The sequence below is a fragment of the Periophthalmus magnuspinnatus genome, chromosome 24, assembly GCF_009829125.3.
Source record: "Periophthalmus magnuspinnatus isolate fPerMag1 chromosome 24, fPerMag1.2.pri, whole genome shotgun sequence".
NCBI lineage: Eukaryota > Metazoa > Chordata > Actinopteri > Gobiiformes > Gobiidae > Periophthalmus > Periophthalmus magnuspinnatus.
In genome coordinates this window covers 14,661,338-14,733,426 of record NC_047149.1, presented here as the reverse complement: position 1 = coordinate 14,733,426, position 72,089 = coordinate 14,661,338, and the positions used below count along the sequence as shown (strand labels likewise).

The 72,089-nt window shown below is 39.1% G+C and overlaps 3 protein-coding genes across 3 annotated transcripts in view; 2 read left to right on the top strand and 1 right to left on the bottom strand.

The window, feature by feature from the left end:
* Window positions 1-15,871: 15,871 nt before the first annotated feature.
* LOC117392640 (N-lysine methyltransferase SMYD2-like) lies at window positions 15,872-23,058 on the top strand. The gene is made up of 12 exons (XM_033990755.2): window positions 15,872-16,122; window positions 16,892-16,955; window positions 17,037-17,147; window positions 17,252-17,312; window positions 17,863-17,987; window positions 18,067-18,134; window positions 18,473-18,575; window positions 19,071-19,181; window positions 19,257-19,377; window positions 22,044-22,218; window positions 22,600-22,708; window positions 22,822-23,058. Exons 1-12 carry the CDS (start codon window positions 15,956-15,958, stop codon window positions 22,900-22,902), a joined length of 1,296 nt encoding a protein of 431 aa, XP_033846646.1. The 5' UTR covers window positions 15,872-15,955; the 3' UTR covers window positions 22,903-23,058.
* Window positions 23,059-23,322: 264 nt separating this feature from the next.
* Window positions 23,323-55,843, bottom strand: LOC117392639 (tyrosine-protein phosphatase non-receptor type 14-like). Its single transcript, XM_033990754.2, has 20 exons — window positions 55,453-55,843; window positions 42,921-43,370; window positions 40,504-40,679; window positions 34,288-34,385; window positions 33,737-33,804; window positions 33,399-33,469; window positions 33,150-33,237; window positions 32,970-33,058; window positions 32,789-32,876; window positions 32,568-32,650; window positions 32,107-32,167; window positions 31,217-31,295; window positions 29,943-30,403; window positions 28,417-29,664; window positions 27,012-27,152; window positions 26,167-26,385; window positions 25,583-25,711; window positions 25,220-25,454; window positions 24,967-25,130; window positions 23,323-24,884 (listed from the first exon to the last, which is right to left on the bottom strand). The coding sequence occupies exons 2-20, from the start codon at window positions 43,092-43,094 to the stop codon at window positions 24,756-24,758; spliced, it is 3,801 nt and encodes a 1,266-aa protein (XP_033846645.1). The 5' UTR covers window positions 43,095-43,370; window positions 55,453-55,843; the 3' UTR covers window positions 23,323-24,755.
* A 12,059-nt stretch (window positions 55,844-67,902) lies between these two features.
* Window positions 67,903-72,089, top strand: part of LOC117392492 (pro-opiomelanocortin-like) — a 6,649-nt gene continuing 2,462 nt past the window's right edge. The window contains exons 1-2 of the mRNA XM_055232371.1: window positions 67,903-68,007; window positions 71,250-71,386. Coding sequence (XP_055088346.1) covers window positions 71,267-71,386 — 120 coding nt within the window. The 5' untranslated portion in view covers window positions 67,903-68,007; window positions 71,250-71,266. The remainder of the gene's footprint in view (window positions 68,008-71,249; window positions 71,387-72,089) is intronic.

Genomic DNA, 72,089 nt, shown 5'->3' with positions numbered 1-72,089 from the left:
AGATTGGAAATTCCAGAGCTAAAATTATCCAAATGATTCTAGTGAAGGTGTATAGAGTTTCCTCTATTACCACATGAGATCACAAAAGTGTTTTCTGTTTGAGAAAAGCTCTCATGTGTTAAACATGTGTGAATGAAACAAAACACAACTCTGTGTATGCTTTTGAGAAAGAAACATTATAACATAGACCAGAAAATATGATTATTTGTCCCATATAACTAAGTTGTATGTATGTATTTATGCAACATTTGATCATTTGATTATTCAGCAGGAAAGGTAAATTCAATGTATATGTTTTTAGAACTAATTTGTTTTTTTCTGCAACAGGTTAGTTAGTTCAAGTCTGAATATAAAGGTACAACACAAAAATTATTTTATAGTGTCATTTTAAGTCCAGGCAGTATTGGTTAAAGTGATATAACAACTCATTTTCAGCACCTGTGTGACGAACAACATGAGGACTTTGTTTTGATTTCTTCCTGCACAGTCCACCTACAAGCAGCCAAATAAAGCACTTCACTTCATTTAGACACCCACTCTTTCAAAATGACTGTCTTCATCAGCATCACAGATGATACAGAACTGTATTTTTACTTTTCAGGATGTTCAATGTTCAATATTAGTAATACAAGGAATAAGAAATGAGTTGGACATTTAGGCTCTTGTGGCATAATAATTGTATATTTATAAAAAAGTACCTATGCACGAACATAAACCAAAAAAGTGTTGTTTTGTTTTACTGATTGTAACATGTAATGCGGTTGTATAACTATACATGTTTTAACTATATGTGATGGGGTAATTACATATTATAAAGTATAGAATATATTCAGATTCTGAATAAATTGTCAGTCTCGACCAAGCATAGAGACATCTAGTGGTTAAAATTAGGAAAGTTTAATTTGCACATTGAAAAATTGCTCTTGTTACTTTCTTCTTTTGTTTTGGACATTTGAGGAAATCTTGTGTCTGTATCCTTATTTGCTTTTTCCATCTCCCCATCGTCCTTCTCACTCACTCTTTCTTTCTGTATCTCTCTTTCTCTCTCTCTCTCTGTCTCTCTTACTGTCTCTCTCTGGAAAGCCGCGATGCAACTGGAGCCTCAGAGACTCAAGAGAGGAGCCTGGGAAAGGAGGAACAAAGCCTCGCTCCACTCTGCACCTCCTCTCTCTCCCTTTTCTCTCTCTCTCTCTCCTATGCTCTCTGCCCACTGGCCGCTCGCCCCAAATTAAGACTTCAGACAAGAAAATGGGCTCAGTAGAAAAGAGAGAAAGAGGGAGAGAAGGAAGTCCATAACAAGCCAAGAGAAGCTCCACGACAAAGCCTCCGTTGTTGGACGGCAGGGCCCCCTCTGTCACAGTGTCAACTTGGAGGCCTTATTGTAGCCAGCACAAGCGGCATAATGAACACATCCACAGCCCACATGCACATACAGAGCCACAAACAGAGCCTACTGTATGTGCGGGCTAACGGACATGCACATGGGAAACATAACTTCTGCCCACTCTATCGTGAAGAAGAGACTGGACACTACACTCAACACATCATTCTTACTCCCATGTCATGACGCTTTTCGTCAGCCGCCATTGTTGAAAAGCACAAGTGCAGAGCATCTGAGTAAACTGAAGACATATCCAACACAATGACTCAGTTCAGTGCTGCGTTAGGTCACAACACACATGCTACACTTTTTTGGGGGCTGCAGCTATCGATTATTTTAGTAATCAAGTAATCTATCGATTATTTACTTTGCTTAATAGAGTAAGCTATACATTTTTTAACCTCCATAAAATATCCTTAAAAGCATATTAGTTTTTTTTTGTTTTTTGTTTGTTTGTTTTTTTGAGTTATGGTTCATAGTTATAATAAGTAGTTTTTCTGCTTGAAATAACACATTTATTTTTATTGCACCCCAAAACAGAAACGTTTCATTTGATAGAATAGATCAAAATGTCTATATATATATATATATATATATATATATATATATATATATATATATATATATATATATATATATATATATACATACATATATACACACACACACACACACACACAATTTCATAGAAAATAAAGTTTTATGTCCCGTGTCAGTTTAGATACGGTAAGAGTTAAACATCTACATGAGTTAGTCCTGCTGTATTTTGCTCTTTGCGCTGTCTACTGCCCTGAGGTCGAGTCATTTTGCAGCGTAACGTTCACTTTAGCCTCCATGTCTTATATAGTTCAATAAAACGAGGGTTTTGTTTTCAACACGTCCTCAATGCTGTCGCACGTAAAGAAACTGCGCTCCCTAAACTGACTCGTGCACCTAAAATGCACCGCTCTGTTCTCTGTTGTGCAGTCGGTGCTGTGCAGGCGGCGCGCGAAAAACATATTCCGTGCGGAAACATTCACCGCAAAGGTTCCGTGCAAGATTCAGTTTCACGTGGTTTTAACGAATTATAATAATTGATTTAATTATCGAGGCAACAAAATAAGAATCGAGTAGTAATCCAATTAATCGATTAATCGTTAGAGCTGTACTTGTTTTGTTTCTTCCTTCAGAGTTTGCAGAATGTCTCTCTCTCAACTATTCATCCCCACTCCAGTCTAGTAAAACCTACAGGCCAAAAAGTCCTTATGCTATGCATTTCATTCACGCAAATAAAGCAGTATGACGCATACCTCAGCTGACTTCAAATCTGGCTCTCACTCTATTTTTCATTTACTGTTCCATCCATCACTGCTTTTTCTGTAAGCAACAATCTACAAAACATTGAATCAGAGAGTACAAATCAGACTTTCTCAAACTGCCCTGCCACACAGTCAGCCCCTCCAGCCAAACACCTGTTGAGGGACCTTCTGAACCACATCCACAAGGAATGAAAAAGTCAACTCATCACATCACAAGACACATAGATTTTCAACCAGGTAATGGCTTGTGGCTACCCCTGAAGTCAACTGTTTATTTTACTGTCACATCAGTAAAACACACTTGAAACCACAAGTTTATACTTACTAAATATAAAGAAACCTGCACTTTTTTCTCACTGTTTGGCATCAAATCAGACTAAACTTCTCCTGTTTTATGCTTTTTAATTAGGATTAGCAAAATTATTTCTATTTGCTAAATGCTAAAGACTATTTTTAATTATGTTCTTCAAAATCAGAAGTTTATGATGATGATGTCATGTCTTTGGAACTTTCTGAGAGGTTTATTGACAACATTTAAGTTAATTAGAGACACACCTGTGAATGTATTTGAAGACTCACCTGAAACACTTTGTGTAACATCATGGCAAAGTAAAAAGAAATCATCCAAGATATCAGGAAGAGAATTGTGGACTTGCACAAGTCTGGTTCATCCATGGGTACAATTTCCAGATGCCTGAAGGTGCCACGTTCATCTGTTCAAATTATTGTACACAAGTATAGACACCATGGGAATGTCCAGCCATCATACTGCTCAAGAACAAGATTGGTTCTATGTCCCAGAGATGAATATGCTTTGGTCCTCAATGTGTATATCAACTCAAGAACAAAAGCAAAAGACCTTGTGAAGATGATGGCTGAAGCTAGTAAGAGTGTGCCATTACCCACAGTGAAATGAGTACTGTACTATGGGCTGAAAGGCTGCTCTGCCAGGAAGAAGCCATTACTCCAAAAGAAAACATTAAAAAAGCCAGATTATACTTTACAAATGCACACAATGACAAAGACCTTATTTTTTTGGAGTAATGGAATTGTTTGGCCATAATGATCAACCTTTTGTTTGGGGAAAAAGGGGGATACTTGTAAGCCTGAGAACACCATCCCAACTGTGAAATATGGGGATGGCAGCATCATGTTGTGGGGTTGTTTTGCTGCAGGAGGGACTGGTGAACTTCACCAAATAGATACCATCATGAGGAAAGAACATTATGTGAAAATACTGAGGCAACATTTCAAGACATTAGCCAGGAAGTTAAAGCTTGAGTGTAAAAGTGTCTTCCAAAGGGACCAAATGGACAATGACCCAAAGCATACTGCCAAATTGGTTACAAAGTGGTTTAAGGATAACAAAGTCAGTGTTTTGAAGTGGCCATCACAAAGCTCTGATTTCAATCTTATTGAAAATGTATGGGTAGACTTGAAAAGGCATGTGTGAGCAAGGAGGCCTATAAACTTGGCTCAATAACACCACTTCTGTCTGGAGGAATGGGCCAAAATTCATGCGAATTGTGAGAAGGATATCCAACGTTTGACCCAAGTCATACATTTTAAAGGCAATGGTACCAAATGCTAATGAAATGTATGTAAACATCTGACTTTGAAGAAAGTAATGAAAAATTGTCTTTAAAAAATCCTTCTATCTATGGTATCTATGGTATGGTATCTATGGTATTTAGCAAAAAAAAAAAAAAGTATTTTTATTTAGTGTACTTAAACTTCTGGTTTCAACTATAATTTCAAACATTTGTCTGCATTGACTGATTTTAATTGCTTATCTCCATAAATATTGTATAAAATATATTCTGTATTGTGTCACTGTGACCCGGTTAACCTCCGCACACATGCATTTGTATCCACATAGCTGAGTATTAGCAACTGACTGAACTGAACTGGTTTGGCTTCTTCCAGTCTAAACTGGGTCTAGTGGGTCCAAGACAGATGGCATCGGGGCAAAGCTGCTCTGGCCTCTGTGTGTCTCTTTCCATCCTTCCCCTGATCTCTCCATCCCTCTCTCTCAAACACACACCAACTCTTTTAATAGCCATTATTGGCATCCTTTGCCTTTTGTCAATCCATGAATCAGAAATCACACAGTTGCAATATACTGTACTTTCCTACTCCCCCATTTGGCAAATTCATGAGTGCATGGAGGGCTGGATTAAACGGAAAGCAGTTTATAATCCCATAATTCAGATGTTTTAATTACTTAGATGAACAGGAGGTGTTTGAGCAAGGGCTAATCTCTGAGACATAAGGGCCACATACAGAGTGAGAGAGGCGGGATAAGAGATTTGGTTTACTCCTTTGTAGTGCTCTCACCGGCTTATTGGCTCAATATTAGCAGTGCATTAAATTTTATCAGCTGTTATCAGTCCAGATTAAAAGATTCACAGACGCCATGTTTCTTATTTAGGTGATGAACAGAGGGCGAGAGTGCAATGCGATTACAAAGCATTGATACCCAAGCCAATGTATCGATGGTGCTGGTCCCAAATCTGGATAAATAGTGGGTTACATCAGAAAAGGAACACAATTCAAAATATATGGAAAATTAAATGCAGATTTTTACTGTAAAAAATTCTGAAAAATATAACTAGTTCATTTCAAAACTTTTAGCAGCTGTTCAAACTCATTGTTCTCTTCTTTATTGCATTCCTAGCATCCCAATTTTCCACTGTGTTGACTTGATGAGCGTGTTTCAAATCTTTCACTAGCCAAAGTGGAGTTTGACCATCCAGCCACTGCTAACAACAACTAGCATGCTAACAATCCACCATTATGTTCACAATCTGTAAAATAGGTATTTTAATCATGAGAGCTGCTTTTACAATGTATCTGTACTCGAGCAAAATGTTTTTACTTCACTCCACAAAAAATAGGGTATAGGGCCATAAACATGCAAATCCCAAACCTATTCCTGAGGCACTTAATTTGCAGTTAGAGAAGAATCGTGTCTTTAAACTTTAAACATGTTTTATCCATGGTGCAATATCATGACTGACATCCATGGCTGTAACAGATCCCACAATTGTCTTTGATAGCCACCCCTCCCGTTAATCACCATAGGGGACAAAGGCTGCTAAAGCAAGGCAGATGACCTCATGCCTGGGGTCTGCTCCATACCGAAGGGGTCTTAACACTGTTCAGCCCGCCTTTTGTGTCTGGGACCTTTTTTTTCAGACGTTGCCGAGTACCAAGAATTACCTCACAGTATCTCTCGGGGCTAGGCCATGCACGTACACACATGCACCATGACACATCCCCTTGATCCAACGGGCTGCTGCTCTGAGCCAGAAGAGAGCCTTAAGACAAGGAGTGACAACCAGGACAGCTGCAGGGGCAAACAGCCAGTCCCACCACCTCCCACAGCCACCATCACCACCCACAAGCCAAACCATTGTTTCTGTCCAGAGCCTCTGGTATTTATTTGTCATGAAATGGATACGAAGCACGAGGATCTTTCTCTAAAAAGACACCGCTACAACCACTGTGGCTATGACTGCTGCGAGCCGAGATTGCTCACCGCTCCCCTCATCCTTAACCTTCTAGTGTAGCTCGCCCCAAGCACCCTGCTCTGAACTATTAATAAACCTGTTTTTTTCAAGATAGGAGCTACAGGGAGGGGTGGTCTGGAGGGTATTGTTTTCTGAAGGGGAGGAGGAAGAAAAGACAAAAGTGAGAATGAGCGAAGGTTATCTTTTGTGTCAATCTGTTTCTTGCGCTGCCTGTGATCTGGCCTCTCTCGGGTTACTTCAGTGGACACGAGGCAGGTTAGGCCCGTAAGCCAGGTCGCCCATCACTGTCTGTGCTCAGCTGTTGTCAATCTCTGTCTTTGCTGCGATGGGTATTATGACTAGGGCCCTATAGCATCCCTGCAATAATTGGCCAACCTTTACACGCTGAAATAGTGACTCAACACTAAGCCGCCCGCACATGCCATGTCTTAGAGCCACTTTCAACACATAGTTAACGGGACAGAGGAGGAAGCAGCATGTAGCCATGCTTCTGGTGGCATTCATGAGGAGATGCTAAGATGTGTCTCGCCACTTTGCCATGTACTCCTATAGTGTCCTTGTGCAGCAGAGTTCAGGGGCAAAAGACATCCTTCCATATCCGTCAAGGGCATTCCTTGGCATAACAATGGTCCAACCAGTCGCCATATTTTCCTTTGCACCCCTCCCTCCTCATACTTCTGCCTCTTCCATCAAAGAGCATTCCAGCCTCAGAGCCACCCTAAGCCCCACACTGGTCGGGGCTGCCCATGTGACAGCCCAATGCAGACACCCATCTTTAAGAATTGATTCACTCTGGTATTCAAAGCCTACGGAGCTCGGGTGCCAAGATCCCAGGAACAGGCGCCGCTTATGAGGGCCAGGTACACAACAGCTGCTCCCCAACAATAAAGGCGAAAAATGAGAGGCACTCGGGGGGAAGATGGAGCCCTAACCTCCCTCTCAAGCCTGGGCTGGTCACCTTCAGCCAGTTGTTGCCTGATCTGCCCTCAGAGATAAGAAGGCTCTGGGCGATCTCTGGGATGAGGACAAAGCCACACTTAGAGAGATAATAGTAACAGAGACAATAGAGCAAACGAAAACATGATTCAGCATTTGACATTTTGCAAAATTACATGCCAGAAGCAGCTACTTATGGCCAAGATCTCTCATGTTGACACTACAGAACTACTTCAATCCAATATACCCATTTAGTATGTTATGTATGATGTTCTAATGTACTCATCTTTATATTAACATGCACTGTTCCGATAAATTACACTGAAATGATCTTTTCTATCTTTTAAGTCATGATGCTCAGTTTTATTCCGACATTGTTGTAAACTATGAGCCAATGTGCAAATGTCCGTCTGCTAATGTGTCCGTTAATGTTGTCATGTCATATATGTCTTGTCCCGCTTCTCTACATGGAGATAAAAGTAAAAAATGTGTTCTCCATGGAGACAAGCAGGTGGTAGAATCACCATAAAAATTACATAGTGCACTTTCAATTGCTGCAAAACAAATGTAACAGACATTGGACATATGTAGGTTCTACTTTGCTCATTATCAATGGTGGAACGTAACGAAGTACAAGTACTAAAGTACTGTACTTAAGCACAAATTTTACAGTGGATAATTTTTACTTTTCACTACATTTGACAGCAGGTATCCATACTTTCTACTACACTACATTTTTAACTGGACTGAAAAGTTAAAAAGTACTTTTCACATGATTTGAGTAGGTTATTTTTTTACCATGTTCATGGTAACATCCTGACTAAAGTTCTCAAGTTCAAACTTTGGCTTTGAGCAAATAAAAATAAATACACAAAATTCATGAGAAAAATTAAGAAATGTATTTGTATTATTACTTTTGACTAATGCTCATTGTGAAATTTATAAAATAAACTACACTACAGGACCTTGGCTCATAACATGCATATTCCTTGATTGAACTTAGTTGTTTTATTGATATTTTCAAGCCAATTACACACCCCACAGGAGGTCATGTGAAGGAGATATAGACTGTATCCTTCTATAACCTCACATGCACACGAGTGCTCCCTCCGAGACACTGGTTTTGTTGTGATATCAGAGATCACAAATCACAAACAGGGAGACAGCCCAGATATTAACTCACCTCAAGTGTTTCCATAAACTCTAATACAAGACGCGGGTAGTGGCAATGCTCCGACCTTTGCATACATAGATTTATGGTAAGGCTATTTCATAAAACATCCATCAGAAACAAGGGAATGAAAGGTTTCAATACACAAAATTATGACTTTATATTTTGACAATATGAGTAGGGAGGGTAGAAGAAAAGTATCAAATGTACTTGACAAAGAAATACTTTTGAGAGTAGTTTTACCATACTTTACTAATTACTTCAGTAATATTCATTTGAAATAGCAGAACTTAAAGGTAAAGGATTTTAGTTACTGATTCCATTGTGTAAAGGTTTAGGAATAGGCCCATTAAGTGACACAAGCTTAATCTTGAGAATATGAGGGGTTTAAATATTTGTGTTTCTCTTACCTTACAATATTTATCTTTGAAAAAAGCATTCTTTGGGTTCATTTATTCTTTCACTGCCTATATGTTAGATGTTACAAACAATCAGTTATTCAGTACTGGAATATATTTTTTCCATAAATGCTTTACTTTCACTTTACTAACGACACTGCCAAGAGTCTTTTTTGACTACATGACCCACCTCTGGTCCCTATGAATGTGTGAGAAGTGCAATGTTTGGATATAGAGAATGATTAGGAAGAGGAAAAGCCGCGGAGAACCCAGGAGAGATGAGAATTTAGCAAAGCTGCTCAGAAGGGCCCTCATTACGATATTAAACAAGATTTAATAAGTGAGAGTGATTTGATGAGGTGATTATCCTGGCCCATTAATCAAGCAGGCTTCTGGCCTCACTGTAAAACGGCCCATCTTTCCCTCTGAACCAAAGCCTCTTTAGACTGCTGAGCTCCTTACTGCACTAACACTACCTCTCAAACAACACCACCCAAAAAGAAAAAAATAAATAGTATCCAACATATCATGCCTCCTCTCTCTGCCTGTAGGTCTTTCTATTGCCTGCGTTCTGGTCCGCGCTCGTGGTGCATCAGATGAATTGAACTTCTTAACATGTGGGTCAGAAAGTAAAGTCTTATCAGAGGGAGTTAAGAGTGCTAACTGGCAGTGTTAGCGAGAAAGCATGTGGTGGCTGTGAGGCTTTTGGGCGTACAACAGAAGGAAGAGATTCCCTGGGATTGTGGGGGTTTGTGTGTAGAGTTTGTGTGTGCTCCACAAAAAAAACAAAAAACAAATGTGTATACATGGTGGGTCACACTTCATACAACATGTCATGTTTTTATTGTTTTTTTTTGTTGTTTTTTTTTAAACACAGAAATTTAATTAATACATTTCAATTACAGTTTGTCATTTTTTACTCAATTACCATACCCTCACTCAGGAGACACAACTATAAGTATAATAACATAAATATTTCGAATGGTTTGTGTCGGTCCAATAAACAAGTACTTAAATTAACTGCTGTTTTGTACATTATACTTTAGTTACTGCCAGAAATATTTAAATGCTAAGAGAAAGAAGATTACTTTGGGGTTAATACAATAAGTACTGTCTGCAAATATAATAAGACTTTTTTATCAACATAATCCAGCGAGATGAGGTTGACTCAACCTGCATTATAATCCCAAGGAGAAGGTACCCTGTTTATCTTTTATCGTGCAGTGTATTAGACACACACTTTTACAGTAGGCCTTACTTTAAATTACGGCTGCTAATCCTCAAGAGGATGTTGTACAATAGAGGTCAATTTAAAAACGCACAGAGTTGAAGAGTGACAGATCCTGCTTGTGGGTTTGTCTACTGTCCCATTTATGAGGTGTCCTTACAAGTAAATAGCCCAATCATGCTATAAAGTCTATTTTCTTTCATTACGAGAGGGGACATGGTGTGTTTGACTTGAAGGACAGATGTAGAATTTAGTGAGTGACACGGGGCTGTAAGACAATGTCGCCTTGGCCAGTAACTTTGTGTGCTCGCCTCGCGCGCTGCCGTTCTGCTGCGTGTATCTAAGCAGCGTAATTTGAGTAAATGACAGGGGAACATCTGCTGTGCATAAGAGAGAGGCCAACACTTTAACATGCAGATGTCTCTCTCCATCTGCATTAATTCAATAATTACCGCAATGGAGAGAGGGGAAAAACATCTTTTTTATAGCTTAAGACAATGTTATCTGTGCCAGTTGGTGTGGGGAGGGCAGAATACACGGGAATGGTTGTGTGTGTGTGTGTGTGTGTATGTATATGTGTGTGTATGTGTGTGTGGACGGCGGCGAGAGGGGGGTAGATTATTACACCATTTAGCCAGAGCAAGCTGTCACATTGCGGAGAATCTCACTAATACCATTGTGCCCTTGGTGAGTCACTGTCAGAGTCAAGTGACCGATGATGCCTCAACGCCACCACTTGGCCACAGCACCTTCACACATCACTGTGCATCAGTGCTGTACATGTACTCATACACAAGTGGAAAATCTGAGATTATCAAATAAAGACAAAAATCTAACACTTGTATCGTCAAAATGAATGACTTCTGCACTGCCAGAAGTAAGGCATTCGTATCATGAGACTAACTCTGTATTAAGAAAGAATAATGGAATGAAATGTTTACATGTTGTAGACCTAATGGAGCTACCCTTCTGTTAACTGGTCATCACTATAAACGTGCATTTAAATAAACACCATAGCTTCCTGCCAACAACCTGTCGAAACAGTGAACTGTCACACTAAGGTCACATAGTCCACACGTGGCTTACACACTTAACAATTAAAGCCTGAATGCCTGTATATATAGGATTACACACATAAATAAATATACAACTGACATAATACGCACAAGCATGCTCCTCATCCAGCAGGAACACTACGGGCAACTTTAGCATGGGCTAAACTTAGGTACAAAGGAAAATATTTGTAAACTTGAGCGGCCAACTTCCTTTGATTGCAGCAGCAGTGCAATAGGAAACAATGCACAGAACTATTAATACACCAAGGAGAAAGAGAATTCCTCTCAGACGAAAGCTCAAAGGAGCCATGGCCAGGCTATTTGCAGACTTACTGATGATTGGATGACTGCTGCACTATACTTACTGTAGTCTGCGCATCTTGTCTTACTCAACTGTTTTTCACAAGGACTCTGACATGCTGACACATACAGTACAGGCTGCACACTGAACCATATTCTCTATAAGGCCTCTTTTCTACATTTCGCTGACTGTCCTGATGATGTGCAGATATAGAAGCATGAGAAGTGTAATAGATCTGTTAGGTAGTGCCGTCTTGTTTCCGTTCCACAGCTCTGACATTTAACTGTTGGTAAATAACCGACTGGCAACACTTATGACCGCCTCCCCTTTCTAAAAGTGCCCAGTTAAAGAGCATCAAATCCCCACTCACTAAATCCACACAAGCCCAGCCTTCATTAGCATAGCTAACAAACTGTCCCAAAGAGCATCGGCAAAGAGAGAACAATGGCAGTCTATTAAAGGGGAGGATGGAGTGACTGTGCTGCACAGGCTATTGTTCTGCTCTGATTTGGCCCGCGGTGTCACCCTGCAACTGTTGTCACTTCTAAGTTTAGCTGGACGCCTGAAGAGGACAGGAGCAGGAGAAGGAGGTGGAGGACACAGAGGAAGAGTGGAGGTTAATGTAATGTGCACCACACTTAGCCTAATGCAAGTCCATTAAACCTTGAAAATAAACACCAAACTGTTTCATCACTATTTCCTTTCACACCTACTGACCTTAATGGACCTTAGGCCAGAGGCTTAATTTAAGTTTGATGTCATTTGTATGAAGAATAGTTTATTGTGTATAAGCTATAATAAAGGGTGGCCTAAAGAGAATCTGACGAGGAGGTGATTAAAGTGATAAGGCAACAGCGAAGGAGAAAGACGAGCACTAGATTAGCTCAGCTGTCTGCTCATAAAGCAGGCGGAGGGTGAGGCGCTAAGCCGCCCAGTGAAAGCAGAGCTTAGGTGGGTGACATGGGGCAGCGCACTGCACTCAGAGCAGTGGCCTCCAGCGCAGGTCTGAGCCAAAGCAAAGACACATGGATAAACAGTGGTAGATGGGGCTAAGACGGACAGCCGGCGGAGCATCCAGCCAGGCGTCATTAGGCCCCAGTCCCTATACTATAGTGACTATAGTGGAGACAGTGAGGGTTAGGTCTAAGGCTGGGCTCTCTAGCAGTCGACAGTAGACAAGGCTCACAGACATGTCTCAGTCAACAAGGAATGTTGATTTACTGTATTGTGGCCATATTTAGCTGAAGGGAATATCAGGGGCTTCACACAGTCTTGGTATGCACTGGGACAATGCACCCTCCTCTCTCACCACATCGCCTCATCCATCTCACCCAGTGCCCTGCTGCTGACCCCTGCTTAGTGGTGCGGGTGGGACAGGCCTCATGGCAAGGTCACAAGTACAAGCTGAGGACAAGTACTGCAAGAACAAGAGTAGCTAAGGTCCTGCACACATTCACACGCACACTGTTCTGTCACCTGGCAGCAGAGGAGGATTATCCACTGGCATTTTACGAGCGCCCAGTGTCACTATACACTTCATATCTCCATCATCTACATAACACATCAAGCACTCGATATATAGTAGCCGTATCAAGGGACGAGCTTCATACAATGCTCCCCACCAGCCCAAAATAAGTTTGACAGTAGAGTGTTATACTCTAGAACGTATGTGCCTCTAAAGTTTATAAGTGTAAAACATTACAGGGTATCAAGTTAATTTTCATATTGTGTTTCTAGATTAGTGCAAAGCTCAGAGAAGCCCCTGTCTCACTTTACAAGTACAAATGTCAAACCAACGGTACTATAAATACATTTTATGTATATCTGAGGCATTTAAAGTAATTGTCAGTATAAAAATACACAAGGGTGCCTACAAAATAAAATCACATGTGAGTAAGTATTAACAACCTGCACATTTCTATATCTTGTCATAATTATAATTTCAAAATTAATTATAACACTTAAATAATAAATATTCTGTATATATAACCTCAGTCTCCCATGGGCCACACAGGTCAGCCCTACTTTATCCATTTAATTCTGCTGCCTTGTACCCATGATTTACTCTAACAGGGTTTCCTTGAGAACTAAATCTACTTAGGATTTATTGTTTCTTATTATTTCTCATCATTGAAAAATTATAATCTGTTGACCTAATCCGTCCACTCCCTCCCCATGCCTCAGATCATATTCATCAAGATGATCCCTCTGTGACAATGCAAGAAAATCAGCACAGTGGGGAGGTCTAAAGAGATCGCATACCAGGACAAGAGGGTTTCTTCCAAATCAAATCAGCTTCCTGTGATGTAATCAAGACGAGACGCCAAAGACGAAGGCCATAATCTCCCGGCGACATGCCTCCCTGCGCTTCTGTGTTATTAAAAATGAAGAGAAACAAATCTTTAGATTGAAAAGACAGGAAAATGGAATTATAATAAATCAAAGCCAAACTAGGGCAAGGTTGGATAAAGGCTCCGGACAGAGATGAGGGGTAAATCTTGCTCAGAATATTTTTTTTATATATTTATTCATGATGAGGGCCGATACAAGTTACATAATTGCACCTGTCGTGAGCTTTTCATCTTCTACTTATGTGTTAAAATTGCTGATACAATAACTCATAATCATAAAAGTACGAAATTAGATGTGTTTACATTTACCATCCACATGAGGGCGCAATATGACCAGATAGGACATTCAAGCATTCATTCATTCAAGTATTATATTATGATTGGTGACTCCTAATTACTGTTTTGATAACAAACAATTCATCTAATATAGAATTTGGATCTATGAATGTGGTGTGAACGAACATTTGTTTCATGAAACACTGGCTTATATTGAAAGAGGCATCAATAGAAGCTTGTGTGTTTCTTGAATCACCAGCAGATGGCCTTACTGAACTGCACGACCGAGGCATGTTTGCCTTAAAAGGAGGGTATGTAGGAATTGTAGTTCAAATTTCATTAACATGACCTATGTATGTCCCCATAGGTAAATATGTTCAAATGAAATTTTACTTTTTACCGATTTTACTGACAACTGCAATGTTGATTTATTACAAAACTGCAAATTACAGTTACAGTTATAAAAAAAACACATTGGACATAATGATCAAGTTGTCCAGGTTATCATTTAGTGTTTTGGGTCTCAAGATGATTATCCAATCAGAAAGCAGAATAGGACTCACATGGTCCTCCATCTGCCCCAGCATCTGCAGCCAGTCATTAATCAGTGACAGTGCAGCCTCTGCAGCTCAGAGAGTGAATTCTGGAGGTTCTGAGCTTTCACATGAGACATGGCCTGTCCATATACTGAGAATGAGAAAAACTTCAATCAATCAGCATCAATATGCAGGATATGGCACAGCAGTGCTACATACTGTCCCTTTAATATCAGAAACATAATGAACAGTTGCCTACAGTCCAAAATTATGTCTCTCTTTAAGTATACTTAAAGCCCATATTGTCTATACTTGCCATGATTTCAGCTCAGCTGCTCAGGAGTTGACCGTGGTAAGGAACATGCGATTCAGTCTTTTCACCAGCTCATGGAGCAGTGCATCAGAGCTGTGGTTCAAGCAGCTTAAAAAGACATTGTAATGCAGGTTAGAGACATCCAAATGTCTTTTCATAGGCTACACTTGTTGTGAGGCACTTACAATGTAACATAAAACTAGCCAAGAAAGCCTTCTTAAATGTGATTTAATCTGATCCAAAAGGAGGCTGCAAAATATAACCCTGTTCATACTACTCTCAGTATGAATTCATGGTAATGCCATCTGCTGCGTACAAACATAAAAAGTTAGGAAATAGTAGAGGATCCAAGCACATTCATGCTAATGTGCAGCAGAAATGGTCCACTTTACTGTAGTGAATCTCTTAGGTCGTGTGCTGTCTGGGGCAGTCTGCACTCTGTACAACCGGGCCAAAAGGTCCCCTCCGTCTTAAAGGGCTTTCACGTTGGGAATGACTCCACAGAGAAGTAAGTTCGTGCCATTTTGTAAACATGACACCACTGCTCCCATTCGACACCACTGCTCCCATTCTACACCACCCTGACCAGCCAAGACCTCTCCTGTGAGTGTGAGAGGCCAGCAGGAAGAATTGGGGGTCAACAATCACTATATTTGAAGCGATCCGTTTTCAAACGCAAAATTACCTAATTTAAAACCTAGAATTCAACCATTTGGTAATATGTTGGTGCATTAAGTGGGTAAAACCATAAACTTCACAATAACTCACCACATTCTTCTAACTTCATTACCTGGTCCATGTTTTTTTTGACGTTTTACTTGCATCGGTAGCTAATAGTGCACTACCAAAAACGACCACTTAAATTGACCTTGGCGCTGTTTTAATTAAAAATAATAATTAGGAATGGTTACAAAAAATGAAAATCTTCACAGCTTGTATTTGTAGCCTAGTCATTTCTGATAGTGTGCAATCCCATAGTGTTTAATCTTGTGACGTTTAAATCTCCATTTTATTTTATTAGCCCTTATTTAGGGGATGAGGCACCTGCTGTAGCCTTAAAATGTGGAACCTGCAGCTGCTGACCACATGTTTGGGGTGTCGTACAGTGCAGAGCAGCAGAGCAGGACCCTCCTGTGAATGGTCATTTGAAGAGCCTGGGAGACAGACAGATCATCGTGATGGGCAGCATCAAGGGACTGGAGAGGTTTGACAGCCCAGGAAAAGGACGTGGTCTCCGGGTAACCAAAGCGTTTAAAGTCGGGGAGTTGCTTTTCTCCTGCCCCGCGTACTCCTCTGTGTTAGCAGTGGAGGAAAGAGGCAGCTTCTGCGAATTCTGCTTCAACAGGTAACGTGAAGTGCACGTAGACTACTGCATGGTACGATCTCTACTTACCTTCTTAGACTTGTTCAATAAATTCACTTCATATTGTAAACTGAGTTAAATTGTTCTTTGTGAAACAAGAGAGCTTAATCTTTTGCAACCAGCATCACACACATGTTATGAATCAGTGTCTATTTTGGTATATTTTTATCACTGTAAGTAAGAGGTTGGCGTAGACACAATATTTATTTATGTATTTATTTATTTGTTTATTTTGTTATGAGAATTTTATATTTGAAATGCAGATTTTAATGGAGTTCTTGAAAAGCAATAAAGCAATACAACAGGATGATAGGCAAAACTATGTAGTCTACAACAATGAAATGGGAATATTACAGATGGATGTCAATTAATTAATGACTTGTATGTATACATTTTCTATCCCATCAATATGCTACTTAATATCACATAGTGTCAAATTTTTTATTGCCATTGGGAAGAAACAGCTGCCACAGAGCGGCTCTATTAATACACCAGAATGTTTTAAAGCCCTTCATTGCTATCACTTACGATGAAGCACTACCAACTGCTCCTTCTTGTCCCACAGTAATAAGAGTGATGCCAGTAAACGCTCCACCAGCAGGCCACCAACACAGTCAGTCTTAAAGCACAGAGTACGCAGTGGTCTTAAGCAGTTGACTTAAGTTTCTGCTGATTAACCCTTTATTTTATGTGTGTAGTCATGTATTAGTTGACCTATATTCTTATATATCACTGATTTGTGCATACACAGGAAACAAGGTCTAGCAAGATGTGGCAAATGCAAGAAAGCATCCTACTGCAATGCCAAATGTCAGGTATAATAAGACATGATGTAATTGTGTTAGTTTCCAAGTTGAAGTTTTACTACAATTACTAAAACTATAATTCTTAAGCAGAAAGCAGACTGGCCCATGCACAAGCTGGAATGCTCTGCAATGATTGCTTTTGGAGAGAAATGGTGTCCATCTGAGATTTGCCGGCTGGTAGCTAGGATCCTTGTTAAAAAGGTTAGTGTAATCGTTAAGGAGATTTCACACTAATAATATAAGTTGTATAATATATAGTGATTATAATTGTGTTGTTAATAGATTTGATATTTCTGATTTTGTAGAAGTCACAGAAAGAAATAAGTTCATCAGAGAAGATGATGCAAGTAGGAGAGATGCAATCACGTGGGTAATTGCACTTTCAATACTCACACATCTCTTACTTATAGCTGTTGTTCACCTATATGCGCTGTAAGTACACTGTAGGGTCACTGCATGTTCGGCTTTAAAAAGCACAGGCCATTGAGATTGCACTAAGGGAAGGCCCCATTGCTATCTATATATATCCAGTAGAAGTGGAGCAAATAGGATGGAGACAACATAACAAGTGTAACAACTTAAAGAGAAGCAGCAACTCTTCAGGCTGACACACAGGCCTGATTACAAGTGACTGCATAGATTAAACTATATCCTCTGGAATTCCCTGTACTGTGACAATATGTGCAACGAGCTTTATAGAGTTTAAATAATTCTAAGAGAGCTGCTTACCAGATTTATATTACGTTGAACTTGAATATAGCACCAACTAGTTTAGCTGGCCATGAGTCTTTTAGCTGGTTAGTGAAAATGAACTTAGTGTAGTGTTGCGTGTCAAGATCAACAATCAATATCACAGTAATTTTATAATTCCTCAAAAATACAGCAAAATGTATTTATTATAGTATTTTTATTATAGATCTGGAAGATATGGACAACAAGAGGAGAGAGATAAGTGAGTCAGACATTGCACAACTGCATCAATTTTACTCCAAGCATTTAGACTTCCCTGACCACCAAGAGCTGCTAAGTCTTTTCTCTCAGGTATGACACAATTTACCCTCAATGCAATATAAAACTGTTAGTATTTTCTTTTAAACATATATTACAATCAACATTACAGGTTAGCTGCAATGGTTTCACTATAGAGGACGAAGAACTGTCCCATTTGGGAACTGCAGTCTACCCGGAGTAAGCATGACATTTATATAAGCTTTTTGTGCTGTCTTTGTTTTTCACATTGACCAGACCCTAAATAGCCCATGGTCTTCTCCCCAGTTGGTCATTTAGTGGTTAAACTTGGTCTCCCGCTGTTACCAGAGCAGTTTAGTTTTAAAATTGGCTATTCGAAGGTGAGTTTACCCCCTCAGTCTCTTTTTGAGTTGTTTCCACCCAGGTAACAACAAGGTCCCTAACATGTCTCAGGGCCACTTGATAGTTATTGATAAATGGGGCTTTATTTGTTTTTCATTTAGTTGCCACCTGAATTGTGAGAGAAACTCAGTGATTTTTCTTCTGTTTGTGTGCAGTGTGGCTCTTATAAACCACAGCTGTCTTCCCAACACTATCATCACTTTTAATGGGACATCAGCAGAAATCAGGGCTGTAAAAGACATAAAACCTGGAGATGAGGTAAGCAGTGGGGGCACCTGTTAACCCATCTATATATGTAAATGTAGAATATACTCTATTGTTATGTTTTAGGGCAAAGCTATAATTAAACAAGAAGGCCAATTTAACTACTACTACTTGTTTTATGGAATTCTAATGCAATTAATAATAGTAGTAGTAATAGTAGTAGTAAAAGCTAATGTTGTTATCTAACTAAAGCTAACTACTTTCTATACATGGACATCAGATATTCACTACATTACATACATTTTGACAACAAAAACATGTCAAAACATTGCTTTTATATAAGTACCTAGTTCAATTATGAATTTCTGTCCATACAAGTAGGTTCTAAATATGAGTGTGGGAGCTTTATGGGATGCAGCAGCTGATTTTAAAGGCTTGTGGTGTGGTTATTTTCAGAACTGGCCTCTGACTCCCTGATTTCTGCCAGTGAGCATAATTACAATATGATTTAGTCTTCTCATGTTTGCCCTGCTACGCATGTGTCCTTAGGTCTTCATCAGCTACATAGACCTTTTGTATCCAACAGATGACCGCAACAACAGGCTAAGGGAATCCTATTACTTTACCTGTCAATGCCAGGAATGTCAAAGCAGGTCCCAAGTAAGAAAAATCTTTAAGGATAATGAAAGTAAAATGAATAAATGTTTTACTGGTTAAGTTTGATGTTTTCTTCAGGACAAGGTGAAATTAAAAGTCCGTAAGCGCAGCGATCCCATTGAGGAGGAGGTTGTGAACAACATGGAACGCTACGCCAGGAAAGCCATCAAAGAATTCAGAGCTTCAAAACACTACAGAAATATCCTTTTGTAATATTTGATATAACATTTCAGCCAGCAAATACAAATTGTAGTAAGTTGGTTTTCCCTCAAGTTGTATTTCAGTTGATTCATGCATGTTTGACTAATCGTATATTGTTCTCTATTTTCACCTACCCTCTATCTCCACCCAATGCTCTGTCATTACTTGTGATTATTCCAAAGATTCTGATTCTGGATCATGCGTGTAGAGTTAAAAAAGTGTCACGTGGCTCTTTTCCAACAGTTTTGAGCAGAAGGTCAACTGACCTGTTTATATTATTAGGCCAATTTAAATCAATATTACTGTTCACAATGAACACAATATACAATAATATTCCACTCATTCCAGCCATTTCCTTCCGCTTATCCAGGTCGGGTTGAGACTTAATCCCTCCAGTGTGTCTTGGATCTACCCCGGGCCATCCTTTCAGTGGGACATGCCCGGAACATCTCTCTAGGGAGGCGTCCAGGGGGCATCCTGAACAGATGCCTGAGCCACCTCAGCTGGCTCCTCTCAACGTGGAGGAGAAGCAGCTATAGTCAGAATTCCTCCCGTGTGACCGAGCTCCTCACCCTATCTCTAAGGCAGTGCCCAGGCACCGTGCGGAGGAAACTCATTTCAGCCACTTGTATCTGCGATCTTGTCCTTTCAGTCATTACTCAAAGCTCATGACCATACGTGAGGGTTGGAATGTAGATTGAATCGAGAGCTTTGCCTTTTGACTCAGCTCCTTCTTTACCACAACAGTCTGATACAATGTCTGCAGTAAGCACCGATCCATCTGTCAATCTTACTCTCCATCCTTCCCTCACTTGTGAACAAAACCCCGAGATACTTTAACTCCTTCACTTTAGGCAAGGACTCACCACCGATCCGGAAAGGCCAAGCCACCTTTTTCCAGTCAGTCCATTGCCTCGGATTTGGAGGAGCTGATTCTCATTCCAACCGCTTTACACTCGGCTGCAAACCACCCCAGTGCCTGCTACAGGTCCTGGCCTGATGAAGCCATCAGGACAACATCATCTGCAAACAGCAGAGACGATATCCTGTGGCTCCTGAACCGAACCCCCTCCAGACCCTGGCTGCATCTAGAAATTCTGTCCATAAATACAATGAACAGAACCGGTGACAAGCACTGGGAACAGGTCTGCCTTACTTCCAGGAATGTGAACACAGCTCCTGCTTCAGTCATACAGGGACCGGACAGCCCTTAGCAAGGGGCCCCAGACCCCACACTCCTGGAGCACCAAAGGACACCACAAAGGACATGGTTGAATGCTTTCTCCAGATCCACAAAACATATGTGGTTTGGTTGGGCAAACTCCCAGGACCCTTGAGGACTCGATGGAGAGCATAGAGCTGGTCCGGTGTTCTGCGACCAGGGTGAAAACCGCACTGCTCCTACTGAATCTGAGGTTCGATTGCTGGTCAGATTATCCTCTTCAGTACCCTGGAATAGACCTTACCGGGAAGGCTGAGGAGTGTGATTCCCCTGTAATTGAAACACACCCTCTGGTCCCCCTTTTTAAACAGAGGGACCACCCCCACCCACTCTGCCAGTCTAGCAGTACTGTCCCCGACTGCCATGCGATGTTGCAGAGACGTGTCAGCCAAGAGAGCCCCACAACATCCAGAGACCTAAGGTACTCAGGACAGTTCTCTTCCACCCCCGCCTTGCAATCGAGGAGCTTGCCAGCCACCTCAGTGACTCCAGCCAGGGTGATGTCACTGAGGTGGCTGGCAAAGTATTCCTTCCACCATCTGACAACATCTCCAGTTGAGGTCAGCAGCTCTCCGCCTGCCCTATTGGCAAAGCACTTCTTACCCCTCCTGAGGTGTGCCAAAATTTCTTTAAGGCTGTCCGATAGTCCTCCTCTATGGCCTCCCCGAAGTCCGGGGAGGACTGCCGCCAACAGATCCACCTCACCACCAGGTGACGATCAGTTGCCCCTCTCTACACCCGAGTGTCCAAGACATGCCACTGGAGGTCAGATGACACAACAAAGTTGATCATCGACCTCTGGTGCCATGTGCACTGATGGACACCCTTGTGCTTGCACATGGCATTCGTCATGTACAAACTGTGCACAGAAGTCCAATAACAGAACACCACTTGAGTTCATATCAGGGAGGCCGTTCTTTCCGATCATCCCCCTCTAGTGTGGCTGTCGTTCCCCAGTATAAGCCTCATGGGGAACAGCCACCAGGTGCTGTTGAGCACCCACCCCAGGCCTGGCTCCAGGGCGGGGCCCCAGTAACGCCAGTCCGGGTGATGTAACTGGCCTTGCTCTTCTACTCGTCATGAAAGGCTTTTGAGCCACTCTACTCTCACCCATGCCCCAATACCTGTTCGCCATGGGTAATCCTACCAGGGGCATGAAGCCTCCGACAACATAGCTCGGTGGTTCAAGGAGGGGACAATGATAATCTATGTATGTTTAATACTAAATACCTGAAAAAGCATAATATGTCTTTGAATACCAATATTTGCAATATATAAAAGAGCATATATATGTTTTAGCCGTTATACTCGCTATCTGTTTGTAATACAAAGCTCTAGTTTAGAATTACTTGTCTGACATTTCAAGGCATTTTACTTTATGGGTTTCTGACATGTGCTGGGGTGCTGACCTGACTGATGGTGATACCTTGACTTTTTAGCACCCCCTAGTGAGCTACTGGAGATATGTGAACAGAGCCTGGAGAAGATGGGCTCCGTTTTTGAGGACTCCAATGTGTACATGCTGCACATGATGTATCAGGCCATGGGCGTATGTCTTTACATGCAAGACATAGATGAAGCGATAAAGTATGGAGAGAAGTTAATTAAACCATACAGGTATTTAAATTGCCAAAAAATGTCAATAGATACAATAGGTTGGGTGTTTAGAATGCGTATACATATATATGTGTGTGTGTGTGGGGTGTGTGTGTGTGTGTGTGCGTGTGTGTGTGTGTGTGTGTGTATGTGTGTATGTATGAATGAATGTGTGTATATATATATATATATATATATACACACACATGCATATATATATACATATGTGTATATATGTATGTGTGTGTGTGTGGGGGTGTGTGTGTGTGTGTGTGTATTTATATAGGCTCCTGCCCACTAACTACAACTTCCCCAAATTTCTAGAACGCAAATGCAATCTATTACTTTGAAATTAGTTTGAAATAATTAATAATAATGATGTCTGATTTCTGATCATTGCAGCCAGCTCTACTCCCCTCTCTCCTTGAATTTGTCCTCTATCTACCTGAAGCTTGGCAGACTGTACATGACAATGGACAGCCACTCAGCTGGGGTAAAAATGCTAAAAAAGGTAAAAATGTCAAGTTTAAAGTGAAATCAGCATGTGTCATAGTTGGGAGTTGGGTTATGTGACAGTGATGTGTAGAATGACTACAAAGTTTAATCATTCTTTCCGTGATCCAGGCAATGGCTATAATGGAGGTAGCCCACGGAAAAGACCACCTTTACATGGAAGAGCTGCGCAAAGAGATAGCACAAAAGTGAAGAAGCAAGTATCACCCCTATGGACTGCATTTACTCCATAAACTGGAGCATTACAGAATTATAGTCACTTTCTATTTTTGTATTTGTATTAAGATAGAGAGAAATCATGTTTTTGTTATACTTTTGTTTTTGTGAATACAACTTAAAGTAACATAAGTAGCATGCTTTCTTTATAATTAGTGGCTCATGACTGACAGATCAGCTGTTCCTGTCCTCCGTTAGTGTCAAGTAGTTTACATTTTAGTGTGAGGGTCAATGCAACACAATGGCAGCAGCTGCACCAGCAGTGGGATGTCAGAGGAATGTCTCAGAGACCAAATAACATTTAGATGCGCACCTTCAGACCACTCTACAGCTGCAAAAAGAATATATTACATGTCCAAAACAGTTTATAGTTACAAAATAAGGCCACCCTTTATTAAAGAAAATAGGGATTTATTGCATAATAAGCAGGTAAAACAGCTTCATACATTCAGTATTTGGGCAAGGAAGAGTTACGCAATGAAATAGAATATACAAAACATATTTACATATAGTCTGAAAATATTTTGTTTTGCCAAAATAGAAAAAGATAAGGGATAAATTAAAAACAAGCAGTGGAATGCTGTGAGAAAATACTGTCAACAATAGAAGTGCAACAACACTTTAATGTCAAGGGAGCCCTGGGCTCATAAGGCTAACAAACAAGATTATATACAGTGAAATAAAAAGGCATGCATAGTTTATTATTTTGCAGTATTTATGGTACCAAGTCAAAAGAAAATATATATTTATATAAAACATTTAGAAATCTTTTTTGTCCTGTGCCTAATATTTACAAAGTTACTTTGGACATGACTAGTTTTGCTGAACATTTCACAACATAAAAATGTTAAAGGTTGGGATTGCCATCAAATCAAATGGCATGGCCTTATTAAAAAATGTTTCTTTCTCATTTAAAAAAACAAAAACATAATAAACACAGCTACATTAAGCTGTTGTTTACACAAATTCTTAAACACTGAAAAAAATGTTTCAACTTTGGAGGTAAAAAGATGGACCTCTCTCTCCAAACTCACAGAGCTGGGACATCATTGCAGCCTCTTCAGATTCATAAGGTACAACACATCATATATGGTGCATATATGGTGTACATATGCACATATGCATATATGCTATGACTGCATCTTTCTATGCAGGCTGCAAATGTAAACATTGAATTTCTATACAATGTTTTCAAACAAAAAACTTAATTGTAGCAGAACAGAAGGTCATGAGAAACTGGACACAACATGATTATTTGGGTACTTATTATGTACAGAGTGTATGCACCCACATACACAGAAAAGAAGAGTAGAATAATTATTAAGACTTAAAGTTGAAAAGCTTATAGGATTTAAATAGACAATTTGACAGTCATGTTATGGGGAGAGAGCAGAAATAAATAAAACAAAAAAACATGTTTTACTGGCAAAAATATATGGATTAATACCAAATAGAGATAAATGGTATTGTATTGTGTATTATAACACTTTAGTTGACTCTTGTAGAGTGTATGTACATACAACAAATTATAGCAGTAATACTGCTGCCACCTACTGTCCATGTAACTTACTACCATTCTGCGCCAGTCAAAACATTGGAAATATAAAAAACACACACACACACACACACACACACACACACACACACACACACTTGTATCTCCTGGCAAAACACCCTGCTTATTCACCAAACCAGTGTGAACACAGGCAGAATAATTTCTGATTAGAACTAATTAAATTTTCCTCTATTCAATGATGTATTACACATACAATAAGTCTGTTTTACAGTAAATCAAGTACCACATTTGGATGAATCTCAGATGGCCACTCTCAGATGAGACGGGAATTCTTGAGGAAATGAATAAGGACTTGGTAGACAAATTTGTACTGGGAGATTGTCTGCACCATAAGCATCCTCTGCTGCCTCAGTTTAGCCAGCATAACTGGGACCTCCATGGGCTGAAGTAGAACAGATACAACAAGTATGTTTAAAAACACTTTCATTCATTCTATTAAAAACATAAATGGAGAATGCACTAACCTCATTGTGCTCCAGGCAGCTGATCATGAGTTCAGTGAGGATCACCACTCCGGTGCGGCCCACTCCAGCACTACAGTGCACCACCACTGGGGGGTTAAGACTCTTGGACGTGTCCAGCATAGAGTTGGTGTGTCTCCTTACAGACTGAATCTCCTCCAAATAAGCTGCCCAACAAGTGATGCCAAAAATCCAATCAACAATAGTCTACAGACAGTAGTATGATGCAAAACAGGCAACTGAAAATTCAACTCACAGATAAATCCCTGGACGTATTCGGGACAGCCCTGCTCAGGCCAGTCTGTGTACTGTAGGTGCCATACAGTCCTCTCCTGTCCTGATAACAGGTGTTTGACCTTTAACCCTGTGGTGGCATAGCAGCCGGAGTCAGTTCGGAATTTGGTGGTCACCTTGAATTTGCCGTGAGTGGCAGAGTTGTGCTTGGAGCCCAGTTTGGGCCAGTAGCGATGGCTCTTGGAGCGACCACCCTCCTGAAAGAAAGCGCCATAATGTTTTAGGATATAGAGAGTACTACATACCAAAGTGTGAGAGGAGACACAGATGGCAGCTGCCAACCACAGACACATACTGAACATCTGTGGGGCCCATGTGTGCGTACCTCCTCAGCGGTAACCATGGCAATAACGTTGACCCCCTGCTCCCAGACCATCTGCCAGAAGTCTGCACAGGTGTTGGCCAGTGGGCCCTGGGTGGCAATGTAGTGCCACTCTTCCCCTCTGATCACCATCTGGAAACAGCATTAGAAAAGAATAAGCACAGGCTATAAATGAAAGAGAAATTTATGGAAAAATGAAAGACAGCAATAAATTCTCAACAGAGGAATATTAATATATGATTTTTAAAAAAGTACTTCAATCCTGTTTTGAAATGTTGAAGTTGCATGTTCATGGTCAGATAGACTGTTAGTGAGAGCAGCTCAGGTTGATTTAAGTGAGCTTGGAGTTTGCACTACATTCTTGGGGATTCTCCAAAAGCTTTAATGCATAAATAGACTTCAATAGTTCCTTTTCAAACTGCTGATGCCTCTACTGACAAAATATAGTCTGTATCAACTTATTTTGTAGTATTACTTTTTGAAAGGGGGAGGAAGGAGAGATATTCGGCAAACAGTAAAGGTCTGAAGCAAACTTACAACACACATATGTGCAATGCCTTAAACCACTACACCACAGGCTGGTATACCTTTATATGTGAGGCATTGATATAACCCGCATTATTCTCTTTGTTTGGAACCAGCTCCACTCGGTTGTCTTCATAGGGAACAACATCCCGAAATCGGTTACGTTCAGTATTTTCAGGGAGAGTCGCCGTAGTTACAATACAGTCGGACCTCTTCTTGGGCACCTGCTCATACTCAGTGAAGACCTGGTCGTCCTCCAGCTTCAGTTCCAAAGTCTTACACTACAAAACAAATAATTATTGTTTTTACCACTCCACTTTATTAATGTGCCGTTCATACCAAACATTTAAATACCAAGGAACTCCCTTCACTTCAGTGAGATCAGATCAAAGATGATGCTGTGTTCATCTTTTCATCCTTACTGAATCTGTTTACAGTGAGGCCATTTTTGAAAGGGCATCAGCTCTTTCTATCCCTTTTTACTGTGGTCCTCTGCCTCGTTCCCAGGTCACATTCTTAACATACCAGTGGGCCCAAAGGCGATAAGCAGCACCATGCCACACATTCCACAGCCCACTTAGGACTCGCCCCCATTAGCTTAGCAGCACTCCAGACAAAAGCCCATTTCAAATTACACTAGTGTTTCATTAGAAAACCAAGAGTTCTGAATAGCACATTTAATACTGACCTATATTAAAGAAGTTAACACATTGTTGACTCACTATGTGCCAGGATGTAGATAATGGCATTGACAAGAAACATGGCATCTATTTGCAATTTATTTACATTATAGAATGCTATTATTATTTGTGCTAACCTTCCCATCTACTTATCTACTGAGTGCAATCTCACTCATGATTATGAACTATTGATTTCTTAAATATTTAGTTACATCTGAAAATCTCACCCTCTCATCAGTTGCAGATTTGGTGCTGTCCTCCGCAGGGTTCTCAGGGACAGGCATCCGGGCCACACATAGCCCATTCAGACCAGCCATCATCAGAGGCCTCTTTACGGAGTCCACAGACATCTTCTGCCTCTCCAGCGTCTTCAGCAGAGAAGATCCAAGGGTTAGTTTTACAGGGAGCATCGCAACACACAAGAAATCCTCAAAACAGTGTGTGCATGCTGTGAGTTAGAAAAAAAGTGAAGGAGGAGTGAATTTGAAGAATGAGCAAGTATTTGTTGCTCTCTGCTGAGTTTGTTCAAATATGTGAGCTAAACAGCCCCACCAAAAAGCTGGTTAAGGGTAGTCTAGTATCTTTTAATCTGCCTCATATTGCCTTCATCCTAGCATACTCCTTCACATATTTGCCACTCTTTCTGCTATTCAGTCTTCCTCCTACTTCTGCTTCTCTATCCTTTCTCAAAAGAGGGTAACACCACATTTTTACCACTGGCCGGTCTTTGTGCACTTTGTCCCACAATCTCCTCTTCCCAAAAGGATTAAAGCTAATAATCTCTGATACCCGTAAACCTTGTGGACAGCTCCACCTTTTCCCAGGTCTTAAACTCCAATAGGATGGTCAAAACAACAGTTTGGGAGTGAGCCTGTCACGACAATACATTTGGAAGTGTAATATATTGCTACGGAAAAAATTTGAATAAAGTAATATTGAACTTTTACTGACAAAACAACCCTACAGCATGAAATTGAATTACGATGATAATCCCAGTAAACTCTTCTCTAAATCAACAGTACATTGTAAACAAAACATAAGATGCTGTAGTTAAATAGGTACACACAATACTGCGCCAATGCTGAGCCAATAAAAATATTGCTTATCTCTACTAAATATCACAACAGCCATGCTTAGGGGACACCAAAGTTCCATAGAAACAATTGAACTAACCATTATTAGTGAATTATAAAGAAATAAGCAAACAATACAAATAATAGCATCAAATAACAATTTTACTCTGGGACAAATAAATACTGAAATAAAAAGATTAGGAGTGTGTGTGAAAAAAATGCTGAACCAACCACATCGACACGTGCAATCCAAAGAAATAATCTATGGGATTTGGAGGGTTTTACCAGCCAAGGGGAACGCAGAGCCTAGTGCTACCCTCTCAACACAGGATTACTGTCAATTGGGAGAAAGGCGTAAGTAAATGGCAGAACATATTTTTATTATTATTAATGTGTGCCTATCCAGCGGCATGTCAACTTCAAATGATTACTTATTTCTGTACCAAATAATAACCTAGTATACCATCACTCCAATATCAATCTGTTATAAATGATTGGCTGGTTCTACCTTTTTACAATATTAGTTTGACACTAGCACAAAATGTAAAATTCTCCTTACCCTCTGCGCAATCTCCCTCTCCACAATACTGTCCTCCAGGGAGAACATCTCCGAAACGGGCCTCTCTTTCACCGGCTCCTTCCTCACTCGCTCCTTCACGCAGGTCAGGTCCGGTTCCGAAATGGAGGGTCCCAAAACACCCCCGTTTACTCCACTTTGGTCGCCCCGTGTCAGTGTCCCACCTGCACCCTCTCTACCGTCATCTCCATTAGGCACCGAGTTATGGCTCGGCCCACCTTTAAGTGCTCTACTTTGGACTTGATTAAGGTCCACGGGGGTCTGGTTGGCCTGATTGTGGTTGTGGTGGTGGTTGGAAGGGCGCATTTGGGCTGTGCTGGGTGGCCTTGGGGGACCTGGATACTCCGGTGGAGGTTTGTTTGGTAACTTAGCCAGAGCAGCCTGTAGCTGAGCGCTGATGCTGATGTCTTCATTCAAACCTGGGATTTGAACGTCCAGCTCAGGCCTCTCCTCTTCCTCCTCCTCCTCACTCTCACTGCTATGAATGAGCATTGTGGCGTTGGAGAGGGTCTTTTGATGCTGGTAGGTGACAGGAGCAGTGGCAGGAGTTTCAGGGGATTTCTGGACAGGAATCTGTTTTGGGACATCCTTTATCTGCTGTGAGGAAGGTGGCTGGGGAGGGGGAGGCTGGGGTATGGCTTGGGACTGAGGTGGTATAACATGTTCTCGGAGAGTATTTCGTCGCAGCAATGGAGCGTTCATACTCTTCATGACCATTCCCTCCATGCCTCCTGCCCTCATGCTGCTTATCACCTCCATGCTGTGTCTTTTTCCCAGAGTGGAGCGGTGCTTAGCTGCTGCCGTTAGCGGTTCACTGGCCTCCTGCAGAGACTGGTGTACTACGGCCGAGCTATCAGGTTGAAAAGTCTTGACCGATAGCTGAACCATGCGGGTGACTAATTCAGGACTGCTACCTCCAATGCACCTGAGTCTGTGGCTGGCCAGGTCTGGGGTGCTGGTAGCAGGCCTGAAAGAGTTAGAGGGGTACGGAGGAGGGGGCCGCGACAAGTGGTTCCTTAGCATGTTAGCTGTAGCAGCGTAGCTTTGTGTATTAGGTCCTTGTTTGGTGTTAGCTAGCTCAGGTGTGCTGACAGTGTGGGAGATTGCACTTGCAACTCCCCCTCCGTTGCCGCTGACGCCTCCTCCGTTGACGCAGACCGCAGCAGGGCTTGGTGAGTTGGCAGGGCCTCCCTGATGAGGCCCGTGGGACACCGGTTTACTGTAGCTGATCTGAAACAAAGCAAAGAGTTAAATGTGAATCAACTGAGAAGCAACAAAAAAGCTGCAGTTTGGAGTACATATGTTGTGTGATTTGGAGTACATATGTTGTGTGAATACTATTAAGATTAAAAATGACTCTGAAATAAAATTGTCTATTTGTTAAAAAATAAGTAAATAAGAACTAAAGATTGACAATGAGACAGACTAATGAAAAATATTTTAAAAAGAAAAAATGCGATATCCAGTCATATTATTTAGTATTCATCTGATACTCTAGCAGTCTCTACCTGTGCTGTGTAGGGTCCGGGACAACCAGGATACGGCCCCCTCTCCCTCATCTCCGGTTGACTGTACACCAGAACCTCGGGCTGTCTGTAAGCACATGCATTACTGATGTTGAGGCTGCGCAGTGATTGGCTGTGCAGGTCTTGATGGGCTGGTAGCATGCGCCTCTTCTGTCTGATCACAGCTTCATATTCAGGTGTGGGTCTGTACGATGGGGCGATGATGGCACTGTGGCGGTGGCTGGGGAGGTAGTCGGGCCGCATCAGCTCACTTCCCGGGATGCTTAAGTTGGAGGACATGGGCGATGGGGGGATGAATGTCTGTGAGTGGTTCAGGGAGCTTAGGCTGGGACTGCTATACATGCTCCCATTGGGAACTGTGCCATTGCGGTAGGGGAAGTCCATTTGGCAAATGTCAAGGCTGGTTTCTGATTTGTAGTAGGGGTCATCAGGAAATATACTGTCTACATATGGAAAAAAGGAGATAAATGTTACCAAAGCAAACAATCACTATGCGGGTATTTCTCATTGTGAGGACTAAAATCTGCATACACACTCAATTCGTTACGACCTGCTTCCCTTATGGGGACAAAAATCACATCCCTGTTATGTAATTCCTTAACTATTAGAACAACAACATGATTTAAAGTTAAGATATGGGTAAAATATGCTATGGTTTGGGTTTAGGGTATAGTGACAATAAAAGTTAGGAAAGTTAGGATCAGTCTCCAGGAAATGAATGTAAAGAAGTTTTCTCTCATAGATTTGTCTAATAAATAGCATCACAATTCTCTCACTGTATTGTCACAATATAAGTTACGGCAGGCTAGCATCTATATTTTTGCTCTATATTTACCTCCTGTGAAACTACTGCACACCCAAACTTAATCTGTGTCCAGACAAATGGAGAGATGCCTGAGGTCACCCTGTGGAGCGATCTTAGCCCACACATAAAAGCACACCCAGAATGTTTTTCCACACTTTCTGTTTTACTGCGGACATGAGCACCACTCCAGCCCTGGATTATAAGGCACCATCAGTGTGAGAACAAGTCAATGAAAGACTAAAGCACATATGAGGTCACCATTTTCAGACCTACACATTGCATTTAATTGGCTGGGAGACTGTTAAAATATAAATGGAGACCGTCAGATGCTTTGTGGAGAAACACAATTAGCTCTGTTAAAATGTTTTTCTTTTTAACTGGAAGATTATGGTTTGGATATAAAAAAAAAAAAAAAAATACAAGTGTGAAATGCATTCCTTCTTGTTCTTACCTTGTGAGCTTTGTGTGTCTTGATAGTGCTCTCCATATTGTGAGCGCATCGACTGGAAATTGCAGGACTGTGGCCGCGGCTTATTGTAAAGAAAAACACACCAAAACAATAACATAACCATATATATATACACATACATATATATATACATATATATATATACACATACATATATATATATATATATATACATACATATATACATATATATACACATATATACATATATATACACATACATACATATACACATATATATACACATACACATATACATATATATACACATACATATATACATATATATATACACATACATATATATATACATATATATATACACATACATATATATATACATATATATATACACATACATATATACATATATATATACACATACATATATACATATATATATATATATATATATATACATACATATATACATATATATACACATATACATATATATATATAAAACATGATAATTCGTGTTTATGCACTATAATGCAATATAATAATAAAGTTGTTGACAGTATGCGTGGTTTTCCCCACTAGCATATGTGATCCAATTTATATAAACTATTGTGCCATATTTAGTTTGGTCATTGTCTGGGCAGCAGGGAGGGAAACTCTCAAATCATTGGTTTCATTGTTGCAACCGGAAATCAGACCTAGTGACAAAGTTTCCAACAACGCCCACCATGCCACTGAAGTTATCCAGTATGGGCTGCCCTGACTGACAAAACTAGGTCGCCAATTCTTTCTTTCCATTCACACTCTCTGATTAGTAGCATCTGTTTTATTTTAAGATGTATAAACACACAATGTTACTCTAAACCAGAAGACAGTAAATATTGGTAAAGTAAAAGTAGAACTGACATTACCAGAGAAAGGCGATGTGTCCAGGTGGAGCGCCTTCGAATTGGTGCAGGGGAGTGAGTGGGCCTAAACATTTAGCATAGGTTGATTAATTGCTTAAATAATTTTACTAATCAAGGGATACAACTGCTTAACTGTTCAAGCATTTTTATATCCTTTTCCCTATAGACTCCCTCCTCTGGAACCATAGAAAATAATCTCCTTCATAGGTTTTACATAACTACTTTTCAATGACATTGATAACCACTGATGCAAGTTTGGGACTAGCAGGGAAATTTGGGTTAGCTCTGTCCACTATATAACATAGACTTAAAATATCAACCTATAACAATCTATTAAAAAAAGAATTGTATTATTCAAAGATTATAGCTTTACTTTAAAAATACAGTAAGTCAGTATATAATAATTATTTTGTGTCCCTGTCCTAATAGCCTTCAGCTGATCTACGGGTGTCCTCCAGACTTACTCTGCACAGATCTTGTTTTGTTTGTAGAACTTATGTCGGGACGTGAAAAGGCGAGAAATGTACTTTGCCATTTCCATATCCTCCTGCAAAGACAAAGATAAGATAGGTATTTCAATAACTGTTTCAAAAGTGCAAGGATTTTGACATGATTTGTATAACCACACTTCCAAGTACATCCCCGGGGTGAGTGGGGGGGGGGGGCATTTGCAGACACAACTCACCATGTGAAAAATTATAGTGTCGTCTCGACTCGTTATCTCCACTGTGATGGCTGATTTGTTGTGTGCTATAGTCCCAATGTCTTTCCATCTGTTATGCATAAAATGTACATCTTAAAACTCTGTACAGTAATGCAGAAACCAATCTATGGTGGCATTTTTTTGTGTTTGAGCCAAGACTCGCCTGTGAAGCATGATCGATCTCCCATTTCTGTGTTTGACAAACACTCCAATAAAAGACACACCGATGAAAATGTCATTTGTGTAGTTGTCCTACAAACAAATAACAGTTAGTTAGGTTCATTATCAAATGGTGAACTTGGGAAATGGGGTGTGGAGATTCATTCCCATTGTAGCATGTTACCTTAGCGGGGAAGCTCTCCTGACCAAATCCATCCAGTTTCTCCACTTCCCTGATGTACCTCAGCTCTGCCTCTGGAATCTGCATTTGACTGTATGGAAAAGGAACACAGAAAAAGGAAATTAAAGATATTGGTAAAAAACAATTATGCAGTAAATAATGCATCAAACATAAATACATAAAATGCTTTTCACAATACATTTAATAGAAGGAACAATCATGAATTAAAAGTGAGTGATAAAAGAACAGTACCAATGACTCTTATGCTCTTCAGCGACTTTCTGCGTCCACTCCTCCAAGACTTCATCTCCATTTGGCCAATTCTACAAAATATAAATCAAGATTAAATGTTGTTGTTACAGGTATGATTAAAGGCCACATAATTGTACCTTTATCTGGCTCTTCTAATTAGCTAAACCATTAGTATTAGTATTCAATATATTTTGGCTGCATGTACTTATCCTTCTCTCGGTGCTATGTACCTGTCATTCAGGTATGCTGAGAGGCTGTACAAGAGCAAGTAAGAATGTGTGCCTGCAGGCTGCTCAAACTAACAAAACCATATTTACTCTGCATTGTGTGAAACTTACCACAGGGAACAGCACGTATTCCCTGAGGAAGTCCTGAGACTTGAAGAGAGTGTAGTCTCCGAAGTCAGCTATAAAAACACAAAATCTTATACATACATATCATAATCATCAAAATTTGCATATCACAAATACTCAGACAATGAAGTATGCGAACACTTTATTTGAATAGCATTGAACCTATTTATAGTGGTGTCATATAGCTCATGCCTTCAAATTTAGCACATCCTTTTGCTGTATGCTAAAGAAGCTCAAGCTCTTTGTTCCTGGCAGATAAAACCTTTCTAAGACTAACCTTGGAGCTAGCGATAAGCTAACTATTTACATTCCCCAGAGAAACAGACAGCACCCAAGAACACGACCCAGAGATGTGTGCTGGGACTGATACCACAGGAACTCAAGTGGACTGGTTCTTCCTGTGGTATGTGGCCATATTAGGAGTGGAGACGAGATGACCAGTGAAAGAACTGCTCTCTTATCCCCTCTTCAGCTCATACTTACTTGGTCAATTAGTCACATGAAATGTTAGCATGTATGTGGGTGAGTATGTGTACCTTGTACTGCTAGTCCCGCTAGTCTGATGCCCTGCTCAACTGTGCAGTGGAGACGACCATCCAGCACCTCCTTCTTCAGCTGAAGGTAATACTGATACCTGCAAGTACAGAAGACAGGTAAAGTTAGGAACGTTTAAATTAAATGACACAACTACAAAAATAATAAATAAAATATCTCAAGATATTCTACAATATTGAGATACACGTAGGCTAAAAGGAACGGACCATCTGCTTTGTAGTAATAATTGTAGGTTTTTATTGTTCATATAGTAATGACTAAAATGTTATATTATGTACCTGAAAATGTACCTTCTCAAATTTCTAACTTGAGTAGACTATTGGTAATTCCAAATGACAAGTAACCTGCTTGTCCCCATGGATAGGTTATTGCTTTCGCTGGTTTGTTCTTCCCACAGACTGTATAGTGTATGAATGTTTGGCCTTAAACTTATCATGCATACATTCAATTACAACATTCCTACTCTCCACAGATTTGAACTGTAGCTTGATCATACTGTGGAACATTCCAGGCAAAGCAGAAACATCCTTCCATTTAAAAAGCTACACAATACCTTTAAGCTAAAGTTGTCAACATACAAGCAAACCTTGAGATTTCAAACAGTGTGACACAGATCTTTTCTCTTGCCTTGGTTTTGGTAACTGAACACTTGCCTCATGAGAGCAGTACTCTTGATGTTAACTCCAAGGAAATGTGGCATATGTGGGGAACGAGTGAATCACTATTTAAAATACTTGTGACTCATCGCTAACTTGAGATGAATGCTGAACACACGCTAATGCTTACACATCTAAGAACAACTGACATGATATTAAAATAGACTACAGTGGCCAATTAGATAAATATTATAACTACAAGGCAAACACAAGGTCTCACAACACAATAGATTTGGTCAGTGTTGGTTTTACAACGCATTTGAAAATTCAACAAAATAGCTTGTCCACAGTAACTCAAAAGCTAAATTTGCCTGCACTTTTCCTAAGCTCTTTCTGTTCACTTTTAGCTGTGACTGCAGCGGATATTTGTCTTGTGAAGAATGGAGCGGCCACACAGGAGGAGCAGGGGGATAGGCTATGGTCTGGACTGGATTCTGCTGTCCACTACTGCTTCCTGTTTATTACCATGGTAACTACAACCACCCACCTTTGCTGTCACATGAAGCATTTTTGCCCTAGCCAAATTAGAAATTAATTAGACATAGACATTCATTAAGAAGAAAAATCAATGAGTCACTGAATGCATAAATTTGGGAGGCCTATTGATTTAACCCATTACAATGCAAATTGGTGCACAACGTAACTTTAATTGTCGAAAACAATATTACTTCAGTGTAAACAAGCAAATCCCCCTCCAAAAAAGTTACTCACTGCACCGTTAACTGTGCCATTGTTAGACAGGGCCGATGCCTTTTTTATACTTCCCGTCTACCCACAAGTTTCAAGTTCATATCCTTTTGCACATTTTTATCCCCACTTCATGCTCTCTCTTTTTTGAGCTGCATTCCCCAAACTCCCTATAATCTGACGCCGCCCTCCTCCCTCACCCTGTCATTACACCAGTCGGCTAAGCTGCCACTCACCCTCTAATTAGCCAACTCCAACCTCGAGGAGGCGGGGTTTGTTGTGGGCAGGAGGAGGGTCCTAACAAGGAGCACAAAACCTTGAAATGATTGTGGATTTGACAAACGCTGTATATTTCCCAGCCTCTCGGTATGTGGTCGCCCGTGGTTGGTGCTATAGTTTTGAGGTTCAGTGAAAACAACATTGTGGAGTGTCTTCATTTCTGATACTGAGTTGAACATTAGAGCGGCTATGATTGAGTCGAGGGAGATAGGGATTCTTAGTGTAAAAAATGACAACCACAGAAGGGAAACATTTTGCAAAATAAAACAAACTTAATGAGATAAGCTGTCTAATTAAAGTCTAGATGACAGACCTCACAAAAATGTATAAAAATATTGATGCAGTTATTTATTCAAGGCTGCATTTAGTAGTGCACGGTGGCTATGTCAAGAGAAGCAATTATGTAAGAGGCTCAATCATATGTATCAGTTTAATTTGCAAAAGTATGTGTTGTATTTGGAAGAGGCTATGCTAGGCTATTTGAGAAATCACATTAGTCCTTGTAGAAAGAGGCTAAGCCAGAAAAGTCTGCATCTACAAGTGTACATGTTTATCTGGCTTGGTTTAACAGTTCAAACTTTTTCTAATGCTAAACAAACCCAGACTCAAATCAGTATTGTTTTGAGATCTATTTCTCGATAGGCAGAGGTTATTAGGCTAATACAGAAAAGTGTTCTGCTGACACTAAACTTGTAAGTGAATACTTAAATTCTAAAATCAGTTTGTTGATGGCCAAAGCCTCAGTTACAAGTTTTGCCAAATTAACAAATGAAGGACACCGAGTTATTCTCTGCTATATAGCGCAAGATTTCATAATACTCCCTAGATGTATGTCTGATGGATAAAAATGGAGTTTCATAATGGTAGTCATGCACCACAGCAATAAAAAATACAACTACTGTAAATATCATAACATATAGTGGTACTTTGTAGTAACCAACTAAATAATTCATTGTCACCCGTCAGCTGCCTAGCACTTGTCTGCATACCATCACCATGTGGCAACAAGTAACCTATGTACCACCAGAGTGTGACAACAGGTGAACACAGAGCCATCCTCCATTCACAAAGCCACATTCTCCCATACAAGGAGCGACAGGCGACTTGGACAGGAGCAGAGAGTGTTCGCGGGCACTTCGGGCAGCCACACCAGCACAAAGAAGCCCTTATGTGCCCACGCATGTTCAAGACAGAGCGCCAGATGTCCGAGCAGCCTGGACAACAAGCCTCCAGCATATGGGCATTCATGCACCCCCAGCCCAGCCATATGACCCTGAGCGGCCCCCTCCCCTCCTCGCCTCGGGACGGGTTCAGACTCCAGACGAGCTGTGTGGGAGGCACTTTGAAATGTGTTGGATCAGCAGACCCCACAACAGTGTACAGCTGTATGTGTGCTACTGATAACTACAGTTTGACAAAGCAAGGGTTTCAAGGCTTTTTCAACTGTTTTTGTCCTTGGTGGGTTTGTTGAGGCCAGATGCATCAGACTAGTTTACAGTATATACGCACATGAGTGAAGTAAGCAGGACATCAGCGCATAGAACTGGCGTTGTGTTTTTCAATGGGAAAGCCATTTAAACTTGACTGTGTGCATATAGAATCTTGTAACAAGTCTACAGTGAAAGCACTTAACTTACTGTTTAGTTTTTTGTTTTGTTTTTTTGTGTGGGTTAAATATGCTTGGGGCATGTCCTAGGCCTAAACCTTCTAACCTTCATTAATTGTGTTTTTGCATTGTTAATATCCAAAAAAGGCTTCTGCCTGGGATAGATTCAAATAAGGGTCATTACTTGTACTGATTATGTGGGGTGGTGTTATAATTTTAAGAAACTCTAAAATGTGCTCATCACTGTCTTTTCAAAACGATGAGAGCTGTGTATTGTTGTGGACTCTTTGAAGTGAAGTGTGTAACCTGATCCATCCATTCAAGTGCTCCTTCTGCTGCAGCTGTGAAAATTCAACAATGTTGGTGGCCAAAATCTCTGCTGCTCTAATGCTCTATTTGCCCATACCATAAGCGCTTTATGCCAGAGTTTGACATTAATAATTAACTTTTTAAAACAAATTACAAAGGAAATTTATAAATGTTTGGTGCAACTTTTGGCAGAATATCTCTTTATTTCGCTGATGTAAACATTCACAGTAATGCATTCTGAGTTTCTCCACGGATACAGAGTGCTTTGGTTTGTAAAGAGGAAAAGGCCTAATCATTTGTGTGAGATGGGCGTAGTGGAAGACTCACTCAAACTTGTGTGAAAAGTTGTCTTTGTGATTCATTCGTGGCACAGCATTTGAACTCAGACAGTAATCCCCACTTGCCTCCTAGACTACAAAGCTGTAACGTGATACTCCACTCATCTTTTTGTCCAAAATCCCTCTTTTTTTTTTACTTACAGAGCAGACATGTGCAGGTTAGGCCCAGGGGCTGGTTATAGCACTTGTCCTATTCCTCTGACAATACATTTTCAAGAACAACGTTGAATTTGCATAAATCACAATTAAATTTTAAAATGATAAATAATAGCAGCAACAGCAATATGTTTCATACCAGATATCCTTTCATCACAACATAACCCAAAGTCAACTATAACTTTCCATAGCTTGTTAATTAAAGGAATATTATTAAAAGTTGTATGTACACAGACAAACCAGTTTACTAGCATGTTCGTTCATTGCAGCTTATTAGATTTCCAATATCACAAATTCTGTATTTCACTGCATATTATTTGAAAGACAGAAACCATACCCTAAAATTACATTAAACAAAATATTAATAAAAAAGTGACTGTGTGTGTATGTATGTGTTTTACAGCAGATGCCCTGTACAAGTAGCACCCCCTGTTCACCCCCTTTTTTTACCCCCAGCACTTCTGCCCCAAGGAATGCATAATCGCCTCCTATACTGCACCTCTGAGCCAACATTCCTAACCAAAAAGAAGGAAAAAAAGAAAAGAAAGGGAGTGAAAGAACAGGAAGAAGGTGACGAATAATAAAATAATGGAAGAAAAAAGGCTGTATGGATGACACTATGTCCAGGAATTGGATGAGACTTTGGAGAAATTGGAGGTAAAAGAGAGGGGCTATTGTTCGCTTAATTGCCCCTTAGGCCCCATCATAACCCTTCAACCCTATAACCCCATACACACACATACACACACACACCAGGACCATAAAAGCCTCCTGGGGATTCCTGAAATACCATCCCCTTATCCAGGCAGACCCATGCTCCTCTGTTACCAACCTGCACTTTCACTATCAATGCTGCTGACAATGTCTCACAAACCATTTTATCCAATGCATTACCTAAACATAATGATCTAATTTAGATTTTTAATGCAATGGTTCTCAAACTGGTATGGGGCTCTATATCTATACAGCCTTGTTTAAGTTGGAAAGGAGGAATGATTTGCCTCTGGAGAAGAAATTAGACAAAATTAGGATTTTTTTCCATGATTAAAATAAAAAATGTAGACCACTAATTATTTCCATGGTCATGATAGTCATTGTTGAGTCATTGCTGAGTCTTATTTCAGACCAGGTTCAGTCCAGGATTAATACTTTAACAATTTCTGCTCTAGTTCTGTCCTTCTACTGTCCCTTTCTTTAGATCTGGCTAATTCCAGCTGATTCTGTAAAATATTTTTCAGCGGTATTTCTTGTTGTGAGAAGCTTGAGAATCTCTGCTTTAAAGTCAATAGTTAACACGGCAGCCCCACAATGCGAAGTAACTCTAGCATCACAAAGTCAAGCCGTGACCAGCGTTTGACCTTTCCCACACGCAGTCATGCAGAAGCCACAGATTCACCAGAGCAATGCTAAACGGACCTGAGCAGAAGGTGTCTATGGGACTGCCACTGCACAATGACCCCTGGATGTCCTCTGTATACATAGATACATACTTTTCACACTCGCATTGGCTGGCACAGACGGGAATATATGAGCGCTATGATCAGCCAAAGAAGCAAACAAAAGAAAGTCCAAAATTTGTTTGTTTTTTTCATGTATATTTCAAATATGGTCAAAAAGAAACAGTATTCCATATTTAAGTTAATTCAGTTACCATGAACCTTGCCTTATACTGTTACTGTATCTGACCCTGAAAATAATAGACTATTTCCATATTCAAAGGCGTGCTATGTTTACATCTCCATCTAGATGTAATTACTTGGCATAAATCTGTGGATAGGTGACCACATTTACAGTATGTAGAATTTTCAGCTGTAAAACACCTGCAATTATTCAAGTTCAGGGCAGATACTTTACATGCCATACTGTGGAGACAAGCAGTGTGCGGACCCTCCATTAGCAAAGTTACATAGTACACCTGTAAGTTATAATAACACTAATTGAGTTTCCAACATACATTTAAATAAACCAAAATAATAAGGACACATGGTGAGATGTATACATTTGAATCATGTGAAGCAGCATTTGTTTTATTCCACATTTACCAGACATTGGCGCAGTTTCATGAAGGCACATCTAACCAGACCAGAAACATAGCACCTTAATGTCTTTCATTTTCACATACCATGTGTGCAGTGGATTCCATATGTAATGTTATGTAATGCGTACCTGGTGACTTCTTGCTCCAGCAGAGACACATTGGGAACATAGAACATCACTCCAAAGAAGAGGAGCGGCTCGTTGCCATATTTGTCCAGTTGCTTCTTGAGTGGTTTCTCCAGCTCCACCCAGCGATGGTTCGGGGCATGGGTCTTTCCTTGGAACCAAAGCCCGAAGTAGTGGGTCTAAGACGGGACAGAGACAGAGAGAATGAGACTTGGGATGGGTGATGAGACATAGAGATCTTTCATTTGTGTCAGTGTAACAATTAGGAATTTGATGTTACAATTTTTTGTATTAATTTGCTAAATAAAACAGATTCTTTGAAATGCTTACAATATTAGCCTACTGCTTTAATGAAGTCTATATGTGAAAAGTTAGGAGTTTATTGTTTATTTGGGGTAATAACTTACCTCATAATAATAGCTCTGAATTTTTAATCATTATATATTTTTCATTTTTTTACAAATAAAACATAAAGCTTCTTTTTAAGCCATGCACAAATTGTAACTGAATGTTCTGTATTTTTCTAAGAAGGTGACACAATAAGAGAAATCTAACTCACTTTAGAAAATGGTGCAAGAAATTTGTTAGTAAATACCTGTAAATCAAATCTGCTGAATTTATGTAGCTTTATATATATTATTTGGTTAAATTAAGTGTACCTTAACCCCAAATGTAACGGTAAAAAATAGTATGTTTTGGATAGCTTTTGTACTATGAAAGTTAAATCATGGCAGATAACAATTGGGTTAACATTTTGTTGGAATGATGTCAAAATAAAATTACAATCAACAGAAAATAGCAAATTACAATGATAGACTTTTTAATATCCAACATGCTAGGACAAGATAGCTAGCTTGAAATAGCATCATAGCGATAGCATCATCCCACACCTGTTTAATTCATATGGTTTGACTGCAATAAAAGTAATAAAAGTCGTAAAGCTGCTTCTGACACACTAAGCGCTGCAGGTGAGAAATAAAATTTAAAGAACTACAAAAAGACAAAGACACACACACTCCAACAGCAGACAGGAGTTGGGACAGAGGAGGCGTCACATCCAGTTATTTATGACTTGACTGACAGATGGGAAATACCACAACACCATGCAAGTACGCACTGAGGATCTGCTGCTGCGTTAGAGACACCCAGACAGACATAAAGTCACATAAAACTCCAGCCGCCTTCTGATCTCAGCACTAATTACCTCCACACACAAACTCTATAGACATACACCACTGTTATGTAATTATATGGAAAAAATGGGCCTTGGATTAGTGTGTAACAAAGCAATTAATCATTTTACAATTGCAATTTTGTTCTAAGTGATATAGGTCCTACTTATTGTAAAAGGAATTACATTAATAAATCTTCAAATGTTAAATTAATAAATGGTATTTGGTTAATTCTTTCTGTGCAAGTTCACTTTTTAACTTCAAAAAAGGGTGATTTCAATAAAAAAATATTTTTTTCCACAATCAGGTAGACCCAATCAAGATTCATATTATGTACATGTAAAAGTGAAGACGACAAGTGTGGGAGCCATAAAAGAGGAAGATGGCATTAAGTGGAACAATTGTGACAAGTCCTGTCCTTTTCTTCTGCAGTGACCCTGAAGTAAAGAGCAAAGGCCAAAAGGACACCAGTGCAAGGGACACGTGACACTGACATTGGACATACCAGCAGGCAACATATGTTTGTTTTATTTGTTTCATTTATTAGATTAGATAATTAGATTAGATAATACTTTATTGTCAGATCAGAGATCTGAAATTTGTCTTGCACATAAAAACAGTTTATAATAACGATCTGATGCATTTAACTGGTAAGTGGAGAATGGTGAATATTTGATGGTTAGGTTATAAAAGCTCAATTTTACTTGAATATTTGTAATAGTATTCAGGGAGATTGTGCTGCCTGTTTATTGATATGTATGCTGTAATAGTAGAGCTCTTAGTAGCAAAGACTTTACCTCAGCAGACCAATACATTGAACGAAAGAGTTCACTAGTTGGTCAATCTATTGCATGTGTTTACTCTCGTGGTACCTATAGAGTTGAGTTTTGAGTCATGGGATGCAATATACTGGAATTTGTACTATAGTACTTGGATGGGTGACTACTGGGAATACCAGGTTCTGTAACAGGGTAGTAGTGGCTCTACTGCGGACTGTTGTTGGGTCATTGGACAAGACACTTCAGCCACATTGCCTCCAGTGTCCATGTACGGTGGTGTATGAATGAGACTGTAGCATGTTATATGTATCTCATGTACGTTCATTGATGTGCATTGTCCAGACACTCAATCAATACGAACTGTTGAGTGTTTATTATTTCAGTCAATAAACAATACTCAACTTTCTAACTTCCTTTCGTGTTTGAGTATCTATAATAATGTAGGTGATGCCCAGTGGACAGGCCTCACCTCTCTCAGCTCCAGCCTTTGTGCCACAGCCTCCAGACATTCCTGCCCCGTGCTCTCCACTGACAGCGTGCACTCGATCACTGTGTTGTCTAGGAGTTGGATCCGCGTCACAAAGTAGTTCTTGCTCAGGACATTGTAGCGACGCGTGCGCCGTAGCTTCAGCCGGAAGGGCATGGCTGAGCGCCACGCCAGGGAAAGGAGCGGGGGTTACTACAGAGTCACGATGGGCCGGGTCAAAAGGTCAAAGGTCAGAGGTGAAGAAGTCAAAAGAAAAAGTGAAAGAGAGAGAGTCTGAGGAGGGTCTATAGGGTGACCGCTGCCCTCCTCACTCTCGCACGACGCCAGCCACACCACCGGGCGGAGACAGGCACCCTGGCAATGTGCTGGCCCATTCCCAAAGGTGTCCAGAGAGGAGAAGCAGACTGTGGAGTGGGTCTTGATGAAGTGGAGCTGGAAAGGAAAAAACGCATAGAGATTAGTCCAGGGTTCTACTATTTAGGTACTACAATTATTAACTATTCCACATCATTACTGCCTTTATTCGATTATTCGGTTAATCGATAATTGTGATTTTTCATGTCACCAAACATGTCACTAAAAATAAAGCAAGCAAAAATAAGACATTTCAATTCAATCTAAGTGAACTTAAATGTAAAGTGCGCTTTTGTCTGGCTGTCTGTTACACTAACTGGACAAAGTTTCATTTCATAAAGCTGGTCACACATTAGAAGAATAGTGATGTATTAAAGAGACAGTGTGAATGAGTGATCTGAGTGTTGTTTGGTCATGGTTACTCCTGTCATGATAAATACTATACTGACTTATCGTTCAAAATATATTAGATGGAACAATGATTTTAGGGGTCAATATTTATCGTGGGTACTTTTTCTTACTTCTAGTCAGGAATTTTTTGTTGTTTTTCCTGTTGTATGATTAGATTTGAGCTGTGGAGGGTTGAATAAATAACTACTATGGCCCAACAAACTAACTACCATAGTGTTTCATTCTGCTGTTTATTCATTCATTGCAGTTCATGCTTTTTAACCATATCGTACATGTAGAACAGTTTTTTAGAGATAATTTTACTTTATGGTTATTGTGTCAATGTGATACAGCCCTAGGCTTTAAGTTCTTTTTTTTGTTATTATTTGCCTGTTATGTTAGTGTGTTTGAATCTCTCTCCTTTCCCCATTTAATTCTGGCTCTGTGAGTCCTCACTGCGGATTGGAGGACCATTTTCCCACCTAGCCAATTCTGTGGCTCACCTGCAGCCACCTCCCCCCATTTAAGGAGATTCAGCGCACCTGTTCGGGGCTGCTGGTCTGTATGCCATTTTGTATGTGTCTCATTTGTTATGCCACTAATGTGGAAGTGACTCTGTTCCTGAGACACTTGATTATCAGTACTGACTCTGTGTTTGTTTGTAATGTATTTGTAGAATTTGTTTCTTAGTTAAACTAAACCTTTGTTACTCTTTTGTTTAAATCCTTGCATGTTACCTTTTGTTTGAATATTTTAGACCCCTTTTATTTAGTTTACTTTTTACATCCCTGTTCATTAAATTACTTCTTATTTTACCATTTTTACATCTTGGTTTTTGTTTCTTCCCTGACCCTAGACAAGCTGGGTCGTAACACACTGGCATAAATTTGTTTCTGTATTATCATTTATCATCTAATATTTGTCTGTGTAATCCCTCAGTTGTCCATAGTAAAAGAAAAATTAAAATCTGTCAACTGGACAAAAAAGTTAAAGGAGTAAGACGTTTCGCTGCTCATCTAAGCCTCCTCTTCAGTTCTGGAGAACTGAACCCCCCCCCCCCCCTGAACTGAAGAAGCTTTTACAACTATTACTAGTCCTCTTTTACTACTTCAAAGGGTGTTATTGTGACAGGCCTTATCATGGTGTCAATATTTCTAAATCTAAATCCTAAAATCATGATTTTTACTTCTCACATTAATCGTAACACTAAGATTTGACATTGTGACTTCCACAGTATATACGTGGTTGACAGACAGCATTGGTGCCTGTTGGACTATCCCAGCCGCAGTAGGCAGCTTTATTCCTTCGTCCTGGTGCAGCTGTGGTGTCTCTGCTCTCAGGAGGCCTAGAGTCAGACACTGAATGCAGACATGTAAAATCTATGGCTGAGTGGACATCAAACGCATGTCCTTCTGAACACAGCAGCGGGCTTAAGGGGCTAATGGAGGAGCTAAAGCCTCATATTGGTTTGTGCGGGAGGCCTTTTATCTGCCTTAATGTGAGGATCAAGACCAGTCTGTAAGATCACACATAAACACTAGACACTTCAAATGCAGCTTGTTAGCAACATGCCTCTGTTGGAAATTATCAGCATTGCAAATATACAGTATGCTAATTATGTTTTTAATCTCAAGCCTTCTTCTGCCTTTATTTAATTAAATAATTTAATATATTACTATTAAATATATTACTTTCACAACATACCACACAACATGAGACTCTGGGTTAGATATTCACAAGTCACAAGATTACAAATTGTGTAATGTAAACTATTTAAATGTACAATCTCTTACCCTCTTATTCCCATGCAATGTAAGTTATATAAAAGCTATATATAGCTATACACCAGTCTGAACTTTGAATTACTTTGTGTACAAAGTGTTCTATAAAAATAAACTTGCCTTAGACTGTCAGTCCAAAGCATGGGTAACTGAAGATAGTTTGTCATACAGGGCAAAAAAAAGCATTTTTTTCCTAGTACACAAAGAATACTCTGCAAACGTATGTTTGTAAGGCTAAAGCAGCTCTGAGATCCCAGTGCACAAAATGTCTCTAAATCTAGCATCTGTTCTTTTCTCAAAACATGTGGACTTCAATGTTGAGATAACTATATCCTGTGTACCTACCAGGCTTTTCCCAGTTTGGTTTAAAAGTAAAGTATAGGTTGGAAAAAAGCTCCCAAGTGCTCGAGTAGCGATAAGAAAGGGTGAAAACGGGGAGGAAGAAGGTGGAATAAATACAGCGTGGATGTGTTGCTTCTTGTCCTGCTGTTGATAGTCAGCTTGGACTGGAGCCCACATTCCTGTGTAACTCCGACTGGAAAAACAGAGCACACCTGACACAAATATGCACCACAAGGAGAAAGAAAAGTGTGTGCACTGACAGGGAGCGTGGAGTGGTGAAAAATACATGGGGCTGAACTAGGCGTGGGTAGTACTAGTAATGATGTAAACTAGGGGTGGGTCATACTAGTAATGAGGTACTTTTACTCTTTTTGGGAGACTCCTTTTTCATACTTTCTCTTCTACTTAAATTGTGTGGGGTTTTTTAAGTAGTTTAAGTGGTATTTTTTCGCAGTGTGGGTAGTGACAAAACTTGCAATACATGTTTCTTATTTTTAAGTCTAGAGAAACAGAATTGACATATTTCAGTTTCATTTTTTTCATGATTACCTACGTTTCTTGGATACATGGATATAGATTTTCAAATGATTGTGGTATGTTTTTATATGCATTATTTACTCTGTCCAATCACATTAAATCATTCATTAAATATTACTCCAAACAGTTACACTGTACTTGAGTTAGACACTTACGTAATTATTCTGGCCATCACATTTTAGTTTTAAATGCATTATAGTAACAGTACTACTTGGCTACTCCACTCATTTGTCAATGAAAAGGCAAGAAGAACCAGCAGTGATTGAGTCAGACTTGTGTCACTGTTTTGGAGCAGGCCTCTTGTTTGTGAATGCCAACAACACAATGAAATCGGCATATTTAACAGGTTTAATGAGCCACGCTACTCATGCCACAATGGATGAGTCAGTCTAATTTTCTATACGATTTGTGGTAAAAGTGACTAGGAGCTCCAAGTTTAAGGGAAGTGCCATAACATGTTGACGGTAAACGGGCGGCTATTTAAAAAGAAACACACAAAAACACAAATAAAAGCTGCATACTTTCTCTACATAATGTACAAACTTAGACATGCATGAACAGGGTGCACCACAAACACACACCCACCCGGGTTTTTCGCCGAGGTTAGCCAAAGGACCAAACAGCATTTAGTGTGACAGTAACCGGCAATCAGCGCAGCGCTTTGAGAGAGTGTGGTTAGAGTTAAAAGTCAGACGGACACACAATGAGCTAGGACCAAATACTACGAGGCATCCAGCAACATTTTTTACTATGTTTATTTCCAGCATGTGAAAAAAAACGCCATATAGGTTTATGATTTTGCAAGTTGTAATTTTGTGGTGCAGAAAGAGTGAAAGGGAAAAAAAAATGAGGGAAAGGGTTGTTTTTCATTCAGCAATTGTAGGATAAAAATATATGAAAAACATTCCCAGCTTGGCGCGGCAAAAGGTTAAGGTTAAATGTGAGATGTTATTGTTTCAGGAAATGTCCAACATTACAACATCAGTCATAACATTATGATCACCTGCACTTGATGGTTTATTATGAGTTTCAGCCTTACTTATTACCACCTGCATGAGGTAGCCTGTCCCACAGACCACAATGCACTAGCATTAGCATTAGTCATTTTAGCTAACCATAGCGAGTCACTAAGCTTACATGCATAGAGAACTCTCAGTGTGCTAAACAACCACATTTGACCACTCTTGTCCCAGTCTACATGCCAAGGTCAAAGAACCAAATAGACGGGAACCATAGACTGCATATATAAATTGACGTAGCTAACCTGCTAGTCGCTGCATTCCAAATAGGACGGTCATGCGCGTGCTTCCAGCTCCATCAACTGGCTCCAATTCACTTTACATTGAAAAATTTAAAAACTGCTGCAGTGAATCTAGTCATTTTGGTCTTAAAATGTTTGTATTAACCCACATGTGACACGATCATGGTACTTTTATTTTGTTATTGTAAATCGTAAATCAAGATATGAACATCAATAACAGACAAATCAGAGGCCTTTTTTCCCCAAGGTCACTCCAGCTAGCATTAGCAACAGGTTTGATTGACAGCATTGCTAAGCACGCGCTCTGTGCTTAACCAGAGGTGCGGGCCAGAGGGGACGTTACTTTCATCAGCCTCACTCCAGATTGGGTCTTTGGTTGCTATGATAGTCGCGGTTGGAATTCCAAATATGGAATTCAGCTCCAAATTCACCCGTATATCTGCTAGCTTCGATGAGCTTCATTTGGCTGGAGCCAAAAGCTCTGGGTGACGTCACACTCCCTTAGTCCACTTCTTTATACAGTCTATAGTGAGAACAGGGGGCTAATAAACGTTCAGGCGCATCTAGTAATTTAGCATTAGCACTGATATTTTGCCGTTATAATTGCTAAGAAAAACAGCTATTATACACCTAACCAAACATTTGGCAGTAATAGATAAGCAACATCTCATTTGTGTTGAGCACTGGATTTTCAGAGTAGCTCACACTACCCATGTGCAACAGCTCCAAGAGCCGAAGTTTAGGAGATGCACTGTAACCACTGACACATCAACTTTAAAGGAATAATGTTCTCATAATGCCTGCCTGTCCCACCCACAAAAAGGAGTCATGTAAAAGATGGTTATAAAGTTCTGTCTAATCTAGTATTGTGTACGTCTAGCATATTTGCACTTCAACATCATTATGTCATTATGACCTATTTAAACAAAGATGATGTTTTAGTGTAATCATGTATTGTAAAGAATGTGTCTTGATATGAAAATGTCACTGTTTCAGATAAGTCATCAAAAGACTATGAGACTAACTATAAACAAATGGATAAGGTAACCTTTTTTTTTTTAGAATAAACAAAACATGTACACACAGCATGCCTTGGAAGTCAGCACCCACACACAACTGTCCAGTCATGGTGGCAACATTACACAGTCACCATATTTCATTCTATTACTTTAATGTGGCAGCTGTGGCTGTTTTTGCAATACAAATTAGAGAGGAAAATTTGTTTTTAGTTTACAGACAACTAAGACAATCATACAAAAGGGGGCAAAGATTTGCTATTGTATATTTTATCACATTTGATTCATGGATGACAACAGCAAATAACACAGCATGTGCAGTTTTTTGTTTTGTTTTTTTTTCACATTGATACGCCTATCTAAGTTTCTATTCATCCAGTACACATAGACTTATAATGTCTAGATATTTTTGGCAAGCACTCACTCCCTTGCATGTAAATATATTATACATCTATATAACAAACACCTGCTTACTTTTAATTTGACTCTATGCAATCTTACCACAGGAGCACAACTAACAACTAACCCTGAACAAACAAGCAAATCAGTGCACATGAACATGGCAGCTCCTCCTTTCTCATGTGCCTCTCTTCCCATTCACACACACACAAAGACAAAACAAAACAACACTTTGTAGCCCTCTGCTGTGATCATTAGAGACTGGCTGCAGAGGGCCAGTGTAACGTGTGTAACTCAATCAATCTGATCCAAACGCATCTCTGCCCCTTCCTCTGTCACACATGAGTGCTGAAGCCAACAAATGGTTTAAGTGTTTCAAAGTACCTCAGAGGGCCCACACAACTTCACACCATACTTTCTTGGTTTCGAAATCCGGTCCCCAACACGTAAGGCCAGTTGCACTTCAGATGTACTATTACTAGGCCTGTAACGATAACACATTTTAAAGTATGATGTACTGCTGAAGTAAATATAGAAAAAATATAATACTGAAACTAATTTATGCTACTGGCACAATAACTCCAAAGTAGAATCCCCCCCAAAATTACGATATGGTTAAAAAATACAGATGTATTTTTTAAGTATATCACCACAGAATAAATAAATAGCAGAATGAAACACTTCGGGAGTTAGTTTGTATCTATAATGAGTCATAGAAGTTATTAATTCAATCCTTCACAGCTCAAATCTAATCTTAAAACAGGAAAAATATAAAAAAGTTCCTGACTAGTACTAAGAAAAAGTATCACAATAAATAATGTCCCCCATTTAACATATATTGAACAATAAGTCGATATAGTATTTATCATGGCAGGCCTAACTATTACTTGGTGGAACTTTCACTTACTTGTCTTCTCAGGGATGTTAATGCTTTTCTAGATGTTTCAAAGTATGGCATTAAACATATCTATCTCCATGGAGACAAGCAGGGGGGTGGGAAGCACCAGGCCATGTTACAAGTCTGAACTATGTAGAGTTTTTTTCAAGCAATAAACACAATTGTAACTGAATAAACTATACGCGTCGCTACCACAAGTACACTAGAATAACCTAACTAACACTGTCACAAATCAAAATCCTTTATCTCTTCAAGAAATGTTTAACACTTATACTTGCTAGTACTAGTGCCATGTTGGTACTTATAATAACTTGCAACTTATAATAACAAATTATAAAAACATACATTGATAAATAGATGAGATTTATTATAAGATAAACACTATATTTTTGCAGAAAAGATGACCATGTTCTTTAAGATGCTAGACTTGCAGACAGAGAAAGCCCATAGTCTGCCACAGGAGCAGCTGCAAACAGATGGTAGCTCTCGGAGGCAGACACTCACTACATCTGCTGCTTCACTCTGAGCTCTGCGTTTTTTCCTTCAGCTCAATCTGTGGTACAAAGACGCTCTCATTGTGCTGCCCAAGTGATAAACAGAGCACTATTCACACATAACCAGCAGCCAATTGTGTCCCTATCATACTCAACAAGTCCACTTTTTCATGTATTGAATCAGATTACAGAGATCCATCACTCAACCTCTTCTGCTATATCCTATACCCATTTATGCATGCAACCTTGGGTCTTATGAGGGGTACAGCCTGGAGAACTGGCAAGCCAAGGACGATAAGAGATAATAATAATTTGTGCATTTAAAGACTGATTCGAATAGCTGTAAAATATATAACAAATGGCATTAATGTTTTGTTTACGTCAGATTGGAGATAATTGAAAAATACTGAGAGTTATACGTAACTTTCCCTGTTTATGGTATAAAAACATCTGTAATTTCATAAAAAAGCAAGACAGCTACACTTAATGTCATACAGTGGGATATTCCAGGCAAAGCAATTGACTTTTTATATTAGGTGCCCTTCCTGACACAAGTCCTTACATTTACCCTGTCTCAAAACCATCAAAAAGTGTTGATTGGCCTGTCTATGTTCTACTAGAAGAGTATAAATCTCAACAATATGGCTGTAAAAGTTCAAAAGCACAAACAGCATATCAAATAGAGACCCATCACAACACAGGTTTGTGAAGAGACGAGTGTGGGAGCATAAAGCCTTACTCAGGGTTTTCTTTTCCAGGATCCTGATGTGAAAATAAAGCCTACAGATAACCAGGGGACAGTGGATGTGATAGCGGTGATTCTCAGGCTCTTATCGTGCTGGTACAGTTGGTCAGGATGCTCTGGAGCAGGGGACAGAGCAGACGGGATACAGCTGATAGTGGAATCTCTACACCTTAACAACAAAAACATGGGGCCATCAAGCATCTGAGAACCAAACCACAAGACTGTTCACTTTTTCCACAACCCCCTCTTCCTCCCCCATGTTCTCCTGCTCCTGGTGCTTCTCTTCTTTTTGGAAACCACATCATTCGAGTACAGTGCATCAGAGCTCTAACCCGAGGCACTCTCTTCAGTAGATTTACGGGCCAATCAAAGCTACGACACATTTGGTCTGCTACTGTTTACATCCGGCTGTCTCTAACAAACTCACTGCTTCTAGTATTACCTCCATGAACACTGGCATATCATCTGCCTATATATTTTTCTGCATTATATTTATATACTTACAAGGTGATGGTAATGATTACTTTTGACTAGGTTGCAAGAAGTATTTGTGCAATTACAAGTAATAAGTTCACAGTTATAACTTAGAAATATGGGTCAAAAACATTTTCTCATTTGAGAAGTTTCTTAGAGTATAAATACATCCTTCATGATAGTGTATTTTCAATTAGGGCTCATGTAAATGTACTTGAATTAATAGAACTAACTCCACCTGTGCTCTTCTAATTATGAGATCAAATTCAAACAAGACAAAACACAGGATTTTGGCATAGTTTAAAATAAATACATTTTGTTGTTCAGTCTGCAATTTGGGTTTCATTGCAACACTGTATTTTTATTGTTATTGCTATACTGTATATATATTGTTCTGAACTACAGCTTCTCAAGTGGTGTACCTCAACAAGGTTAACCCTTTTTTTAATGTTTGTCCAAACCAAACATAAACATCATTTTACACATGTGAACATAATCCAATTATCTCCTGAGAACTTGTCCCAGCCCTACTTCTAACTTTGGGTCTTTAACCAACAGAATCTATTATACAAACACCATCTTTAAATGTCCATGTGCATAAAAAAACACATGAGCACATTCTTGGGATCAGAAGCACCAGATGTATATGTTGGCTGAGTGGGCAGTGTCTTTTCATGATTGACAGTTCACCTGCAGCACCTGGATAGGCCTGTAAGTAGTGTGTGGGTAAGAGGGCAGGCTGCAGCACGTCCTTGGCACTGTTGTTGTCTGTGAGAGAGCATACAACGATTACACAACAACACTGACGAAAACCACTTAACACTCACTGCACAAGCATTGGGTCGGACTTCGCCTCGCATTCCCAAAGACTTAATCTTACAGTAAAGATTATGTTAGGACAATCAGTGTGCAGTTAGTAAAGCAACGAATAGGCATCAGAACCCATTATATGAGCAAGCATACAAAGAAGTCAAAACTACAATGTACTCTAGAACTACCAATAATACAACGACACCAACACCAGATCAAAACTAATACTTAAACCAGACACTCATTTGAACATGTATTATGTGAAGTAGAGTTGTCATGATGCAAACTCAATTTGATCCTATGGGAAAGGTTTGATACTAAAATACACTCCTTTTTATACAAAAGCACGTCATTTTGGACTCAATAAAATAGTTACCATCGTAAATGTTACCAAATGCTCTTATACAAGTTCTGATATCAAGGCCATGCTAAAGTTATTGTGGGAATGTTTTATTATTTTTAATATTAAACAAGTAACAATCTTCTAATGAAACATAAATAAACCACTACACTACACATCTCCATTCATTACCAAAAAACACACAATACAAGTAAAGTAAAAATGGCATACCCCTGATTGGTTTTTGAGGTCACTGGCCTATTTACTTACACTGCACTCTTTTCCACTGAATGCCACAAATAAACTCCGAGGCTTTTCTGTCTGTTTCTTGGACGGCTACAACAATAACAATCTGCTTCTATATTTTTCTGCCTCTCTTCCTGTGCTATAGCTGGAGCACTTGACCAAAATTACAGGTATGTGTGGCCCACATTGTAATCAAATGGCCTTTAGGACTGGACCGGTCACTGCTCCACAAACAATAGGCACTTTTCTTTTTACAGACAGCCCACTATTATGTCGTAAACACCTACTATAAATCTAACTTTTTGACTCATGACAAAACAATCAGCCTGTCACGATAATTATTACATCGACTTATCGTTCAATACATGACAGATGGAACAATACGGTTTGGGAGTCAATATTAATCATTGTACTTTTTCTTTGTACTAGCAGGGAACTTTTGGTTATTTTTCTGCACTGCGATTAGATTTGAGCTGCAGGGGGGTGAATAAATAACTTCTGTGACTCATTACAGATCCAAAATTGCTACTAAAGTGTTTCATTCTGCTGTTTGTTAATTGCAGTTTGTGTTTTTAACCATATTACACATTTAGCATAGTTTTGGGGGAAATTTTACTGTTGGATTATTGCATCAGTGGCATATATTATTTTCAATATTTTCTTTTATTGTCTATATTCTCTTTAGTAATATACTGGATACTGTGTTCAAAATTTGTTAAAGTGGCAGGCCTATAAAAAAGGTATCACAAACTGGGAGTTTTTGACTTAAATGCAGTAAGATCATGTTTAAAGAACGATGGCTGGGGAAGGCAGATTCAATTGTTTTGCAATACACAAATTGGTGTAACACTAGTGCATTAATGATCCCCACATTCAAAATGGGCTTTCTACATGTCAGTTTTAAAACAGTATAGGTGTTTGTTGTTTAATGCTATTGCAAATAAAATGAGTTGATAAAAGCACCGACTTTCTATGAAGCAAAGGTCTATAAACATTCATGCTACTATACAACTTGTATCTTTTGCTCCCTAAACTGTCCCACATTGCTTTAAAAACTTGTAGTGTACTTCCAGAGCCACTGACTCTGGCACCATATAATTTTCACAGCATGCCTGTAGCTTATAAAGACAGCCAGATGTGTACTTGAGTGTGTGCGAGTGTAGGGATACGCCTCCTACAGCTATGCTATATTTACCCTTTACAAAACTCTCCCTATTTTTACAGTAACGCAGTGCAAGTCCGGAGCTGCATGTCCAAACACATCTTAACAAACATGTACGCACAACATGGAGCCAGGGTGTGATTGGGACAAACAAGTCAGCAACCAAGTGGGAATGTAGTGTAATGTCACCAGTACTGGAGAAAAGGTTGTGGTGGAACTGTCTAAAGAAGAACTGTGTTACTATAGTCAAATGTTCAGATTAAAAACATGATGACATAAAGCAGTGCTTCACAGTGTGAGACTTGTGAGGGCAGCAGCAGGAAGCCTTAGGTACTGAAGGATACATGGGTTGGTTTCGTATTAAAAAAGAAGAAAGTGAAATTGAAGAATTCAAATTAAAATATTCGTTTTTTATAATAAATTAATATTCTTGAGAATGTTTTGGAGTGTTTTGGACATGAATATCATTATAACAAGAAAATATAATAGAAATAATTGACACATACTGTTAGATATCAATGAATATGCATTGTCCCTATCAAATAAATACATAAACAAATAGGCCATATAACATTGCAGTAATGTAGTTACTTGGATATGTCCTTATGACATATGCAATACTATTATAACCAGCTAAATCAAAACAAAAAGAGTATAATGTAGAACTTAATTGAGGGGAAATGTGTAACTGTTTTGTTGTTGTTTTTTTGTTTTGTTTTTTTACATACTACTAAATATTACATGGAAAAAACCTAATATTTTTTAAGACAAAAGATGCAGAAGCCTGATCCCAGTGTCTAAGGGTTAAGGGAAGGCATGTGTGCACAATCACAGCTTCTATGAAGTTGCAAATACTTTGTATAAATGATCTAATTTCCAGATCAACAACAAGCATGAGCTCTCAAAGGATAGGCATAAGTTAAGGTATTAATAGCCAACTGTGTGCACTTTTTGGAGGAATTCCAACAGAAAACGTTTCTATTACCCCATAAGTAATAAATCAGCACAAGCACTTATAGGAGCAGACTGTTTTGAATCATGTTTTATATGCTGCTGCGTGAGGGGGTGGGGGCTTGGCATTAAAATATTTGGGATCCCCTGACTGCCCTACGTGGCCAAGGCATTTGGCCTACATTGAGCTCTGCTCATTGAGACTAATAGGAAACTTTTCCATGTGAATCAAAATGTCTGACTACAAACTAGTGTATGCAACAAACTGCACCGTTACATTGATCCTAAAGACTGAGACGTAGTTCCTAACTCACCCAGGTCTACAGCGCTACATGCCGAGCTCTGTTTCTTCTTGCTGAAAAAAAGTTTTACTCGGTGGGTGAGGCTCAGAGAAGATCGATTATCCTCATAAAGTCTCGGGCTTGGCGTCAAATGTGTTCACCGTGAGCGAATAAGGGCCATTTCACTTAGACTATCATATCAAAATCTTCTTGAACAAAAAGGTTGCAGAACTGTCGCAGTCTCAAACTTCCCGCAGAAACATAATTCCAAGTTGAACTGTGCAGTTGAGCACGAAGACGCACGAAACTCCAAAAACAGTCAATGGGGCAAGAAAGTAAGATCTGTCCAACTTTACCGTGGACGCGTACTTCTTCTCTTGTGGGATATGTTTATAGTAGTCCAATGGAAGAGTCAGGGCAGAGCAGAGGAGCGCTACTGCTGCGTTCAAGGACTACGAGAGGTGTAGGGATCATGCGTTTTACGCATAATGTCCCAAGAGGCGTGGACATGAACGTGGTTAAGCACTGGCATGGCACAGTTGCCTGGCAAGTCCAGATTCTGTATTGGAGACGTATTTCGTCACAGACATATGAATGAAGGCTTCTGTGCCCTACAATGTCTATGATGAAAAATGTCACCTTATGTAGTCTATTATTTATAATCCTATGCCCATTTGCACACTTAGGCTGTAGAATTAGATTTTTTTTTTTTAAGCGCGAAAAAAAAATGCGCATTGAGCATTAATATTTACTTGATGTAAATAGACTTTCTTATCGACAATAACGTTGCAAGCTCTACTTTAATAAAATAGTAAGCTATAATTATAATTCTACTTTGATTACAACTAGGCCTATTACTTTGACTGCTAATACAGACCCTTCTCTTCTAGTCTACAGATAGTTTAATTTAGACTACTTCTTTATTTTTTAAAAGGCATATAGTAAGATAGAAATATTTTTAAATAAAGTGTTAAACATTTAACCTAATACATTCTCCAGTTTAATGGGCAAAAATCCCACTCTGTGTGTGGTCTGTGAAAGCGCCACAGCTCCAGATGCCCCGCCCCTCTGTCCACCTAACCCCGCCCCTCAGCTCTGACATCACAGAGGAGGAATGTGAGGAATGCGGCTCCCGGGAGAAGTCCTCTTGGTTTAATGGTTTTGTAGGGGCCACAGAGGTGACTAAACGCAGAACAAAGGAGGACCCTCACGTATTTATGTCCCCCCCTCCGTCTCAGCTTTGTGTCCGTGTGTGAGTTACAACCACAGCGGGATTATTTATTTGCATAAACTACATTTTTACAGCGTGGAGGCGTTAGTTATAGGCAGCCAATTAGTCATGCATATCTTACGTGGGCTAGCTCGCACAAATATGAAGGATACACGTAACTGGTCACGTACAATTTAGTCTTTGCACCACTTTCAAATGTAAACTTCAATTTATAGGATTTAGGGACCATACAATTTTCCAATCTAGCACTAGGCCTATATTGATTAGCAATCTAAAACAAAGTTGCTGGAAAAAACCCTGGAAAGCATCTTCACCCTCCAAAACATAAAAAGGGGATTCCTCCTAATAATAAATAAGACTCATGTCTGAACAGGACACAGAGTCTCCCTTAGCCTTGCAAAATAGCAGCCCCTTGTGGATAACATGTAAACTACAGACCAATTTCACCATTGGAATAATTCCATGCTGCTGTTTAAAATTACAATCACGAAACAAAGAACATCACACAGAAATAAACCGTTCATGTTTGCGCTTTAACAGGGCCTTTGAATGGGAGGGCGGTGGGGTCACGGAGAATCAGTCTCGTTCTAATCAATTTTGTAGTATTTTAAAAGTCAAAATTTCGTATTATTTATTAGATGAGACAATTAAAAATCAAATAAATATGCATGCTTCATTAACAAACCTGCGCGTTATAAACGGATGCAAAATAGAGATGTCTTGTCAAATATTGGTGTTGGAGTGTGCGTTTATTCTTGCACAGTTTTTTTCAAGAGCTGGCATAGAGCCGTAGGTGCACTTCCTCTGAGCTTCAGTTGGAGGCGCAGTGGGAGTGAAAACGTTGATGGTCATTATGATTCCCCAAGAGCACAGTTCTCAGCAGACCAAAGATATGTCTATGCAACCAGCAGACACAACAATGCACTTGGCTGTTAAGGTCATACCTAGTTAAACAAAACAAAACAACCAATAAGTGCATTCTAATTGCATGAACTCACAGACTAATCAGAGGTCAAACATGTGACCAGCTCTGACCTCTTTTTCAGTGTATCATGTAGGCCAGGGGTGTCAAACTCATTTTCACCGAGTGCCACATCAGCAAAATGGATGTAACTGTAAGACAGTATAAATGCCACTTAATGTAACCAAATGTAATGTAAATTGATTACTTTTTTAAACTAGTTTTTAACTCTTTCTGTATTTATTACTTATTAAGTTACAAATACTGCATATGCATTTGCATAGATGTGAAAATGATGGCTGCGTGACTGCATTTCTCCTGATAAACTGACATTTTAAGACAGTCATACCTTTTAATTGACCTTGTCACAGGTCACATAAAATGACATGGTGGGCCACATTTGGCCCAGGGGCCTTTAGTTTGACACATATGATGTAGGTTGTCTTTTTTATTGCTCTGTATTTGTTGTGTTTTATGAAAACTCTAGTTAGCCTCAGTTAAAATGTATGCCTACATGTGGCAACCTAAAAAAAACATATAATAACAAAAATTTTGTTTAAAAATTCTTAAGTTTTGCTTCTGACACAATGAGAGCTTTTGTTTGCACTTTTCCTAAATTAATTAAACCACACGTTTCCTTTTGAAGAGTCTGGTGCAATAAAACCCATATGAATATTTAAAGAATACTGTGCTGTTTCCAATACCTTTGGATGGATTTGTTATGGTCGGCAGATAAAACTGTCAACCACTGGATCAGAGGAAATCTAAATAAATATTGTGCATTTAGTTCAAAAGAGTTAAAAGACTGTTGATATGGCATTTCAATTTTCTTTTAAAATATATCTAAGTGTTTTGGGTTAAGTTAGTGGTGGGCCGTCAGGGCCAGTAAGGCCTTCTCCGCTGACCTAAACATGCCCAGAAAAGTGAATTTATTTTATTTTCATAAATATGTAAACAAATATATTCTCCATTCTCTGTTCTCTTTATGCTATATCATACCCACTTCATTGAGTGACTTCCAATGTTGTTTACTGTTGTCGAGTTTTCATCCAATTATATTCCAGCTAGCTTGTGTTGTCAGACCAATTTCATTTTCCTGAGGCCTTCAGAATAAACAGCGCAGGCCACATCCACTGTAAGTGGACACAAACACAGTCAGTTTCAATACCCAATCAGATCTCGATTCTGCATTTCAGGGCTAGCTAGAAGGTCCTACACAAACGGGACATGTACGTGTCCTGTGATTGGATACGCATATGCATACATATTGGATACAGCGTGAAGGCGGTAGTTTGCAGAATGTCAAACTAAACCCGTAGATCCAACAGCTATTGCTGTATTTTTTTCCCCATAATGGCCAAAGGAGGAGAAGAGATTGATCTGGTTGCAGATATATTTTCCACGCCATTTTCAAGACGGGCCTTTCACAAAAAACTGGATATTATGAGAAAAGGTCGGTCAACCCATGCCCTAGCTAACCTGTCACAGCAAGGAAAAGGGTTTGTCCGTCATTTCCAGATGACCAACTATGAACTGTACAGTGGCTCAGAGCTTCTGAGAAATGCTGCAAATTGTACTATTGTTGGACAGCTGGGCACTTAGAAGCTACGGTGTGTTTAAAAACATTTGGAGACACTTGAGAGGACCTGCAGCTCAGCGCACAGGCACGCAGGGAGACAGAGCTCCACAATGAAAACGTGAGTTTATAATGTTAATAATAATGTACCGCATTGAAGTCACCTCAATTAAAATTGCACTAACGTTTGTTCAGTCTCAGCTGCTCCACATTTTCAGTTATTTGCTGCTGTATAGACTATTGATGATGATCTGTGATGATCTGTTTACTTTATTTCCAAGGAATAGTTTGTTTTGTTATTGTCTGGTTGGTGTCTTATATGAAACGGTGACATTGCACAGTTTATTGGACAGACTTGTTTAAGCTCACATAGCATAATTTTGGTGTAATTTTGTTTGGCATCTTTAAATCACATTTTTATTTTTTTATTTTTGACAGTACCCGTGAACTTAGTTTCCTACTCTTAATTGTGAATCCAATGCATGCTTACTGGTTCTAAATGCTCCTGAAATTAAGTAACTGAGGTACTCATTACTGAGGTAATGTTGTAATGTGTAAGTGGGGCGTCACTGAAGGCCCAAGGGTGAAATGCATGGCCCATCACTGCTTGGATGTGTGCTGGGTCATACAGTATATAGCTTTTTTTTCTCTCATTTTGCAAAGACCAGGTCCAGGGTCACAGCTTGGTGAATCACAAAAAGCATTTGACCATGCAGAGAAATATCCCACCTACAAATCAATTCAAAAACATCCATCTCACAAGGCCAAAGAAATGTTGTTTACGACCTTTCACCAGCTTTGAAAACATATATATTTTTAAGTTGCTTATATAATCGATAAACATATGCCAGACAGTTTGCCTCCAACAGGTGAAAAACTCCCAATTCACTGAACCATAACAAAGGCTACTAATGAGCTCCAAACGCACACAAGGCTGTAATTGGTTTGTGTGAGGTTACAGGTACAGTGAGTCAGTGCTTATTACAGACTGCCCCGGAGAGGTCATAATAGCCTTGCACCATTGCTCTGGGACAAAATAATTGGACCTCACTGTATCAATCTTAGGGGGTATTGGAGAGACAATAAGTCATATCGAACCACAAGCATTTAGTGAGTCATCAGCACTAAAACTACTTTCCATGTAAATCCATTGGGAATACCTAAAGAATATGGCCAAGGTGCATGATCTCCGCATGTGCACCACTGTCATCATCTTTTATTTATGGATGTTTTCGTGTAGGGACTGTGCAGTTGTGATCTCATCTGAGTTGATAAACTGGTTACTCTTAAATATATGTAGCCTATGTCAGATGTGGAGATAAATCTCACTATGTTAGTGGGGCCTATGCACTAAAGCGAGCTCTGGGCAGGGTATGCACCAGGGACCATAGGTTGTTAAGTTTATAGGCTGACCACAATGAAGAGTGGTCATTTTTCATTAATGTAACATTGAAGATTAGCCTATTGCATGTGTTTTAGCTTGATAAGAAAACATAAAGGGAACTCAACCTGGCCAGGGAATCAAACCCAGAATCTGTGTTAGCTATTCTTAAGGCTCGAGACTGTGGTATAGCTTATTTTCTTTGGATTTTACTGAAAAGTCATTTAAAAGATGTGTAAAAAAAACAAAACAAAAAAAAAACACTGTAAGCACAGCGTGACAGGGCATGTAGACAGCATTGTATTTTTAAGGAGACTGAGACATCAGGAGCATCTTGGAGTCAATTCAATCAGCATCCAAAATGTCAGAGGGACACAAAGAGGCACATGCGAACATGGGAACATGGAAGGGAGCAACAACAGCATTCTAGAGGATGACCTCCTTTAAATACAGGTCACAAGTGAATGGATGAGAGGACAACAGTTGATAATTAGGGAGAAAGCTGCCATATAAGAATCTCACTGATTTTGGAAATCAATTAGTGTTTTTGTGAAAGGTAGATCTGTCAGTCTCAAGACACAGACAGTAGGATCTGGAAAGGATCCTACAGTGGTACAGAATTTATCATGTTAAGAACAGTAGCATTTGTGTGGCTAAAACTCAGATAACAGCTTTGTACCACCACATGTTATGATGAAATATGTATGAATCAGTCACAATATTACTCTGTACAATTAAAAACAACATCATCAATTACGATACAATGAGAATAAAATACACAGTCTTATTAAACAATATATCACATCAAAATATCATTTTCAACTAAAAATAAGAGTTTTTCATTTTATTTCTGTTACGATGACAAAGACTGTTCTAAAACTATTCAGAAAAGGTCCAGTTTTGCCTATTTATCTATTTTTAATATTGTTTAAGTGAGTATCTAGTTTTGGTACTTTTAGTATCAATTAGTATCTGGTATCAATACCTTAAACAACACTACTCATATAGGAAATATTGGTGTCAGATGCCTTTTTTAACCTAATGGCAAAGTGAAAAAGACTGCATACCACTGACACAGACCTGTTAACTGCCCCAACTGTCCACTTAACATCACAAACCACGTATACCTCATAACAGACCAAAATGCACAAGTTCACCAAACACCAGCTGGTTAAATGGCAGAGCTTTTTTCTGCAGTGATTCACCCATTTGAATCTGAAAGCAACATAAACAGAAGCCATAAATGCCATGTCGTCACTATTTGCTATTAGGAGACCTGTTTTTTTAGAATACTGTAATGAGTCAAATTCACTAGCCAGCAGTAGCCTCGTAACCACACTTTGCTTTGTTAAAGGTTCCATATTGATCAGGGCAGCATGCAGAGGTTACGTGGCTAAAACCTTGGAGATTTTTGTACTCGGCGAAGAGCAAAAACAAGGCATTATTCAAGCCCAGCACTTTCCTCCACACTCTGGCAGTAAATCATTGGTTTATTGTTGTACTACTCTATGTCTCTATGTGTCTCTGCATTCAGATTTTAAAGTGCAATAATTACAGTATATGACGTAGTTTAAAGATGGCTCATGGCAACAAATGAAGACAAGAGACTTAAAGAAAGCTGTAAAGTACAAAAGAGAAACAGATTGGTTGATGTATAAAAGTCTTAGAACTAAAGTTACTAATGAAATGTGACTAAATCACAGTTTTATCTCCAAATTATGGACAAGGCAAATATACAGATAACACAATACCTAGGAAAAGAACAATAAAACACCAAGATATCCTGTCTAGCTAGTGTTAAATGCCAGGGAGAAGAGGTGTTTTTTCAGTTTAGCCTTAAACTGCTTTAAAGACTGTCTTGCAGCTTATTAGTGGCACTCAAGCACAAAAAACGACGAGCTTCTTAAAAAAAACTCAAAATGTAAAGATGTCTACAAGCTTGATTCTGCATTATTCAAAAAATATTCTGACTTTGGTTTCTCCCATCACTCACATAATTAATTGTCCCATCACCCACAATGTTTTTCTGCAAACTGGAAACGGGTGTCATTATTCCATTTCATAAAGCCAAAAATGATAATGACACCATAAGCATTTTACCAGTAATTTCACAAATCACATATATTTATGATCAAAATGACCACACATAAGTCATAAAGCAATGGACTAGACCCTCTAAAGTTTGGTTTCAGGAAAAACTATTCTACCGTAAGTGCCACTGTGTACCTGAGTGAGCAAATAAGATCAACATTTGACAGAAGAGGAGTGATTGGGACAGTCTTTTTAGATTAGCCTAAAGTTTTTGTTTTGGTGAATCACGATATGCTTATTTCAAAAACCTTTAAAATTTGGCTTGTCTGGAAAAAAATCTCACTTGGGTGTCTTCATATTTGTCCAGTAGGATGCAGTGTGTTAAAGTCAAGAATGTCTGCTCAAGCTACTTGGAATGCACAATGGGTGTGTCCCAGGGGTCTGTATTAGGCCCCCTACTATTCAGCCTCTGTATCAACAACCTTCGATAGCACTGCCAGAGCATTGTACAACTATTGCTGATGACACATTACTAAACACTCATGCTAAAACTAGTCACATGGCTGCTGAAAAACTCTGCAAAGCTATGGGAGAAGTTGGTGAATGCCCTGAGTGATCCTGTCTTTGCTTAACATTAGCAAAACAAAAGCTATGTTCTTTTCCAAAACCAATACAAACAATCAACCTCTGACATTTTTATTAAAAATGAAAGGATGGTTAATGTGTTTGAATAAAAATTAAAAAAAAACACACACAATCAAGAACATGACAAAAATCATCAAATATATCATGAATAACTTCAGACATACTAGACCCTGTCTGTCCTTGGAAGCAGCCAGGACATCTATGCATGCTCTTACTTTTTCCCAGATTTTGGAGTCAGTGTATGAATAAGCCTTAAAGATCCTTGATAAAAAGCCTCTAATGCACCATCACTGTAACATCTTAACAAAATATAATCTTTTGAGTCTTGAAAATGACAGACTCTTTTTAAATCTGTGTCTGGGTTTCAAGATTCTAAATGTTTGGCTTTGATGGACTTTGTAAGATATGGTCCTACAAACTCTGTGCAATCTACCAGAATAGCCTCTCTGCATGACTATATCTTACCTTCCTGCCACTCTGCCTTTGGCTCTTTTAGTGAAGGCCCCTACATAGTGGAACATGCTGCCTGACTTCATAAAGTCAAAGGCTTTAAGATTGAACTAAAAAAAACACTTAAAGAGCACCCAAAACTGTAACCATTAATCTCTTATGGTTTTACACTGCGATAGTTCTGGCTCTGTATGTATGACTGTGTGTGTCTATCTCTGTGTGTGGAATGGTGTGTGAGTTTTAATGCATGTATACTTTTTGTGTTTCAACCCATTGTCACTTGTCTGTGTTTTGTCAAATGCTCGTGGGTTGTTTTTTTCCCCATCAGGGGACTGCAGACTCCAGTACTTTATTTGGTTTATACATTTTGTAGTGTGATGAAATGATCGAATAATGTTGAAAGTTGATGGAATTTTTCCTTCATTCTGACACAGCGAATTTACTCCACAATGTATAGATGTTCTGCACCTTTGAGGCCCAAGTGCATGTGATTTGTGAGACAGTAAAAGTTGACTTCAGATAACTCATTGTCATTATAATTTCCCTTTTTATGGGGGTGCACATTAACAACTTCACATGATGTAAGTCATAGGAATACAAGCCTCTGTGTTTAAATTTGTGCTGTAATAATAAAGAATAGTGTCTTTTTAGTGTTTTACATTCTCCACCATTGTTTAGAAGTTCAGCCCTTTGTTATTACAATGTGATTTGAACAACTGTGTCCAACTAATTTCCCTTTTGTGTAAGTTTTTATTGTAAATCTAAGTCTATCCTGTTTACAAGCTCTTTTAAAGGAACTGTATGTATGATTTTTTTTTTATTTTATATTCCATATCTCTTTCCCCAGTGCAGCCTCTGCAGCTCAATGAGTAAATTCTGGAGGTTCTGAGCTTTCACATGAAACATGTCCTGTCCATATACTGAGAATTAGAAAATTGTGTGTCCTCTACTCAATTGTTTTGGCTTCCTGTTAACATTTTGGGGACTCTTTCCCATTCAGTACATATAATGATTTGTTTAAATTGTTAATCACTATGGCAGTGGTGCTAATTTCATCATTCTGAAAGTCATGGATATGCAGGTCAAGAGCCTCGCAACCCAGGGTTAGTAAAACTTTAAAAGCAGACACTACACACAGTTCCTTTAACATCCTCAGCAGCAAATCTGTGCCATTGTTTTTTTTTAATCATCACCAATCACTCAGCCACATTGGCACATTCATATGCACAATTTGAGCGGTGTGCCTTGCCCAAGGATACAACATTACTGATTAGTAATGGGTTTGGAGTCATGTTACGACTTTAACCGCGAGGTCTGTTCTGTGTACACACTGGGTTGGCCCCATGTTATCATTTTGAACGGAACCGATTATTGTTATGATTTTTCTAAGTTGTGAATGGACAGCCCTTCACTTTGGAGCGGACTGTTTTATTGGGTGTTTTGAGGAGCACTTCAAAGATTAAGGACAAGTCCTAAATTCTTGAAACCTGCAGCTCTTTTGTGTGAAAAAAGAGTTGCATAACTGGCTTTTACAAGGCAAACATTCTTCTATTTTCTTTGAAAGTTTTACAGCTCCATGTCTCGAATATTCACTTGTCTTTAAATACATCATATATCTTCACAATGAGCCAGATGCTGCAACAATGTGGAGGGGGCCCCCACTCTCGACTAGATCATGTTGTCATGTGGGCACTTTATTATTAGCTTGAAATATTGGTAATTATGGAAGCAATTTTATTTTAAATGTTCATATGTCTTGAAACAGTTAACAGGTAATGAACAGTAGAATTTGTAGTCAATTAGTTGTAAAAGTAGTTACTGAAAATAGTATCACAAATAGCACCAACAAGTACAAGTCATTTTGGTTTTTGTTTGAATATACCCACTTGATGTGAAGAATAAACCACAAATATTAGTGGGACAAACATGTGATAATAGTTTGTTAAAACATAAAAGACAACAGTAGTGTCATTGTTTTGCCCTTTATGGACAAACTCATGACACAAGAGACAGAAAACCACCATTACAGTATAAGAATAATTACATTTTTAAGGTAAAACCAAAATACCATTACATTACATTACATCCAATCAGAAAGTCAAAACATGCTAAATTATAATACCATTCCTTATTAAAATGCATATATCAAGTTAGAAATTAGAATACTAATTTACATACATAGTTCACATTATTAAGATAATTTTACTCCTTGGTTGGACATGGGCAGCAGATATAACATATGGAGAGGTAACTCCATAACTGTTACCCAGCAAATATAATGTAAACAATGGCCAAAACGTGTCGAAATTACACAATAGTTATGATTAGACTAATTCAAATAAATGACAATACCTTTATTTTGTTAAATCATTGTTTAAAGTCACGGAAAAATGTCTTCTTTGCTCATAAATTGTCCCAGCTTTTTGGATGGAATTTTCCATGTTGACGACATAGGTAGATGTACTTTGTTTTAAAACTCACTGCTACTTCCTGTATTTTTGTGCTTTTCTTTTCAACTTTTTCCACAAACTGACCTTGACTGATGTAAAACTTTAGGTTAGGTATTTACCACAGTAATAATAAGAATCACATGAAAATCTGCCATTGCATTGAAAACAAGACCTAGATTTTACTTTTAAGTACACATTATCCTCTTAATTTACAACCACTCTTAGAAGCTTTGTTTTGCTAGACAAGAAAGGGGGAACCATTACTCAAAATGATGTAGTGAAATGGGGCAGTAATCCAAACAGGATCCTATGTTGTCACCATGGTAATAAGTGTATCAAATACCCATCAAGATATGTCCCAGCCTCTCTGTATATACGATGTCCAAGAACAACATTTTATCTTTTAACAACGAGCTTGAAGAGGAACTGAGTGATGGACTAGTGTATAAAAATACAAAAGTGTCACTTAGCACAGTGTGCAAGAACTAACACAGAATGCAAATAGCACTCCTATAGTTTATATATGGTCAACCAGCTGGCTAAAGCTGGTTGACTCCTGGCTAAAAACTGCTGGTGAAAAAATGATAAATGTGCTTGGTAACAGTAGAGGCTAAAGGAGTTGAAAAGATAATAAAATTATGTTTTATGGCTTAAAAATACTGTAATATTTTAAGCAAAGCAATAACATCTCCATGGAAGAGGTAGGTGCATAGAGCACCTTTAAATATCATTACTTCTGAAACTCCTCTTCAGTGTGACTCACAACTTATTGGAATAATAATAACTTTGAAGGTAAGCGTGCTACTCGTAACTGCTTTAATATAAAAATTATGTTTCATCAAATAGCAAAGCATTTAAAAAGTTTGCATTTTCAATGTGCTCCCATCTAGTCTTTTTTTTTTTTTTAAATAGAAACTACACAGTTACTAATCTGTAGATGATCATTGGGCTGTTATGGGTTTATATATGGAATTGAGGGTCAATTTTGTGCAAAATTAAATATATCTATTAGAGAGCTTTGTGTTTGCAAGTGTTTTAATTAGATAAGATAAAAATGAACCACTATAATCAGTTTTATGTGCAGAGACCACACATTCTCATCAAGCACTAGCCTTGTGCTTTTCTCTCTGGCTTGTCCTTGCATATGAGTACGTCCCTGCAGCTAACTGTAATAAAAATTTGAACCTTTTCTTTTTAAAATTCAGTTTGTCTTTATATCTTCACCATGTTGAATTGCAGAATTATACACATAAAAATTATAATAACTACTGTAAGAAAGACTTCATAAGGCCAAGTGACCCTGGGGTTTCAATGTAATTTTCCAAATATTTTTTTCTGGTGTTGGAAACTAGACAGACTTAAAATAAAACCTAGTGCCCAATTGATTTGCACACTACTGGAGAGGTGAGAGCCAGTGACCTTTGGGAAGGATTTGGGTAGGGATTGACACAAGTCACCTAATGAACATGATGGAGGTGGCTATAGCATAAAAAAGAAAAACTATCCAACCAGGAGGGAGTAGGCGGAGTAAGTAGGAGCAATGCCTTAACAAGTATGTATCAAAGGCTGTTGTGTGGTGACGTGCGCGGTGCCATTGATTACAAGAATGCGTAGGTGGCTTTACCTTTAATGAAGAAAACAAAGTCTCTCTTCAGTATATCTTTACCTCAATTACACACTCAAGGCCCTGTTCCAGCATCCGGGCTCCGAAAGCTGTGAGCTATAAAAGGGGAGAGCCGTCCTCACAGCAGAACCGCTCCTACAGTGTACAGCACATTCATAGAGGAGCAGAAGAGAGAGACTTGGGAGCGCAGCAAACACTGAAAAGATCTGTGGAGACAAGAGAGGAGAGCAGACCAAAAGGTAAAAATGCATGACTTCCATTGTTTTGTAATGTATACAGCATTCAGAAAGTATGAATTGGATTTGCTTAATGGTGTAAAAATATTTCTTTTAACATTTTGTAGTGATTTTTTCTAACAATCGTACAATTGTTACTCATTCTAATAGTGGTGTCTTTTGTACAATATTTTTTGAAGAAAGTTGTTTTTGTTTTTATTCTCCTACTTGCTAAATACAATTATTTAGTCTATTTTCTTTTATAACATAACTTAAAAGGTACTACAGTGGTGATTGTTTTGTCTCAGTGTTTAAGGTTATTTGCAAGATTCCAAAGGTTAAAAAGGGAGGCTGTTTAGTTGCAAATGGGCTTGAAGGCATTTATGTAGGTGCTGTCTTTTTGTTAATACATTAACAAAAAGGCAGCACCGTGATTTTTAATTTCACTTTTGAGGCTGATTGGAGAATTATATACAGATAGTGTGAGCTTTCTATTTGGAATATAAACTTTTTTCTTTCATTTTTTCAATAGTCTTATACAATTGTTTTCCTTTTAATCTGCACATTAACAATGATTTGCATAAAGCGATCATACCATACGATGTAACATACCATAAGATTCCTCTTTGAGCTCCATTTTGTGTAACACCATAAATGCCTAGATTAGTTGATACGGTTCATCATTGCTCTCTTGGTGATGTATATCTATTGTTTCGAACTGTGGGTAGATCAGCTGTGTTTTCCATACAATCCTGTCATTGGAGAGCTATGAGTGTGTTTTAACAGCACCTCATAGATTTTACTCATCATGTTTGCTTGGACTGCTGTGCTCAGTGAGTCATACTGGAGCAGGAGACTCCTGCCAGACGTACAAAAGAAGATACCCCACAGAGGAGTCGTATCTTAGAATGATGGAAAGGCTGGGAGCAAGCAAAAGGATGAGATTCACAAGTGGATAAACTGTATTTGGAGGTGCAAAAGCTTATAAATCACATGAATGTACAAATGTACAAGGACAAGTATTGGGAGAGTAGAGAGCAATACACTGAGGTCATATGTCACAGTTGTCGTGTGTTGCTCATTAACACTTATAGGGTTTTGTATGCTTAGGATAGGAACATACAAACTCATACCACCACAGAGGAAGCGGTGGCTTTCCAGTCATAATGTATATGTACAGACAAATGTTATGTACGTTATTTTTTCTATTTGCTAAATGCCATAATAATGAGAGAAGGATTTTTGTTAGATAATTTTTCATTACTTCCTTCAAAGTCAGAAGTTTACATATATTTCATATAGTATTTGGTACCATTGCCTTTAAACAGTATGACTTGGGTCAAATGTTTTGGAAATCCTTCCATAAGTTTTTCACAATAATTGGCAGGAATTTTGGCCCTTTCCTTCAGACAGAACCGGTGTAACTGAGCCAAGTTTGTTGGCTGCCTTGCTTACACATGCCTTTTCACGTCCTATAAATTTTCAATATGGATCAGGGTCTTTGTTACTGTGTGCACTTGTAAACTGTAATCTGGCTTTTTTATGTTTCTTTTGGGGTAATGGCTTCTTCCTGGCAGATTAGCCTTTCAGACCATGACGATGATGATGGTACAGCATTCATTTCACTGCGGAAAATGACACTGTTTCCACCTTTAGCAGCATCTTCACAAGTCTTTTGCTTTGGTTCTTGGGTTGATACGCACATTTCGGACCAAAACACATTTATCTCTGGAACACAGAACCCGTCTCCTTCCTGAGCAGTATTATGGCTGGTCTTTATACTTGTGTATAATAGTTTGAACAGACCAACGTGGCACCTCCAAGCATCTGAAAATAGCACCCAAGGAGAAACCAGACTTGTGGAAGTCTCTTCCTGATATCTTGGCTGATTTCTTTTGACTTTCCCAGTGTGTTTCAGGTGTGTGTTTTAGGTCTGTTTCAAATCCATCCACAGATGTGTCTCTAATTAACTTAAATGTTGTCAATAAACCTATCAGAAGCTTCCAAAGACATGACATCATCATTTGGGTTTTCCCCAAGCTGTTTAAAGGCAAAGTAATCTTCTTCTCAAACTTCTGACTTTGAAGAAAGTAATAAAAAATTGTCTAAAAAAATCCTCTCATTATTATGTAGAATAGAAATAATTTTGGTAATCCTAATTGACCTAAAACAATATAGTATAGTCTAATTTCATGTCAGACAGTGAGGAAAAAAAGCATATGTGTCTTTTTATATAGTGTAAGTAAACTTCTGGTTTCAACTGAAGGTGTTGATTAGTATACTTTAGTACAGGGGTGGGCAAACTTTTTGACAGAGGGGCCACAATATTACATTAGATATTTGGCCTGTAACATGTAGCAAGGCATGAATATGCAAGGCTCATTAAACAAAATATTTTCCAAATGCATTAATTAAATTAATGATTGCTTTATTAAATTTTAGTTAAATAAACACAGCAGAAAAAGGTTTACCCTTACCTACCTATTTTAATAACATTTGGTCACGTTCTGCGGGCCAGATTAATAAGCCCAAAGGGCCGTGTGTGGCCCACGGGCCATAGCTTGCCCATGTCTGCTTTAGTACAATAGATTTGTGCTGATTTTGCTGCAAGCCACATCACAGTTTGAGGCTACTCTCAGCTCCAGTGGAGTCAGTTAATCTCAATGAGAAAATAAAATAATCAATGCTTCATTATTTTGAAGATTGCTTCATCTTTGCGTAGCTGCAGTGTGTGTGTCATGCATGGATCCTGGTTAGTTCTGTCATGTGATACAATTAGATCTCATCACAATCACATTATGTAATTCACAAAGGATCATTTTTACTCATTGAAATAAAACAACAATAATTGCACAATTTAAAAGGAATGCCAACAGGGATCAACTGCATGCAGCAATTCATAACACAGATACTGGAGTATCTTTTAGAGACTTTTAGAATACTTTTCAAAATATCTACAAGATGTATTTAATAACACATCTCATATTCCAGACATTTTCCCACCCACAGATACCATAGGCTTACTTTTTGTGACAAGCTGATGGAAAACATTTCAAGTTCTTGAGATTGTTGAATGTAGCATTGTTTTTGAAAGATTATATTCATTTTGTGTTCATATTTGACCCTTATAATATAACCAATATACAATGTGATTATTGCATTGACTCATTGCAGTGCTTGTTAAAACACATGTTTACTGTTGTTGAAGCTTACATAAGACTGGCTTCCTGAGGGCTCTGGTGTTAAATCTCTCCTGTGCACTGTAGGACGGGCCGGGCTGAAGATGTTGCCTTTGTCCTGGTTCCTCGTGGCAGTGACAGCCCACGTGTGCTACTCCTCCGGGGGCTCCGAGTGCTGGCAGAGCTCTGTCTGTGCCAACCTGAGTAACAAGCAGCGCATCCTGGTGAGTGAGGGCAGCGGACACAGCGCAGTCAATGACTTCACTTTGGTTCATTTGGTTAGGCTCATGCATTGAGAGGTCAGTCTTTTCATTCAGTGGCTCTCGAAATCTTCACACACAAAAAAAGTAAACCTAAACTAATGAATATTTCATAAACATGTTCCGTTCTCAATGTTTGTGCATGTGTTCTTAATTATTAATAGTGTCTTTTTCATATATCAAGAGATGTCAAATCAAATTACAAATCAAAATATGTAAAACTGGGGCAACAGTGCTTAATGCGCTCATCCACCAACTTGGCTTGAATTAGTACATACTTTATCTCTGGGGCCCCCGACAGCGGATGCCTTCTGGCTCAGCTATGGGTGATTCACATTTGACAACATTATGACTCTGCTCTCACCACTTTGACCAGTTGTATTTGTATTTATACGACCAACATCAGACTAAAAACATCCAGTGTGTCACAGCTACCACAGTCACAAGAACAGTACACAAACATATAAGGGGGATCAAGAGTTTTAAAAGTCTAGGCAAGTTTCTGGTGGATTTTAATGTGTTCCAGTTGGGGACAGTGGGCTTAAATTTGCAATATAAAGGGTCCTTGCACCAGTGTAAACACATAGCTGCGCTCACCTATGCCTGGTTCAAAAACAAACGTAAGCAGCAGTAGATATTTTGCTACTATAGATATAAAACAAATGTA

Coding starts and splice junctions, on each gene's coding strand:
- LOC117392640 (XM_033990755.2), top strand. CDS start 15,956: ATGGGCAGCATCAAGGGACTGGAGAGGTTTGACAGCCCAGGAAAAGGA. Junction 17,148..17,251: donor CTAGGATCCTTGTTAAAAAG/GTTAGTGTAATC, acceptor CTGATTTTGTAG/AAGTCACAGAAAGAAATAAG. Junction 17,988..18,066: donor TGCTAAGTCTTTTCTCTCAG/GTATGACACAAT, acceptor TCAACATTACAG/GTTAGCTGCAATGGTTTCAC.
- LOC117392639 (XM_033990754.2), bottom strand. CDS start 43,094: ATGCCCTTCCGGCTGAAGCTACGGCGCACGCGTCGCTACAATGTCCTG. Junction 32,168..32,567: donor CAAAACAAGATCTGTGCAGA/GTAAGTCTGGAG, acceptor CTAAATGTTTAG/GCCCACTCACTCCCCTGCAC. Junction 29,665..29,942: donor CCGGACCCTACACAGCACAG/GTAGAGACTGCT, acceptor GCTTTGTTTCAG/ATCAGCTACAGTAAACCGGT.